Source organism: Carex rostrata, chromosome 2, assembly GCF_964058835.1.
Source record: "Carex rostrata chromosome 2, lpCarRost1.2, whole genome shotgun sequence".
Taxonomy (NCBI): Eukaryota; Viridiplantae; Streptophyta; class Magnoliopsida; order Poales; family Cyperaceae; genus Carex; species Carex rostrata.
Genome location: NC_135919.1, coordinates 15,260,427 through 15,311,686, shown reverse-complemented (window position 1 = coordinate 15,311,686; position 51,260 = coordinate 15,260,427). Strand labels below are relative to the sequence as shown.

General features: G+C 36.0%; 3 protein-coding genes, 1 long non-coding RNA gene and 1 other non-coding gene across 5 annotated transcripts; 4 read left to right on the top strand and 1 right to left on the bottom strand.

The window, feature by feature from the left end:
- The first annotated feature begins 1,348 nt into the window (after positions 1 to 1,348).
- LOC144544827 (uncharacterized) lies at positions 1,349 to 3,419 on the top strand. Its single transcript, XM_078293375.1, has 3 exons — positions 1,349 to 1,769; positions 2,325 to 2,367; positions 3,095 to 3,419. The coding sequence occupies exons 1-3, from the start codon at positions 1,506 to 1,508 to the stop codon at positions 3,217 to 3,219; spliced, it is 432 nt and encodes a 143-aa protein (XP_078149501.1). The 5' UTR covers positions 1,349 to 1,505; the 3' UTR covers positions 3,220 to 3,419.
- A 7,918-nt stretch (positions 3,420 to 11,337) lies between these two features.
- EIF3E (eukaryotic translation initiation factor 3E) lies at positions 11,338 to 16,976 on the top strand. The gene is made up of 8 exons (XM_078293369.1): positions 11,338 to 11,685; positions 11,940 to 12,094; positions 12,743 to 12,970; positions 13,485 to 13,606; positions 13,791 to 14,010; positions 14,275 to 14,417; positions 16,127 to 16,264; positions 16,549 to 16,976. The coding sequence occupies exons 1-8, from the start codon at positions 11,475 to 11,477 to the stop codon at positions 16,661 to 16,663; spliced, it is 1,332 nt and encodes a 443-aa protein (XP_078149495.1). The 5' UTR covers positions 11,338 to 11,474; the 3' UTR covers positions 16,664 to 16,976.
- Positions 16,977 to 24,389: 7,413 nt separating this feature from the next.
- ALB1 (ALBINA 1) lies at positions 24,390 to 31,555 on the bottom strand. The gene is made up of 15 exons (XM_078293401.1): positions 31,230 to 31,555; positions 30,300 to 30,478; positions 29,820 to 29,904; positions 29,240 to 29,556; positions 28,754 to 28,877; positions 28,220 to 28,312; positions 27,846 to 27,941; positions 27,422 to 27,568; positions 26,729 to 26,929; positions 26,185 to 26,340; positions 25,620 to 25,727; positions 25,377 to 25,511; positions 24,991 to 25,152; positions 24,657 to 24,777; positions 24,390 to 24,579 (listed from the first exon to the last, which is right to left on the bottom strand). The coding sequence occupies exons 1-15, from the start codon at positions 31,473 to 31,475 to the stop codon at positions 24,494 to 24,496; spliced, it is 2,256 nt and encodes a 751-aa protein (XP_078149527.1). The 5' UTR covers positions 31,476 to 31,555; the 3' UTR covers positions 24,390 to 24,493.
- A 7,641-nt stretch (positions 31,556 to 39,196) lies between these two features.
- LOC144550672 (uncharacterized) lies at positions 39,197 to 39,591 on the top strand. The gene is made up of 2 exons (XR_013510533.1): positions 39,197 to 39,244; positions 39,323 to 39,591. It is a non-coding gene; the product is annotated as an uncharacterized LOC144550672 (long non-coding RNA).
- A 7,260-nt stretch (positions 39,592 to 46,851) lies between these two features.
- LOC144550715 (small nucleolar RNA R71) lies at positions 46,852 to 46,958 on the top strand. Its single transcript, XR_013510558.1, has one exon. It is a non-coding gene; the product is annotated as a small nucleolar RNA R71 (small nucleolar RNA).
- Positions 46,959 to 51,260: the final 4,302 nt, after the last annotated feature.

The window sequence follows — 51,260 nt, the reverse complement described above, 5'->3', positions numbered from 1 at the left end:
TAATTACTTTTGTCTTCAAGCCAAAAAAAGATAATATTCTTTTCACCCACTTTTTTTTATTTTTTCTCTAATCATTATAATTTATTTTTCCGACAATCCATGATGAATTTTACGAATCTAAAAATACGAACTTTTTCTATTCGATTTTATCTTTCAAATAAGATCCATGAAGAAATACTTTTGAGTAATTTTAAAGTCATTTATTTATTTTTAAATAGAACTCATGAGCACTTTAAATTTTCAAGGCTTTGTACATGAGGTTTATATGCTTTGTACGTGAGCTTTGTAAATGCAGTATTATTGTTGAGGTTTATATATTTTGAAGTGTTATTGTTGAGGTTTAAATTCTTTGTACATTAGGTTTATATGTTTTATTCTAGAGATTTAAAGTGATATTATTGAGGTTTATATGCTTGTACATGAGGTTTATATGCTTGTAAACATATTAAATTGTTTTGAATCAAAATAAAAAAAAAACTGAAAGACACATAGATTTAAAGTGGAAAAAAAATTACGACACAAATATAACTCGAAAGTTATTATTCATGGATCTAATTTAAAAGAGAAAATCAGGTAAAAAACGTTTATATTTTTAGATTCGCAAAATTCATCACGGATCGTCGAGAAAATGGATGAGAATGATCAGAGAAAAAATAAAAAATAAAAAGTGGGTGAAATGAATCTTTCTGTTTTTGGCTTGAAAACAAAAGTAGTTAGAAGTTAAAACTATACATATTTAGAATTTTAATGCTTGCAGATAGAGGTTTAAATGCTTGCGAGTAGTATTGTAAAATATTATAAACAGAGCTTTAAATTTTTGAATATTAGCGCTGAGAATGGAAGTTAAATAACATTGAAAGTTTTTCTGTTAAACTACTTGGGAAACGTACTCGGAAATTTTGTTTGGGATACAATTATCAGGCTCCTTAATTTTAATGCATTTAATTTATGAATATTTTTTTATCAAATGACTCTATACAAATTTAAATTAAAATTTAAAATTTTACATGTAAACACATTATCTGTAAATAGATCGATTTCACTAATTTAAATTTGTTGTTTAACGCTCATGCAATAAGTTTTAGTCTTACTCCGTATATTCATATTTTCTTCTGAGCCGACACGGAGGAGTCTGGGTCGTATCTGAGGTGCAATTTAAAATAATAGACAACCCAGATGAATCCCACCCGAACCGAACTCAATCTGGTATCTATTGAGACTTGAAAGTTGAAAGTGTTGGAGATCTGCTTTGAAATTCGTGCCAAAATGAAAAAACAGTCCGGATTTTACACTTGCACCTCAGGTACCTGGGGTGATACGGATTCGACGCGAAGACATATAAGAAGAAGGCCCCAAACAATGCAGTGCCTTAGTATAGCAAACAAGCCCAAACTACAGCCCAACAGAGGAACTCAAACTAGCCCGTAAAGACTTTGAAGTCACTCTGTACCTCCACTCGTTCGGGACGAAAGACCTCGCGAAAACCCACTGACTCTGTATTGGCGATGGCGGCCTCGGCGAATAAGGTGGTGGCGGAGAGAAGCTTTAACTTCCTGCGCCAGTCTCTTGGCCTCCTGAGAAACTTCAGCGCCGCCGCGTCGCCTCCTCAGGCGACAGATGGTGGCGATGCCGAGAAAACTAAGAGGAGGAAGAAGAAGAATCTGTTCGATGTGGTGCAGTTCTTACCGAATTGGGGGATCGGTTACAAGGTCGCCAAGAGCCACTGGAGGGATGTTTCCTACGAGATCACGAAGATCAATCTATACAAGGTCTCTTCCCCATTCTCTCGTACTTTTTTGTTATCTTGTTAAATTGTATGCAACCTTTTTTTTTTAATTTAGAAGTTCTATTCTGGTGAGTTAAGGTGAAAATGTAAACCATTTTTGTCTGTTTCACCCTCCGTTTATTAAAAAAAAATGTTCCTTCAAGAAAAATCTTCTTCACTCTGAGTTTTCCAGATTTAATAACGAAATAGCTCAAGGAAAATTTGATTCTGTCTTCAGTTTGGATCAACTAGCTAGACTATATTTTTCTTTTTGCAAGACTATGTTATGTTGCATGTATAATAGCTTTCCTAAGGTTATTGTGCAAGAGGATAAGTTGGGCTGGTATAGCAACAACAATACAACAACAACCAAGCCTTTAGTACCAAATAAGTTGGGCTGGTGTAGCATTCCTATAAAATTAGAAGTAGCCTGCTAGGTTGTTTTTAAAGTATTTGTGTCATTAGTGAAGTATGGAGTGTGAATATGATCCGCAAAAGACGAAGGAAGTTTTTAGTTGTGTTTAATATTAGTTTTTAAGAAGACCTTTGATTTACTTAGGATGGTCGGCATGGGAAGGCATGGGGCGTCAGGTATAAAGCTGGTTAGTTCTTTATCTCCTTGTGTTAGATTGTAGTTGAATGTTGAATATCTTTAGCTATTAAAATGATTTCTTTTAACATATTTCTGTCTGTAATGTAAGCTGTGCTATAAAATTAAAGCAAAGGGAGGTAGGTGGCTTTTAGGTGTGAAATGAGTTTGTTTTGGCATTCAATTCCATAGTAGTACAATACTAGTAGTATTTCAAGGTAGAGAAAACTGAACCTATTGTAGCAGAATTCAGAACTTGACGTCTGGGAAACAAAAAACGTATTTTGTATCAGCATAGCTGAAAATAGGATTCAAATTGTCATATAAAGAAACTAGGGAAATTGTTCACTGAATCATTAGATAGGCCATACATCTACTACTGATACCTGCAAAGCTACCTTCTCTGACGTGATTAGGGCTCTATCATATAATTACATAACAAATTAAAGAAATTAACCAAAAAAACAAAAGGGAAAACCTAATAAAGTTTTAGATCCACTTTCCTTTGGGAGTAACTTGCAATCTTCTACCGTAACATTACTATCTCACAAATGCTCAAAAGTACTGAAGGGTTTCGTTAAAAAAATTTGAATGTGAAATGTATCAACTCTTTTATCCACTGATTCTACCGCAAAGCATTCCACTGTTACCAGCTAGCTTTAGATTCAACTGGCATTCAATCTATACCAAGAAGTGGAGCTTCAGTTAATAGAAACATTTAATTTCCTCTCTTTTTTCAGGAGTACAAGCAGGTGCTGAACCAATTAAAATAAGTGGGGTCAATAAAAGAGGCTGGAAGTACATTAAAGAAGCTGAGAAAAAAGCTCAGGATTTGCCTAAAGAGAGCGAACAAATCACTGCATGAATTGCCGGGTTGAGAATTTTTCTTTCGTAGACAATACCTTTTGGAGAGGATAAACCTTAGTTGCAAGTTCTTTGTGGTGTCCCTTTCTGTCGATTTGATGTAAAGATGTTTATGACTTTTTTTTTTCAGTTTTTTTTTCTCATTTATTCGCTAGTAGGGTTTGGAGTTGGAGAAAATTTCATATGCTCAAATAATTGTTCGCATGATACAAGAGCGTCGGCTGGTCCAAGGTGATGCTGGCAGGACCCTGTTCTTTATTTCTTCACTTCTATTTAGAAGGATTTCTTAACTTTCCCTGGATACTTGGGCCTTAAATATTAAGTTTCATTATAAAGAAAAAAGCAGCATGTTCCTATTATGGTTTTCTTAGTTGTTATTTGCGGATTCCTATTATAGTTTTCACATCAGATACGACTCATTATATTATTTAGGTATAATACAAAATACATTATTATGTGGGGACAAGATTTAGTGACAGTAATAATACATAATGTTTCGTGAGGCTTTGCACCTTGTCAGTAATCAGTGTTATGCCATGGTTGAAGGTAAGATACTGGTTCTATTCCTCAACAACAACAATAACAGCCAAACTTTTAATCCCAACAAGTTGGGATAGATTAGAAATGCAACTCAATTATCTTATGGGTTTTATTTCATTAGAAAATGGTTGTTTTTCGACCATTGGTCTATCATTGGCTCGCTACACCTATCATGGTCCTCTTCCTTTGTCCTGACTTAGGACAAACTATGCATAAATTACAAAGGGTCTATTCCTAAAAAAAAAAGGAAAAAAAGAAAATAAAAAGCTACTGGTTCTAGCACTGATTAGTACCTTTGTTTTCTGTTACAAAAATTAAACTTCCACGTTTTTAATTGAGGTATTGCACAGGGCAGAACTTTGCTCTTTGTATGGCTGGATGTATTACTGGGCTATTTTCATACTGAGGCATAACATTGTTTTTTTTTTTTTATATATGTTGATTAATTGGAACTATTGCCAACTAAATTACCCTCTTTAAACAATTAAAATCCAATAGAGCCGATTTTTTTATTAATATAAAATAAATTAATAAAATATCGAAATAGGGGATGGATTTGAGATTTAATTGATAAATAGGTAGAACGGGGCTAGTTATCCCGTCCAACGGATGGGAGAAACTTCACATTTAGGGCTTGTTCGGCAAATACTGTTTACGTGGGAAATAAAAAATTCACTCAGACTGAATTTTTTTTTTCCCACGTGAACAGTAAAAATCAGTTCAAAAATTTGACATTCCTATTCCTAATCCCATTCCTACATGCACGCCGAATAGGCCCTTATATTTTTTGTTTTTTCTATTATATTATTATATTATATTATGATTTTATATATATTATATTATATTACATTATTTTTTGTTTTTTATATTATATTATTATATTAATATACTTATATATATTATATTATATTATGATTTTATATATTATATTATATTATTTTTTGTTTTTTATATTATATTATTATATTAATATACTTATATATAGGGTGGTAGCGAATCGAACCGAATCGAACTTACTCTAGGTTTGAGTTTGGTTTGAATAAGATTCGAACCGAACCTGGTTTGATTTGTTTCAAATCGAACCCATTTTGAATCGAATTAATTGCGAACTACACATTTTTCGAATCGAACCCGAATCGAATCATGAACTAAATTATTTTTAGCAGCCCTAGTTATACCGGTAGTTTATATATTAATTTTTTCTCGCGGAACAAAATTCACATGGCTTCCTTTTATCGGTATGAAATGAGTATGTTTAAGTTGAAAATTTGTCCATGAAAAAATATATCACAACAAATAATCGTAAAAAGAGGATTAAGTACAAGAACTGAAATATGCAGTAAAACAAGTAATCGTACCTCGAGTGCTCACTTGATCAAACCCTCGATTGGACCATCTAATGAAGTGAGAATCCGCAAGGTAGAGAAGGTGGAGGAGAGACTGCCGAAGAGAGATGAGAGACCGGAGAGAGGAGTAACGGCCGGAGAGACAGCCAATCGCCGAGAGCGTCGGCTAGGTTTTAGAGCGAGAGGGAGAGTGAGTTAGAGAAATGAGGAGAGAACTAGGTTATTGAGATTTTAGAGCAATGGAGCGCCGGCTAAGTTAAATTATGACTCTTAATATTGGATTTTAATTTCATCAGGTAAATGAACGGCTGGTGTTATTATGAGATTCAAACCATAAAAGTTCGTGAACTCATTTCGATCGAACCAAGCTAGGTTTGAGTTTGTTTTGAATTAATTTTGAACCGAACTTGATTTGGTTCGTTTCAATTTGAATCGAATTAAACTCGAATCAAACCCGAATCGAATCACGAACTACGAATTTTTTTCCAGCCCTACTTATATATATTATATTATATTATTATATTCGATATAAAACAAAAAATAATATAATAATATAATATATATAAAATCATAATATAATATGAAAAAAAAAATAATATAATATAATATAATAATCATAATCTTATTTGAAGTTTCTCGGACGGGTCTTACTTCCCCGTGCGGGCTTTTTTTTTTTTTTAACCAGAGAAGGCTCGGACGGGTCTTACTTTATTGTCCGGCTTTTTTTTTTATATTTTACTGCTAAGTTGATTAAGGATTATAATTAGGGATATAAGTCGGACGGGATAATTTGTCCCGTCCGTTGGATAGGATAACTAGCTCCGTTCTATCTATTTATCGACAAAATTCCAAATTAATCCCTATTTTGATATTTTATTAATTTATTTTCTTTTAATAAAAAATTCGGTCCAATAGAGCGTGGACAATTCTGATGCAGAGTAAAAGAATACCGAGAGAGAGAAAGTTCATTGGAAGAGTCTAATTGGGACTTGTAGCTTGGTCCCCTGCGAAAGCGTATAAGCACGAGATACTAGAGAATTATGTTGAGTCTCGTGCTTTCCCAAGTGTTGATGATGTTATGTACTTCTAGGGTTAAGGAGTGCGTATCCGCCCAGGTACCTGAGGTGCAATTTAAAAGAAAGAACGGTCCAGATTAATTTATTCAAATCAAAGTTAATTTAATAGCTGCTGTTACTGTAGGGGACTGCTTTAAGATTTGTGCCATACTAAAAGAACGATTCTGATTTTCCGCTTGCATCTCAGGTACCTGGGGTGATACGGATTCAGGGTTGAGTCGAGTAGGGCCATGTCTGTTCAAGGGTGCAAACAGGCGAGCCTTAACTTTTCAATTCCAATTGGCAATAATTGGCCAGGCCAGGCCATGCCTGAGATCTAAGATCTAGGTTCGAATTTAACCCGAAACTAGCACAAATTCAAACCTTCTCAATTCATTGATATTCCTTTTTGAACTACATGTTTTTCGTGTATTTCTTCTTCTTTTTTCTAGTTTTTTTTTATTTTGAAGGACTCATACATTTCAGTATATTTTAGATATTGTTTTTGAAAATTGAACTTGTAACCTCTTAGTAGAAAGATGAGACTCGTGCTACTATACTGAGCTCGCAGTTCGTGTTCTTCTTTTAATTCATATACATATTTAAACCAGCAAGACAGCAACATAACTACATGTCTACAACGTAGCTGTCGACTCACTTGTTTTTGAATGAAAATTAGCTTGAGTTCAGTTTGTTTGCTCGGTTAGATTTTTGTTTGGCTACAGTGAAAACCTCTCTCGCGAGTCCCTCTAAACTGACACATTGACAAAAATTCGATTTCGTGTTCAAAATAATTTTGACTGACTCGTTTGAGCTTCGAATTTAATATGTATTCATGTTAATTACTTGGTTCGAAATTACTATTTACCAAATATAACACAATATGTCCGCCTTTTATATTTGATTGTGATTTTTTTAAAGAATTTAGTGATATGCTGAGTCCAACTCCAACAGATACAATCATACTAGGATGGTATGTGTAAATTTTCTAGATTTGAGATATAGAGCTTAGTATGACCAGGATTGGCAGACATTGTGACGTAGTCAAAAAAATTATCAGGAGTATGCAAACATACATAGAAGAATGAGGAGGTTCAAATGCCTCCATGTTTTTGTGCCTCCATCATGCCTCCATCTCTCTCCATCATTTTCAAAGTTCAAACAGTCGATCCGAACCGCTCAACCTAACCTCCATACTAAAATATGTTTGGAGACCAAATTTTATATTTTTAGGAATTTTTTTACTATTTTTTTAGATAGGTACAAAATCAGTAAATCTGAACCATCTAAAAACAGTATTTTTGTACCTATCTAAAAAAATAGTAAAAAAATTCCTAAACCTATTTGAGAGCATCGTAGATCTATTAGCGAAGCTAGTTAAACCTACGTATCGTGATTAGAAGGTGTGGCCTCAGTAATTTTATCAACTAATTGTATTTTGTTCAAATTCGAGAATAACACGCAAAGGTTTTGCACTAACTAAGCATGGATTTGATATAGTGGCAAAGACACATGATTGAAATTTGGATGGAAGATTTTTAGAATAGTTTGATGGTTTGATCTCCAGACTTAACTAAAAAAATTAGTCAATCACAGTTTTTGTGAGTAGATTGTACCTAATATGCAATGTTTCTTAATACAGTTTTCATGCGGTATGCGGAAGACCACTGCACATGCATATTTTTTGCGGACTTATATATGCAGATTTTAACATGAGAATTCACACAAACACACACACACACACACACACACACATAGATAGAGAGAGAGAGAGAGAGAGAGAGTGACTAATGTGCATTCGAATGTATATGAGCCGAAATACATACAGTCCAAATTCAACTTTTCAAAATCAAAACGGTCGATCCGAACCGTTCATCTTGTTCTCCATATTAATATGTGCCTGGAGACCAAAATTTATATTTTTTTGAATTTTTTTTACTATTTATTGAGTATTTTACAAAATTGTTGATCCAACGGTGGCTGTTGATTTTACTGTTTTGTTAAGCCACCGCTGGATCAACAATTTTGTAAAATACTTAATAAATAGTAAAAAAATTCAGAAAAATATAAAATTTGGTCTCCAAGTACATATTAATATGGAGAACAAGATGAACGGTTCGGATCAACCGTTTGGATTTTGAAAAGTCGAATTTGGACCGTATGTATTTCAGCCCATATACATTCGAATGCACATTAGTCACACTCTCTCTCTCTATCTCTATTGGCTAGTATCAATACGTTTGTTCCGGAGCCGTGGTGCAACCAATTGGTTTTTCGATTTTCAAAGTCCAAATAGTCAATACAAACAATTATATGTGATCTCTATATTAAAATGTGCTTGGAGACCAAATTTTATATTTTTTGAAATTTTTTACTATTTATTAATTCAGTTTTAAAATCGTTGATTTTAATAAACGGTGAAAAATTTATGGATCATTGAAATCAACAATTTTAAAATTGACTTAATAAATAGTTAAAAAAATTAACAAAAATATAAAATTTGGTCTCCAAGCACATTTTAATATAGATTGAATATTTAACAGTTTGGATCAACTGTTTGAACTTTGGAAATGTAAAAATCGAAGCGTTTGTTCCACGGCCTAGGAACAAATATTTTGATATCAGCTAACCTCTCTTTCTCTCTCTATATATATTTAGAGAGAGAGAGTAAGGGTACCATACATTGCAATGCATAGGCATTTTTGTACATTGGACTATAAATCACCGGATTCAAAGTCCAAATAACTGATCCAAACCGTTCATCTTGTTCTCCGTATTAATATGTGTTTGGAGACCAAATTTTACATTTTTTGAATATTTTTGAATATTTTTTAGATTTATTGAAAATAGTTGTTTTTCAAACAAATATGGACTATAAAAAAATAGCGATTTTCAATAAATATAAAAAAAATCCGTTTGGTTAGAATTCGAGAATTAACCATGCCACAGATTGGTTCTACGGACCCAAATACTTAGGTCCGCACAAACAAGCTGCGGTCCCAGACTAGGGTCCACAGAACGAATCCAGACTGGGGTCCCCAGATTGGCTTTACGGCCTAGGTATTCCTGGAATTCCCCCAAATCCATGGTGTTTTGGTTTATTTTTTTATGCTATAAATAAAATTTTTGGTAGATAAATAGATAGATAGATAGATAGATAGATAGATAGAGAGGTGGGGTGCTATTGGAAGTGTATCCTCTGCAGAGCTTTGGAACGTTCGTTTTGAATCGAGTGGGCAGGGCAAATTTTGAGAATTTTTTCAATTCGAGCAAGATCTGATCTGGTCAACTCGATTCAAAACGAACGGACCAGATTAAAAGCTAAAATTTGGTCTCCAAGCATAATTTAATACAAAAATCAACTTCAACGATTCGGATCGACATTTTAAACTTTGAAATTGAAGATATAAACGTGAAATAAAACACTCGTTTTACTCCGTGAATATATATATATATATATAGAGAGAGAGAGTGACTAATGTGCATTCGAATGTATATGGGTCGAAATACATACGGTCCAAATTCAACTTTTCAAAATTCAAACGGTCGATCCAAACTGTTCATCTTGTTCTCCATATTAATATGTGCTTGGAGACCAAATTTTACATTTTTCTGAATTTTTAAAATTTTTATTAAGTATTTTACAAAATTGTTGATCCAAAGGTGGCTGCTGTTTTTACTGTTTTGTTAAGCCACCGTTAGATCAATAATTTTGTAAAATTTGGTCTCCAAGCACATTTCAATATAGATATCACATCTAACAGTTCGGATCAACATTTTGAACTTTGAAAATTGAAAAACAACTTAGTTGCACGGGACCTCATAAACAATCGATTTGATATTAGCCAATTCCTCTCTCTATAAACAAGTCGGAGGTAATAATATGCGGAACAACATAAGGATTGCTATGTGGAATTCAACCACATAAATCACATTTTACTACACTGCTAATATGTATGGATTAGAACCAAAACCCGTGATTAAGATCTACGAAGTATCATTAATTGAATAATTTTTGGCTAAAAAGTAGTTGTTAGTTTATTTGCACTTTATTTATAGAAAAATAATTATAAAAAAATAATTATCGTATGTAATACATGTTTGTTTTTGTATTTGCTGTTTCAAAGCATCTTGATTAATAAATTGCATCTATGTTGTCATCAATTATATGTAGATATATCCGTAGCATGCGTGTCACAAGTTGTTAATAAAGTTTTTTTTTTAGATCTACTCATAGATCTGAACTTGAAAACATTTATAGAATTTATCAAAGCTTGAGAATTATAAAACAACAATAATTGTATGCAAGATATATATTTTATTTTCATCAATTTTTTGAAAAATGTACGAGTTGAGGATGATATTTTAAATATGGTAATTATTTTGTTTGCCTGAATAAATTGTTCAAATTTCGTCTAATACATGATTCCTTTTTTTTTTTTGCTGGAAAAAAAGACGATATATGTGAAAAATGGAATTTGTAGAATTTTAAAATGAAAAAGAACAAATTTTATATCGAGCGAGAGGGGTAAATTAGTCATAAAATATGTTTTTCCTTGTTAAGTGATAGGACAAACTAGTCATAAAATAATAATTTCATTAATGGGAGAGCTGCTAAAAAGACAACACAAAAAAAGAGTAGGATTGTCTTGGCTAGAGCTGCAAACGAATCGAACTGAATCAAATTTACTGAACTTACTTTGTTTGATTTGAATTAATTTTGAACTAAGTTTGGTTTGAATTAATTTCAAATCTATTTTTTTACAAACTCAATTTCGAATATTTTACAAACTTTTTTTACGATAAAGAAGAATAATCGTAGTTGCCGAAAGCGAGAGGTGAAAATCGTTCAGGGTTTTAAACCTGAGAGTGAGAGTTACGACTTGTAAATTATGACTTATGACTGGATGACATTATATTTTACTTTTAAGTCATCAGTGAATATAAATTATCAGCAAAAATCAATGGTTTATGTTACTTTAAATTTCTAACTTATTTAGTTTGCGGATCTATTTCGAACGAATTAGATCTAATTTAAATTTAATTAAATTAATTTTGAAACTATTTTGAATTGAATTTTTTACAACTCTTTCGAATCAAACTCGAATCGAATCACTAGCTACCAATTTTTTGTGCAGCCCTAGTGCTGGCTAACCAGCGCCCTTATCGGCTTATCGTATTGTATTTAGATTTACCCGAACAAAAGTTACAAAACCGACCTTGCGCAGTTGCGCCTCTTTCTCTCTCAACCCATCTAAACCCTAACCCTAAAAACGGGAATAAGAGGCAACGGCGCATTAGGTCGATTTATCACGATGGGGAGTTCGGACGATTTGACATGGAAGGTAGCGCCACAACTAGACAGGCACCTGGTATTTCCGTTGCTTGAGTTCTTGCAAGAGAGGCAGTTGTATAATGACGAAGAGATACTCAAGGCTAAGATCGAGCTCCTCAGCGAGACGAACATGGTTGATTATGCCATGGATATACACAAATCTCTTTATCATACAGATCAAGTCCCCCAAGGTATTTGATGATTTGGCGTTGAGTAATCCGCGTTTTTATTTATGTCCCTAATACGTTAATCCAATTTCTCCTCTGTCAAAAGATGTGTACCTGAAATTTCACAACTCCAACTTACGGACGATTCACTATTCTGTGTTAAAATATAAGCTTACTTATTCTACAAAAGAGTTAGTAATTCATTAATGTTGCAACCTATGATGAAACTTTCTTTATCTGCATGCCTGACACGTGGGTCTTGTATATTAATACGGCAGAGATGGTGGACAGAAGGGTAGAGGTGGTGGCCCGGTTGAAGTCTCTAGAAGAATCAGCAGCCCCACTGATCACCTTCCTTCAGAATGCAGCTCTTGTACAGGAGCTGAGGCCTGATAAGCAGTACAACATTCAGATGCTCAGTGAAAGATACCAGGTTGGGTCCAGCCCTCTTTATGCTCAGTAAAATTAATTTGTTCCGTCTTGGACATGATTTGTGAAAACAAGGGAAATTGTAGGAGTTTCTCTAGTTTAGTATTATCTTTGTAGTTGAGACTCATTTGTAGTATTTCTGGAGCCTTCATACATGTCTCTCCGTCTTTAGTTTTGTTCAATACAGAACCACCCTTAAATTGTTTGCACTTTGTAGTAAATGTCCCTTTGAAAATTGTTTTATGTTTCATTGGGGCTTTGGAAGATATTTCATCCCTAGCTGGGAAGTATGAAGGTTTTGTAAAGGTAGTCCTTTCAATGAAGAATTAGCAAATTTACAAACTCTATGTACATTGCCTTTTGATGTATCATCAGAACAGTTCCGATTCCAGTGAACCCATGCCATTACCAAGAACAGACACACTTGCTCAAGGAAACTAATCAGTATAGAGCTAGACTTATTAACTAAAAAGGGTTTGCGTTGCAAGATGGTTTTAGCAACATGCAAAAGGCCAAGAGGTACTTTTGGGCTGGCCCAGTCTCCATTTCATCTTGGTGTCTCTAGCATGATTATACAAGTAATTTGATGCATTTGGAAGTAATGGACATAGATAGAACTTAACAATAATATTCTTTCATTTGAAATTTGCAGATTGGCGTTGATCAGATAGAGGCACTGTACCAGTATGCAAAATTTCAGTTTGAATGTGGTAACTACTCTGGTGCAGCTGATTATCTGTACCAATACCGCGCACTCTGTACCAACCCTGAGAGAAGCCTTAGCGCGTTGTGGGGAAAACTTGCGGCTGAGATTTTGATGCAGAATTGGGACACCGCTCTAGACGAACTTAACCGATTGAAGGAGATAATTGACTCAAAGGTCTGTTATACCTTTTTTTTTTATAAATAATTTAATCTGATCTATGCCTGTATGAAACTCAATAGTGATGCATATTTTGCTTATGAATTATGATAAACAAAAAAAACAGCTATGTGATTACTATATCTCTCCAAGTGTCTTCAGAAATGGATAAAGGTGGTGAAGGATCTTTCTTTTTGTTGTTTATAACTGTCATAGTAAGTCGAGGTTTTCAGAATTATGGAATCAGCCTCTCCACCAGCCTGACCAAAATTCAAAATATCATACATATGGTGATATCATATATGAGACTTGCACTTGCACAGCTATGTCCCCCCTCCTGTCCAAGCATCTTTGAAAAATGGTAGCCGGTGATGAGGAGTGGCTTAGATGTTACAGTGGTTGTGATATTTTGAGGATTTCTGGGCTAATTCTGGAATTTTATATTTTTTTTTCCTTACCTGAAAAGTTGTAAAGGTTTTGTCAAGTCTTGGTTGAAATTGAAATTGTTTTTTTTTTTGTTTAATGTGAATAGAACTTCGCCTCTCCACTGAATCAGCTTCAAAATAGGATTTGGTTGATGCATTGGAGTTTATTCATATTCTTCAACCATGAAAATGGACGGAATGGGATTATTGATCTCTTCTTCCAGGACAGGTTAATTCCCTCTCCCTATTCTGAGGTAAAAATATTTCATGCAGGCATGTTAAAAAGGAGAGTTATTTCAGGCTCTGTTGATAATAGAGAGAAAATATTTAATACACAATACATATTCAACTTGAGCCCAATCAAACTTTAGGTATGATGTGTTCTATCTGTCCTAAATTTTCTTGCATGCCAGGTACTTGAATGCTATCCAGACAAATGCGCATCATCTCCTTCGCTACCTTGCTACTGCAGTTGTGGTCAACAAAAGGAGAAGAAATTTGCTTAAAGATCTGATCAAGGTTATTCAACAGGAGCAATACTGCTACAAGGACCCTATAACTGAATTTCTCGAGTGTTTGTATGTAAATTATGACTTTGAAGGTGCCCAAATGAAACTACGCGAGTGCGAGCAAGTAAGCTTTCCGATCTTCAAGATTTTGTTTTAACACCAATATACCACATTCAATAAAATAATACGATATAGTTTATCCTTGTGTTACTTTTGCTGATCATTTAAGCTCCTTTAAATACTTCCCGACAAAATCTAGCAGAAGTTGCTAACCTATTCTGCAAGGATGATTGGGTAGTAACTTTGATGGTTTCTTCGGGTCAGCAAACTTTTCAACTGTTAATTTGTTTTTGGCTGATAAGGAACCTGTTTTTTCCTTGAATAACAGGTGATTTTGAATGACCCTTTCCTTGGGAAGCATGTTGAGGAAGGTAACTTTGTGACAGTGCCTCTGAGAGATGAGTTTCTTGAAAATGCACGTCTTTTCATTTTTGAAACTTACTGCCGCATCCACCAGTGCATTGACATCAGGTTTGTCACAATATTCTGGTGCCAATTTTTTGTGCATTTTAGACCTCTGAAATTTGTATATCTTATGTTAAGATGAAACAATTCTGTAATTTTGAAAAACATATTAAGACTTTAGTTGCAGGATGCTTGATATAAAAATTACATCTCAAAAGATGTCCTATAACAGTTGTGGATTTATTTTTCAGCAAAGCAGAGCATTGCAAGCTCTATTAACCATAACAAGTTGCATCTCTAAAGATGTCCTATAAAAGCTGTGGTTTTATTGATATTTATGAATAAGTAAAAGATTAGTCGGATGGATAGAGGTTTACTGGGTAATGCTTAGGGGTGCAAACGGGTCGGATATTACCCGTCCGAATCCGGATCCGTATTCGAATTTTTGCGGATTCGGATATTCGGATACGGATAGTTGCGGATTCAGATACGGATACAGATTTTTTTATGCGGATTCGGATACGGATACGGGTTGAGTTTCGGAATCGGATACGGATACGGATACGGATAATTATCCGGATCCGGATATTTTAATTTTTCGGATATCCGGATAGGGATATGCTAGCATGATATGCATAGCATAGAACCCTTTCATGCAACGGCTTGGATTTCGAGTTTTCAAAATCCTAATGGTCGATCCGAACCGTTCATCTTGTTCTCCATATTAATGTGTTTGGAGACCAAATTTTACATTTTTTGGAAATTTTTTACTATTTCTTTAGATTTATTGAAAATCGCTGTTTTCAGCAAATCTGGACCATAAAAAACAGCGATTTTCAATAAATCTAAAGAAATAGTAAAAAAATTTCAAAAAATGTAAAATTTGGTCTCCAAACACATATTAATATGGAGAACAAGATGAACGGTTCGGATCGACCATTAGGATTTTGAAAACTCGAAATCCGGGCCGTTGCATGGAGGGATTCTATGTTATGCATATTATGCTAGCATATTCCATCCGGATTTGAGAAAAAAAATTTGTCTATTTATTTTTTGTATTACAATATATTTTGTGTTGGTATTTTTAATTAAAGTTATAGTTATGTTGGTGAATTTTAGTTAATCAGATATATATTTTGTAATGGTGTAACAAGTTAATTAGATATATATTTTGAATTAGAAATCCGAATTATATCCGTATCTGTATTCGTATCCGAAAATATCTGATCCGTATCTGTATCCGTTTAATATCCGATCCGTATCCGGTTACTATCCGATCCGTATCCGAAAAAAAATACGGATACGGATATGGGTTGAGCACTATCCGATCCGTATCCGATCCATTTACACCCCTAGTAATGCTATCATTCTTTGAATAAGAAACATTAGGGTCCATTAGACTGAGAGAAGAAAATGGCTGTATATTGTCATGTATGGTGTGTTTTCTCATGGAAATCTGCAAAGCCACACAAGAATTAGATTTGAGTGGGGTTTTGGAAAGCACATTTTTGAACCAAATAATCAGTATCTGAAATTTTTTGAAGAACTCTGTAGATAATTCTCATGTTTTAGACAGAAAGTGTCATGCAACATTCTTCCTTATTATCTTTAGGGGGTTGGGTTGTTTTGGTGTGGGGACACCTATGTTTGTTTTTGTTATTTTCTGGAGAAGTTTTGGCATCTTAGTATTTCCTCTTGCAATAGCATGTGTTGTTATTTTATATCAGCAATCTTAAATTTGTTAGTGGATTCTGACACCAATTGTTTTATATCAGCACTCTTGCAGAGAAGATGAACATGAGCTATGAAGAAGCCGAGATCTTTATTGTGAACTTAGTGAGGAGCTCGAAGCTCGATGCCAAGATCGATTCTGTGTCGGGGACTCTTGTTATGGCTACCAACCATATTAATGTGTAAGTTTACCTATAACAGTTTAGAAATGTAGGGTCTCCTGCAAATATTTATCTTCAGCGGTGGGTTCCCACTTGATACTATTCAAAACAAAGTTGGGTTTTTATTGCGCCCGTCCCACCAAAAGCCTTTGCAATTGCAATTCCAAGACGGGTGATTTTGGTTCCCGCTTGGTGGGTGTGAAAATATTGGTCCACTGCTGTTGATTATATATGTGTATCGTCATTAGTTGTGAGCTTGTCAATTTGCAGGAATAACAATTAATTTTTCCCAATCTGTTTTACAGGCATGAACAAATAATAGAAAGCTTGAAGAATTTGAACATGCGTACCTATATGTTGGCGAAGAACATTGTGGAGCCTGCTCAAGTGGCTGCACAAGCTTCAGCTGGTGCTCGGTAGGGAGTTGAGACCAGTAATTTATACAAATTCAGCATATGTTGAGCACAATAGTCAGACTGATTCCTAAATCTTTTTTTTAGACTATCTATTTTAAATCTGTTTGCCTGTTTGGTTCATAAGATTCTCTTACCAACTTTTGATCCATCTAAAGGTTGTATCTGGGTGTAGGATGTTTTCTTTTTGCTAAGGTTAAATTTTGCTCTGATAATTATTATTTTACAGTTTTTTTGTTCTTAAATTCAAGTTTTGGCGCTGTTGCGCTTGGCGTATGTGTGATCTGACCTGCACAATCAAAGATTATATTTTAGATTGAGAGGCTTCTGTTGTTTTAGTTGCGTTAATTACCATCTTTACGGTGATAATTCAAATAATCAAATTTGGAGTCCCAGTGCTGAACTGAAAGTTATCATTTTTATGAAGTGTTAATGCTGAAGTTGTGCGTTATTTTGGTTCAAATTACTAGTTATTTTGCGCACATATTTTTCTTTAATATAATAAATATAACAAGTAAAATTTAGACAATTGATATAACTAAAAAAACATGTAAATTTTACAATAAAACAGTATATTAAAACACGTTATTTGAAAATGTTTAGTTGATTAAGATTAGGTATGTAACATACGAGGTGAAAATATATTGATTGTAACATACGAGGTGAAAATGTTTAGTTTATTAAGATTAGGTATGTAACATATCTTAATTTAATTTTGTAACCAATAGTCCAAACTGCCTACTATAACTATACGGGAAATAAATCTGCTGTGATTCCGAAGAAACGCAGTCCCTGCTACTCCAAATTAGTGTATTGATTATACCCGGCGGGTCAAACCCGGACCACTGAACCCGTGCCCGTTACCTGCTGTGCCCGTGCCCGGGTATGCACGAGTACACGGGTACGGGTATAAGATAGGTTGGACCCGGTTTTTAGGTCAAAAAGCCGCCCCTATTCGGACCGAAATGAACCTGTGCTCGTGATATCCTTTTTTAAAAAAAAAAAACAAAAAATTCAAAATTTAAACCAAATTCCCCACCCCACACCCCCCCCCCCCCCCCCATTCTTCATTTTTTTTTAAATTCAAATTTCAATTTTCAATCCCTTCAAACAAAACTCTATAAATAAAATCCCCATCTCTCACAAATTTTCACATCTCTATCTCAATATTTTTATCTCTCAATCTCAATATCAATATTTTCATTATTCTCAAATTTTAATTTTATTGTTAAAAAAATATAGTTGTTAATTTAATTCATTTTACAAATACGCAAACGCAAACGGAATTACGAAGGTATTTTTGAAGATTTTCTCGCGAGATTAAATGTTAGATTTATTTCATGTTACATTAAATTTTGCCAGATTAAGTTTTGTTAGATTGAAATATTGAATGTTAGATTTATTTTTGTAGAATAATTTAAATTGAATGTTACATTTAGTTTATGCTAGATTTATTGAATGTTAAGTAATTAGATTTGTTAGATTTATTTTATATTAGATTTGTTAGATTTATTTTATGTTAGATTTGTTAGATTTATTGAATATGTTAGATTTATTTAGTTTATATTACATTTGTTAGATGTGAAGTAATTATATTTGTTTTGAATATGTCAGATTTTACTTTTGAAATTCGGATTTATTTTTAATAGGTTAAAAAATAGGTTATATTTATTTTTTTGAATATGTGAAGTAATTAGATTTGTTTTGAATATGTTAGATTTTATTTTTGAAATTCGGATTTATTTTTCATAGGTTAAAAAAATAGGATAGATTTTTGTTTTGAATATGTGAAGTAATTAGATTTGTTGAATATGTTAGATTTTATTTTTGAAAATCGGATTTATTTTTAATAGGTTAAAAAAATAGGTTAGATTTATTTTTTTGAATATGTGAAGTAATTATATTTGTTTTGAATAGGTTAGATTTTATTTTTGAAATTCGGATTTATTTTTAATAGGTTAAAAAAATAGGTTAGATTTATTTTTTTGAATATGTGAAGTAATTACATTTGTTTTGAATAGGCTAGATTTTATTTTTGAAATTCGGATTTATTTTTAATAGGTTAAAAAGATAGTTTAGATTTATTTTTTTGAATATGTGAAGTAATTATATTTGTTTTGAATATGTTAGATTTATTTTTGAAAATGTTGGATTTATTTTTAGTGGGTTAAAAAAATATGTTAGATTTATTTGTTTGAATATGTGAAGTAATTATATTTGTTTTGAATAGGTTAGATTTATTTTTAATAGGTTAAAAAATTAGGATAGATATTTTTTTTAATATGTTAAGTAATTAGATTTTTTTTGAATATATTAGATTTTATTTTTGAAATTCGAATTTATTTTTAATAGGTTAAAAAAATAGGTTATATTTATTTTTTTGAATATGTGAGGTAATTATATTTGTTTTGAATAGATAAGATTTTATTTTTCAAATTCGGATTTATTTTTAATAGGTTAAAAAAATAGGTTAGTTTTATTTTTTTGAATATGTGAAGTAATTATATTTGTTTTGAATATATTAGATTTTATTTTTCAAATTCGAATTTATTTTTTAATAGGTTAAAAAAATAGGTTAGATTTATTTTTTTGAATATGTGAAGTAATTAGATTTGTTTTGAATATGTTAGATTTTATTTTTCAAATTCGGATTTATTTTTAATAGGTTAAAAAAATAGGTTAGATTTATTTTTTTGAATATGTGAAGTAATTATATTTGTTTTGAATATGTTAGATTTATTTTTGAACATGTTATATTTATTTTTAATAGGTTAGGTTTATTTTAAAAAAACAGAAATAAAAAAACAGAAAAAAATATGCTGTTTCGGCCTCTGTTCCCGGCCGGAACAGGCTGTTTTGGCCTTTGCAGAAAAGCTGTATTTTCTACAAAGGCCGAAATAGTCTGTTGCGGCCTGGAACAGAGGCCGAAACAACATATTTTTTATGTTTTTTTAATTCTGATTTATTTTTAATAGGTTAAAAAAATTGATTAGATTTATTTTTTCAATATGTTAAGTAATTAGATTTATTTTTAAATGTTATATTCATTTTTACATAAGTTAGATTTTAATTATAATGTTAGATTTATTTTTGCATATGGTAGATTTATGTTAGATTTTTTTTTCATATGTTAAATTTATCCGAATTCAAATGTAATATGTTAGATTTATGTTCAGTAATTAGATTTATTTTTGAATAGGTTAAATTTTATTTTTTAAATTCGATTTTATTTTTGATAGGTTAAATTAATAGGTTAGATTTATTTTTTGAATATGTTAAGTAATTTACATTTATTTTTTTGACATCTCATCGCCAATCGGTGCAAGAAGACATTGCGAGATTGTCTTCCGATATTTTTGGCCCCGATATGCCACCACCTAATTATCCACATAATCTTGATAGTTCCTTCCAAATGCCACCACATTATCGACAAAATTATCAAAGAATGGACCAAATGCTACAAACAAATTATCACCAACTCCCCCAAATGGGTGCACCGTATTATACTTCAAACGATCCAAACATATACATTCCACAAGAAACATATTAACTAACACCACCGTATGCATATGGAGGTGTATGCACTTCTTCTCTATCATCGAGTCAATTCAGTCCCCCTATAGAACCTACTCCTTCGACAAGTGTACCTGAAATTCAAGAAGAAGATATCCCTCCTTCGACAAGTGTCCTCCCACAAGAACCAGCAGGAAAGAAAACTAAATGACCTCCTCCCGAATACAATCAGCCGTGGATAAGATATTATAAGGAGACCAAAGATGTGGATGGCGTTTTGCTATATCTAGAATGTAAGGTAAAAAATTGCAAGAAAATAAATTTTGAGTATAAAAAAAAGTGGTATGACTAGCTTTAAGAGACATGCCGAAATGCACGAAAGAAAGGGTGAGCTTCCAAGTGAAAATATTGAACCGAGACAAATCCAAACCCTTATGAACCCGGATGGTACCTGAACCATCTCAAAATACGATGAATAAAAAATGCTTAGTGAATTGACCCGGTACATTACCCATAAAGAACAACCAATAAGTATGGGTGGTTACATGAGTTTTGCCCGGTTGGTCATTCGGGGGTGTGCTCAATCAATGTACAAGAGGATCCATCATAGAAAAATGGTTAATAAAATAAAAAAATAGTTTACCATTACCAAAAACGACCTACGAGCTATATTTGCATATCAAAACAATAAGGTCTTAATTACATCCGATATATGGACTGCTGGTAAACATGAGCTCGGATACTTTTGTATTACCGGACATTGGATCGATGAAAACTGGGTATTACAAAAAGGGTATTAAGTTTTCGAGTGTTGAATTCCCCGCACACTGCAAATGTAATTTTCAAATCAATTATTGAGATTTCAGAAGAGTATAACCTTAAGAGAGATATGGATAACAATGTTTTTTCTATATCTTTCGATAATGCTAGCAACAATATTGCTTCAATTGAGATTTTTAAACGGTCACTAAACCCGATCATGAATGGTGCAATGTTTCACCAAAAGTGTGCTTGCCACATATTTAACCTCGTCGTGAAGACGAGCCTCAAAATAGAAGCTGTAAACCCATTGATAATTAAATTTAAGGATGCTCTCAACCACATTGTTTCAAACCAAGAAATAAAACAACAGTTTGCGTTTTTGTGTGTCCACTATGGATTCAGCAAGTTGAAAGTACCTTGGGATATAGATACCTGTTGGAACTCAACCTATATGATGTTGAACCGATGCCTTCCTTACAAAGCTGTCATAGGAGAGTTTTTGAGAGGCTCCACCCCCGAGGGAATGCAATTGGAACCCACCCTCGGAGAATGGAAGCAACTAGAAAGGCTAAGTAAATTCCTAGGAACATTTTTTTACAGCAACCGTCCAACTATCCTGCTCGTACTCACCGGTGTCATTTGAGTTGCTCAGACATCTCTATAACATATCCAAGGTGTATCTTGAATTAGAACAAGTTGAACCCCACAATAAATCTCTCACGCTGATCATAGATGCCATGAAACTAAAATTTGTAAAACATTGGGAAGATGTACCCCTCCTGGCCATTATCGTAAGCTGCCTTAACCCGGGATACAAGAAGTATTTCACGATCAAAGTACTTGAAAGGTACAAAGAGAATCTACATTTAAACAAAACTAGGGTGGAGGCATATGTGAATTCGAAGTTCGATGAGATGTTTACCATATACAACTCAAGAATGGGTGACAACCAAAACCTGTCTTCGTCCCGTGTCGCCGCTAGGTATGAATATAAATATACATGTGTTTTTAATCTTTATTATTTATAATATCTACATTATTTGTCCACTAATTTTTTAATTTTTAATAGTTTCACTTCCAAGAGCACTAGCAGTGGTAGATTGTTAGCAGATTTTCAGTCGGAGAGCGAACCGCACACATCCACAAATGAGTTATTGAGCTATTTTGCGATGCGCAACGAAAATGAACAGGTTGACATCATGGCGTGGTGGAGGAGGAATCAAAGGGCCTATCCAACGCTGGCAATGATGGCCCGCGACGTATTTGCCGTGCCCGTGTCAACCGTCCCTTTCGAAAGTTATTTAGTTCGGCGAACAGGATCCTCTCTCATAAACGCAGTAAGTTAGATGCAAATGTTTTTGAGAGACTTGTGTGCTTGAAAGATTGGATTGATGCTGATGAGCGCAAGCAACATTGAGATGAAGCATCATCATTTGAAGTCGACACTGAAGAAAGCGGTACCGAGCCGCGACCAGAGGCTAATTTGGATTCAGACGGTGCAGAAGAGAGTGAACAATGGTATATGAATCCAAACTTCTAGATAGGTAGTGTCGGTATAAATTTATAACATCTTTTGATTTTTATAGTTATTTTTTAAATTATAAATTTATAAACATTTCAATTAGTTTTTAAATTATTAATTTTAAATAAGAATTACTAACAAAAAAAAAGTTAGAACTCCGCCTATGTTATTTTACATAGCCGATCCCAAACCCGGAATAAAGAATGAGGGTAAATTTTATTTTTTAATCTATTATTTTAAAATAATTCATAATTGTTTTTAAAGTAATTGATTTAAGAAATTTTTTATTTTTATTTTATTATTTTAAAATAGTTGATTTAAGATATTTTTGATTTATATTTTATTTAACCAATTCAAAATAAATGAACATTTAAAAAATATATTATAAATTTAAAATGAACGTTTAGAAAATATATTATCAATTTAAAATGTAAACTAAAAATTTCAAGATATAAATAAATTATGAAATTATATAATTAGAATGAGAATTTGAAAATAAAATAAAATAACTCGTGTAAAGAAATAAATAAATAGATTTGTACTTAGCCGAATAAATGTACAAATTTTTCGCACGAATAATTTTTATATATAAGTTACAAATTTTATTTATTTATATACACTATTTGATATTGAACTATTCAGTTTTTTAAAGTCGAATTATAAACACGTAATAATATTCGTACGTCACTTTAAAAAAAAAACAAAAACAAAAAACAAAAAACAAAAACAGAAAACAGAAAACAGGAAAAAAAACAGGAAAAAAAACCGGACCGGACAGCCCCCCGTATCCGGACCGGCCTACCCGTGAACCCGGACCGCCTACCCGTGAACCAGGACCGCCCTGCCCCCGAACCCGTGACGGGCACAAGTATAAAACGGGTAGAGCAGGGTTTTTTGAAAAAAAACATCTTGATGCCCGGTCCGTTGTACCTGTGTACCCGTCGCCCGCCACGGGTTTTGCCTGGCCCGGCCCACCCTGCCCGTTAGCACAACACTACTACAAATCAAACTGTTAAATTTTTTTTGAAATGCACGAATCTCACAAGCAGATGATTTTTATGCACGAATCTCAAAATAAATAAATGGTTCAATTGAAATAGCAGGAGACCCTGCGATTCCAAAGAATCGCAGCAGATTTATTTCCTACTAACATGGATCAACCTTTGTATTCTCCAGCTAATATAAAAAATAAAATATAATTTTGTTGCGTTCTTACAAAATAATTCCCGCAATAATTTTTTTACTGCAATAAAAGTTGTTCTCAAGATAAGAAAAAAGTTAAATGAGTTTCGAGTCATCTGATCGATATTAAAATATATTGAACACATTACATTTGCGAAGTACATTCCATTATTGAGTACAATGCACTATTTTTCACAACATATGATCAAATATTAAATGGCAAGCAGAAACAATTTTCTTTCTATTTTAACAAAGTTCGGTATAATTTTCATTTCAAATTCAAAAATCGAAACATGTAATCACCAGCATAGCTATAAACTCCAATATTGACAAATACATACATCAAAAGTATAAATATGAAAAAAATATACGGGGTGGAACAGTTCATGTCACAGTGAAGAAAAGCCGTTAAAATCTGAGGAGAGAGCGGGCCACGGTGCATACGCCGTCACATGTTGATTGGGCCAACGTACAGCCTTGGGGCCCACAACTGCCACACATCTGTAAAGGTAGGGCCCGCCTGTGGGCCCATCAATTTTTATACGGAATCACGTGCGCCACAATAAAAGGCCAATCCTAACTACAAGTCTATAACCAGTCGGTCTATATCCTTCGCTGCATCAGTCAAGTTTTCAAAAACCAGTCGGCCTATATTTTATCTTCTACGTAAGTTGCAGGGTTCGTGCCGCACATGATCCCGCATAGTTCCAGCGAGATCCGTAGAAAACCAAAGAAAGAATAAAAAAAAAGGGAGAGGAAAATTTACATTTCTAATTGGTAAAATTCCACAAGATCCCTGCCGAAGTTAAAATGAATAGCAAAACAAAAGGGTACAAGACAACAAAACAGTGGCAAAAATCATGAACTTTTCAAGGCTGAAAGCGCATCTTTTGTTGTAGCAGAGATCACAGCATCAGAGGCATTTGGCAAGTAATAGTATTTACCTGTAACAAAGGTTCAGATTTCTGAGATAATATTAAAGGCAATAAAGCACCCAGAAAGAAAAAGGCGTATAACCTACCTTGTGCTACCCTAGCAATTTCCTTAGCAAAACCAGTGGAAACAAACTTGTTTTCAGTGTCGATAACGAGAAGTGACATTCCTGCCTTGTATACTTTACCAGCTACCTCTAAGATCTCATCCTACAGGCGCACAAAATTCATAGAGTTTCTTGACTAGAATTAAAAGAGCAATAACATTACAATTTTATGGTGCATTATAGAGGATATTTCAGAATTGAAAAAAAAAAAAATACTTTGCCTTGGAACAAAAAATGAGGCAATATGCTTCACCTCAACTCAAATGCAGTCCGATCTAATACAACAGAGCTAATTTAATAAATGAATAGTGAGTACCTTCAGATCTTGGGCGGAGGGTTTAGGTGCATCTGATGCAGCAGCAGCCTCAGGATCTGTCGACCTTTTCAGCGACACATTTGCCCTTCCATCTGTTATTGCCACAATCATAATACGCCCCACATCACCACTTTTCTCAGCATTTAGCCCCACTCTTACAGCCTTATCACCATTGTTCAAGAAAAAATAATGTTAGGCCATATAATTATCATCCCTCGTACAGGCTTTTACACAGGCAGGTCACTTCTTTTGTTCTTTCCCTGGCTTCTTTCTGGTTAGTTGATTAATTTGGAAATAAATTGATGCTTATTCAGTATAATATACCTATAACAGGAGATGTTTATGCCTAAAAATTTCAAAGAGATTAAAATGTTATAATCAGATACCGTGCTGAGACCATGGGCCAAGGGGGACCCACCACCACAAGGCAGTCTCTCGAGACGCTTCCTGGCCATTGCAATAGATCTTGAAGGGGGCAATAGAACCTCTGCATAATCGCCTCTAAATGGGATAATAGCTACCTGATACAATCCAATTGATGTACATTGGTTGTCAGTGCTGGGAATAGACAAAAATCATGAACCAAATGGAAGGTTATGAGCTTATTCAGATTACTTCATAATTCATACCTGATCTCTGCTAGTATAGCTTTCAGCTAGCAACTTCAGCGCAGCACCTTTTGCATTTTGCATGCGGTTTAATGCCATGCTTCCACTAGCATCGACCAAAAATATGACCTGTAAAAAAGAATGAAAACAGTATAAACACATTGGATTAATTTTGACTTTTGACACTTGCATCTTTGAAATGCAGGGCCGACCATAGGTTTCAATCAGGTTGAGTTCGCAATTACTTCAATAAAGAAACAGCAAGCAACCAGCACGTCAAGAAATTCCGAGTTCTGAATTTGAACTGGACTATTACACTGACAAATTTGGTCCAACTGCGTTAGTGAACTTTATGTTTCTATTTTCTTTATATAACCTTGGGACCCATAATTTTACAGAGAACTGAGATGAAAGTAGTACAGTAAGTTTGGCCATGATCCAAAAGAAACAGGTCCACAATCCTGACAGGTCAGTCTAAATTGGATCAGATCTGCATCAGTTCAGTTCAACTTCACTGGTCTGGCTTAAAATTACTACCCTGTTCAAAACTGAAAGTAGACAAAAGCATTGAGAGAGAGCATTATACAAGAGCACCAGCTTTACGGGCCATTCTTTTTGCTCTCATATCACTTTTCTCTACAAAAACTTTTCTTGACTTGTTGGTATCTTTCTCTCTCCGCAGTTTTTGGTATGGTGCAGCTGCTCTAAGTGTAGCATCAACTGCTAATCTCCTAACAGGCCCCTGCATTAGTGTTTGCTATCAGGAAAGGAGGTTCTCATTGGCCAGAAATCTAGATAAAACACAATACTGTAAAGAAAGTGCAGATCCATTGACAATGGATTAACTTGACAATCTTAACAATCATAAAAAATAGTTGGCAATTCTGGAAGCTGACATAAGAAAAAGCCCTTTGTCCTAGTTTATTCAAAAGCACCCAAACTATGATCCCTTTTGTCTCACATTCACCTAGAGAGTAACCACAGAGAGCTTTTCAATTCTAAAGGCTTGCATGACATTTCCTTCTTTTAGCAGTGATTCACATTATTTCTCTCCTTTTTTTGAAGCATGACATTCTTGTTTTTAAGGGGTACCAATGGAATTGCTCCTTGAACAACAGTAAATGAGAGACCTTGGGGAGCATAGGCTTGATATATCGGCCTCTGTCTTCAGAGAAAATGACATTTTTAGCCCTACCAGCTTTCCCTTTGCGTCTCTGTGCCTGTTGAGCGAAGAACAGGAGCTTCTCATCCACCAAGCCACCCTCTGCATCAAAAATGAATTCTTCCGGAACCTGCTCCTCTTGTTGCTCATTCTCTTTGTCATCATCTTCCTGTCGAATTGTAAATGCATAAGAAATAACAACTAGATAATACATGCAAGTGACAAAAATATGAAGGGGGGGGGGGGGGGCCAAACATATGAAAAATGAAATGATTACAATACTGTCCTATGAAACATACTTCATAGAAGAAAATAATGTGTATTAATAACTTCTGATAATTTTTATGATATCAAGTCACCCCCCCAAGCCTTTATTTATTTTCTGTCGAAGCATACAATTAGCTGCAGTGTGTAGACAACGCTTAAATTTTGAGGGTTTAGTGAAAAATTATAATTTGGTAGTCTTTAAGTTGTTTAGTCTGTTGAAGACTTCAGGTTCTTATCCTAACTATGTGGCATTCCTGCTCTTTCAGCATTTAGTTGCTAAGCATGCATTGAGATGTACATGTTAGGTTTTCTACTGTAGGGTTACTGTGGTATTCCTCTACAGCATAAATGCTTTATACAAGATAACATTTCCATCACTACATTATAAATTCACCTCTTGATCTTCCTCTTCATTTTGATCTTCGGAAGAGTCTTGGTTTTGCGGTGGCGGCGGCGGCGGCGGAGGGGGTGGTGGCTGGTCTTGTTGCTGGTCTTGTGGGTTCTCATTTAATGTAGACCGGGGCAAGATAACCAGTTCTACCTAAACAATAAAAAATAAATTCAAGAAGTGTAACACACACACAAAGTCATTCAGTTGCACTTATTGAAAACACAAACACTTAGTACTATAGGCATATCGAGCGTTATTTTTTTTTTTTTCAGTTTCAAGGAAAACAATGCGAAACACATACATAAGGTGATTCAATCCATGAACTTATTGAAAAGACAAAAAGTTAGTAATGTAGGTATACTGGGCATTTATTATTTCAGTTTCAAGGCAAAAAAAATGAAACTGGTGTTGCGAAAAAGCTACTTACAGCTTTCTTAAGGTCATCAACATATACTTTTTCACGCCCCTCTAGAGCTGCTAGACATTTTGCTACTCGAGCTGCATATAACTCTGCTCTATGCCCCTAGAATTTGGAAATTAATATAAAAGTTACTTCTAGTGTGATGGCATTCTGAGAATATTTTGGAAAGATAAAATACATTAGAGAGAGAGGTTTTTTTTTTTTGGTAGTTTCATTGTTATGGTCTGTTAAGTCCCAACATTCTGACAGCACAGGAACCACCCTGTTGGAAACTTGGGCTAACAGGGAGTCGCTTTTACTTTTACTTGAATATTTAGTAGAAAGGTACACTGGCACCAATTAATTAGTGTCAAGACTCAAGAGAGCTTGATGGAAAGAACCTGACAGCCACCTCGTAGAGCTTCCATGACCAAGTACTTAAGCTGTTCTCTATTTATGGTTACATCCTTGAGATACTCTCTTGCTAAGATGATCTGCAGTGCCATGATAAAGATACTATCAAGATTTAAATAGTATGATTCCAACTTCTTCCTCTCATGTGCTTTAAATAGTCTTTCTAATTATTCAAAATATACTCCTTGCATTCTCACAATAGAGAAATTAAAACTTCTATACCAAAAAGATTATAAAAACTTAAAAATGCCATATAAGGCATATTTAAACCAGAGAACAATATACCAACACAATTAAATAAATAGAGATGCAAGAGTGTTGCTGCCAATTGTCAACTATCTACCATTTCATGATGGAGTTCTCTATTAGATATCATTATTTTGCCATCTTAATTGAGATCACTGATACAAAAGTAAATATCGTACTAATACATCAGATTGGTCAAGTTTTAGGGATTTATAATTAACTATATTACAATACATCCAACCTAGAGACTAGTGAGTTTGGACTAATATTAATACCTGAGTTTTTGCATTCTCGGTCTCTTCTTCTACCAATTTAAAAACCTCTTTACTTGACTCTTGAAACTGGGTTGCTATCCCAACAGCGGCAACCCGTTCGTCAAAACTTATCGGCACATCTGCACTGCAGCAAAATCAAGAAAATTAAATTAACCAAAAGTACAAAAAGAATAAAAAAAATCACTGCCAATCAACTTCTCTGTCTTATATATTACAAAGCTTATGATCCAGCCACCAATAGGTACAATGCCATACCTACCAGGTCGAGATTCTTAGTTTTGGTATTTACTTGAATAATTCAAGGTTGATTGTAACTTTATAGGGTCTAATTGAGGTTTAATTGTACCAATTAGGCTCAATTTGGAATTCAAGGTTTACTAAGACGACCAAAGCATCTTAATTCTAGCATGCTTGGTAGCACAACATCAGCATGACTTTTTATATATGTCAGAAGTCGTTAACCACGCTAAAAAATTTAATGGGTACCTCAAATTGATTGCAATTCGGTCAAGCAGGTGTTCCCTCACAGAACCTTCTTCAGGGTTATAAGTGGCAATTAACAGTGGTTTGCAAGGGTGGCGAAAGCTGATCCCTTCTCTCTCGACTATATTAACTCCGTCGGTTAAGACATTTAGAAGCAAGTTACTTATTCCTTCATCCAATAGGTTTATCTCATCCACATATAACACGCCTCTATGTGCCTCTGCAAGTAGGCCAGGTTGGAAAACAGTTGTGCCAAATTTAACAGATTGTTCCACATCAACCGAGCCGATAAGTCTATCTTCTGTGACACCAAGTGGTATCTGTGATTATTTAGCAGGTTGCCATGGTTAGGTTTATTTGGCCCGAGGAACCTGTTAGTCAAGGATAGTGATAGTATATAGTACTGATAATACAAATTGAAGAAACAAATATCAAGGTTGAAAGTGCCATTTGGCACATGCTGTTTAGCACTTCTTCTCTCTGCTTTTTATTTTTATTTTTTTCAAACTCTCATTTCTTTTGAGGAATAAAAAATTATATATCTTGGAGCTACTAATGCCATATAAAAACTAATAGTAGGTACCTGCACAAAAGGTGTTTTTACAATCTCTGTCTTTATATTTCCAGAAGCATCATACTGAACTCGATCAGCTAGTTCATCTTCCCATCTAAAGTTAGCACAAAGGAGGAAGAAAACCACAGATGACTAAGAAGGTTGTCTTTATTACTTACCAGAATCAGATGTTGTACTGGTCAGGGTAGTATCAGAATATGTACAGCACATGTATATATTTGACTGTCAAGTCATTTGTTGGTTTTGTTCTTTTGCTTCAGTTTCTCCTTCTTTTCTTTTAAGGCAAATTAGGTTCATTTGAGGTCTAGTTCTCAACCAAGTGTTAACTGACATTCAGGCTAAATTGCAGCAAACACTTAATTACACAAGGGGAAACAGGACCACTATGGTCCTTTTGCTACATGACCCTATACGATACTAAACCTTGCTATGACAAACTTCTTTTCATAACTTCAGAACAGTTAAAGGGAGAGATCAGCAGAACAATACTCCTCTGGGCGGCTTGGATCGGCATTCGAGATAGAACCAACCACAACTTCGATTGGTGGAAGCATGGCATGTAATCCACGTGCCATCACTGTTTTTGCAGTTCCCCGGCAGCCAGATATTGCAATGCCGCCAATCTCCCGGTCAATTGCACCTAACAGCAATGCAGTTTTAATAGCATCCTGAAAAAAATAAAGAGAAAAGAAAAGGTAATTGATAGTCCGGATCATCAGCCATTTCTAAATACAATTATAAAATCCTAGGAAAATTTAATAAGAGAGTTCAATACCTTTCACAGTATGACTCAGTATAACACTTGAAATTGCTTTTGCTACTGCATTGAAGCATGACTAGCATACATGGCTTGAATTAATGGATCTTTGAAATTGATAAACCCATTCTGATTCCACATACTCATCTACCTTTTCTGATATAATACACTTTTTTGGTTATGTACGCAGGGGGCGGAGATACGTTCAAGGAATGAGGGTCAATTGACCCCCCATTTATTTTCAAAATTTATGTACTTATACACGATTTTCTATAGTTTAGAGTAAAATGCTATGGATAAAATTGACCCCTATTTGTAGCATGAAATTTTTTTATGTGATTGACCCCATTCACGTTTGGCTCCCATAGTTTGAAAGTCCCGCTCCGCCCCTAATGCATCTACAGATCATTATTAAGCCATAACATTTGTATCCAATGTTTCGGAGATAGGAATATTAAGCTTAAATTTAATGTGTACAAATAAGTATCACTAGTAAGTAGTAAGACTCTCCTTTAGCACGACATTTCAGAAGGAGAACAAGACAGAAATATGGACAAAAGTGTAAATAACTGCAACTAAAACTCATCAGATCGAAATGAAATTGAAGCATAATTCATTGCACAGTGGAAAAGTTGGTTTCATATTTCCAATTTCAGTATCACCTGGCCTACGACAGCAGCTAAGGGGAAATACTGCCTTCCGTACTGCTCAGCGTCCTTTGAAGACGTGGCAACGGCGCCGTTAGTAGACTCCAAAGCAACTGCTGAGGCGAGAATGGGAAGTGGTAATCTCAGTCTGGGTCGTGTGGAACGGCGGTGGTAGGCGAATGCGGAGCGGCGAGATAGATAATGGCTATTAGGAGGAGAGACAATGGATTGGAAATGAAAAATAGAGATGGTTGTCGCCATGAGAGAGACAGAGGTTGGGGGTGGGGGTAGAAACGATATATCATATGAGCTCTCCTTATCTTCGAGTAGACTTACGGACTGAATACTGAGGCCGAGATTGTTAGTGGATGTAGGAGGAAAGCAGCCCGAATCCGATTGCATGATGTAACGGATCGGGTTACTCTGCCATTTTGTGGCGGGAATTATATTCGGTATGACAATTGGGTCAGGATTCCTGATTTGCATGACTACAACTCTGTCCTAAATCTTAAAGATGTCTTTAACTAGTAATGATGTAAATATTTTAAAAAGATGTCTTTAATTTGCATTACTATAACTCTGGCCTATATCTTAAATTTGTACCTACACATCTATTGACAAATTTTAAATCTGGTTTTCAAAATTCTAAATGTCTTCTCCATAATGTTTCTAAGTTGTGCATGCTTGTGATTAAACAAATCCTTTGGACAATTGTATGTCCGACGATGCCCTCAATATTCATTCAAGTGGTATGGTCAACCACAGTATGGGCACATGAAGTTCCTATTATTTGTGTAACATAGAACAACAAAATAATATCCATCCTGGGTACTATAAAACCCCTCTCTACGGTCTTACGCAATATCAAATTATCGTGGGCTGACCCTCCCAACCGCTCACAATACCCACAAAATTACCATCCAAGTCTACAGCGACCATAACATTTTGTGAATGAAAATGCTTTCTATTACAAAATCGTTCAGGTTCTTCATCATCGGGATCAGAAAATGCGGGAATCTGTGTGCCATCAATTGCACCTAATGCTTCTTATAATTTAACATTAAAATAATGACATGCGATATTTGCAGTAAGTGCTTCAATTATTATTGGATACTTTTCAAAAATTTACTTTGAATATCTCATGTGGAGTTCCTCCCGATACTTTTGCATTATAGGTGCATCAGCACCTGGCAACTTAATGTAGTCCCGATGCATGTGAAGAATTTTTCGCAACACATTGTTGAAACATCGCCACACTGTTTCTGTCGAATGCTGAAAATCCTCGTCCACTTTATAGATTGTATGTGAGTGGCAACAATTTACAGGAACATCCCCAATTGCTCCTTGATCATAACATCTCCAGATGACACCAGACCTTTTTGCTCTAACTCATGTTTCAGAATCATAAAATTTTTGTAATTCATTCGAAAGTTTTAGTAAGGACGCTCATGATGGCCTTCTAATATATCTCAAACGTATTCTTCACCACTCATACGCCTATCATTTTTAACTTCCTTAAAATTCATAGCATAAACTTGTATAGTATCTCAAATCCATGAATTTGAATTCATGACGTTGGTTTAGTAATATTAAACCTAACCTAACAATTTAATTTAGTAAAAGGAAAATAAGAAGGTTTTTGTTTGTTTAAAGGGTTGGTTTGATTGTGATTAAACTAAAGTCTTTAAAGCAAAATCTGATTTTTAACAAGTATTAGAAATTAGAGTTTCTTAGGGTTCCTATCCACTAATGTCACGACTAATTGGTTTATAAATTTCTGTTCTTATGTTTATGAAGGCACAGTTTGGTGTTGTAGGTACAAAGTGATATTTCTATATTAATACCATCTTTAAATTAGAATAAACGTCACCTCTCAGTACTTGGCTACTCTAATCTAAAGCCATTAAGTTCTTACTGTCCCAATTGATCTAGAAAATTATCTTTCACCCCTCGGTACTTGGCACAATTTTCTAAACTATTAGGTAAAGCCCGTATAAGACAAGCATCACCTCTCGGTACCTAGCCTATCAAATACCCTATTCCTTATGGTCTGGACCTAATATTCAATTTCTCAATTGCAAATACCAAATCCTAGGATTTCATGTGATTTCGATTAAGTCTTCACAATCAATTAAAATAAAGAATAGATCATAACAAAGAACAAGAATATGTAAAATAAAACCAACTAAATCATAACAAAAGTTTCAAGTACAACCCTAATCAACCCTAGAAAAGCCCTTAGCCAGCCATGGCTAAGATACAAATCAAATCAAAAGAATAAAAGAGTTCCAAAGGAAAGAAAATAATAAAACCGATTGATCAATGATCTCTTCTTCCTTCTTATCTCTTCTTGCTTTCCCTTTGCTTTTTCTTGTTCAAAACCAGAAATTAACTCTCTAAAATACGTCCTCAATCTGTTCTACAGGTCCCTATTTATACCCAACTCAAAAACCTAGAAATAACCAACAAAAATTAGCAAATTCGGGCTCTGAACCGACTTAATTGCGGGCCGCAATACATTTATTGCGGGCCACAATGCATGGAGGAAGTTAACAGACTGCATCGAAGAATTCTGAAGGTCATTGCGGGCCGCAAAAGGTTCTCTTTCGGGCCGCAATGCATGTGGCAGAAGCTCCATTCTTCGTGCTAACTCACCCATTTTGCTTTGTTTTGCTCCAAACACTTGATTACCTGTAGAACAAACATAACTAGGGCAGTAACTTGAACTTTTGGACATTTCTAACCTAATTAAACCTAATCTAATCAAAACTCGGCTTATTTTTCGTACCCAACCCTAGGTTTCAATAGATATAATTTTGGTTTATCAGTAATATCGTAATTTTTTATGTTGCATAAAAAGATAACATAAATTATATCTAACTATTTATTTGAAAATTTAGTTTTAAGTTAGTAAATTTTTAAAACAAAATAAAGACAGTAGAATCATAAAAATAAATATATTTAAAACTTAGAGATTTGTAAGAAAATGTTATGACTTATGAGGTCTTGGATTTTTTTTTATTTAGAATTACGTTAAAATAATTCATTCAAACAAGCCTTCCAAGGCTTGATTTTCTGTAACTAGCCTCCACCGATCCCTAGGATCGGTGGAGCAAAAAAAATTAAAATTACACTGGTCCCTAGGACCGGTGGAGGCCCATTTGGCCCTGCCACACACAGTTGCACGAAAAGCTACAAAATCAACCCTACACCGGTCCCTAGGACCGGTGGAGCCTCAAAACCATCTCTGCACCGATCCTGTGGATCGGTGGAGAACGTAGGTATTTCACCTGCGTCCCGCACCTTTCTTCTTCCCTTTTCTCCCTTCTCCCTTCTTCACTTCTCTCTTCTCCCTTCTTCACTTCTCTGCCGCCATTCTTCTTTCATTTTTTTTTCATTATTTCGTTTTTTTCAATAGAATAGAGGAGTTGCCATATGAATAGATCGCCACCACCATTGTATTCAGTATCGTCTCCTGATTATTATTGTGAGTTTTTTTTTACTCATATGTTTATATTTAGCGTTGTAAAATTAAAAAATATTTGGAGTTAATTTAGAGTTTGATTTAGTGTTTATTTTTTACTCATATGTTTATATTTTAGTTTTTTTTACTCATATGTTTATATTTTGAGTTTTTTTACTCATATATTTATATTTAGTTTATTTTTTACTCATATGTTTATATTTATTGTTTTTCTGTACTCATATATTATGTAGTGTTTTTTTATATGTTTATATATTTAGTGTGTTCTTTTTACTCATATGTTTATTTAGTATTTTTTTTACTCATATGTTTATTAATTTAGTGTTTGATTTTTGTTCAGCAAAATGTCACTGCTATTGATCAATGTGTATTATGGTGGTAACCTCCAAAGCACTTCAACAGGTGTTGGTTATGACATAGGGGCTGCATTTACCTTTACTGTATCTGATTCTACCAGTTTTGCTATTATAAAACGACAAATATACGTTGGACTTGAATTGCTTCCGAGTCGAGTCAAATTGACAATCAGGGTACGTATGAACACAACACCGCCCGAATCGTACCATTTCTCACTATTTCGGATAGAAAATGAGGAAACTTGGGATGTCATTAAACAAACTGCAGCTCAAGTGGCTGGATTTAAGGTTATAGAATTGGTAGCTGAGGCGCACCAGGCTAGAAATAGTGAGAAACTGCAGCTCAAGTGGCTGGATTAAACAAACTGTAGCTCAAGTGGCTGGATTTCAACCGGGTTGCATGGGCATTTGGGCCATGCATTGAGGCATGGCCTCATCTTCGACCCGTTATCAGTGTCGATGCTGGGTTCTTATCTGGAAGGTATAAGGGTAAACTTTTTATGGCTTGTGCTTACGATGCAGAGCAACAACTCTTGCCACTTGCATTTGCAATTTGTGAAAAAGAGTCTATAGAAAATTGGGGTTGGTTTATGAATTGGTTGCGTATCAATGTTGTCGGACCAGGAAAAATATGTGTCATCTCGGACCAGCATCTTGGTATACGAGGGGTGTTTGAGGCTCCTAATCTGGGATGGTCTGAGGAACAAGGTGAAGCTGTACACCGACTGTGTTCACAGCATATTTGTGAAAATATTTGGAAAAGATACCCTCAAAAGTGGATCAAAAAGGTATTCAAGAAATTTGTTGAGAAGAAAAAAATCTAGAGATTTGAAGAGGGGATGGATTTGATTAAGCAAAGAGATGCAGCTGTACATGACTACATTATGAAATTTGGTAAACGGCTCCGCAACTCTGATGCAGAGCCTTTGGCTTTGCATAAGTAGGCACAAGTGCACGATGGATTCCTCAATCGGTGGGGTATAATGACAAGTAATGGCTCTGAGGTACTAAACAGTGTATTTAGGATTGCCAGGCAACTACCTGTGTATGCAATTGTTGATAAGACCTTTTATAAGTGTGTCGACTGGTTTGTAAATAGGCGGGAGGCCGCGATTGGATGGGAGGCAACGGGATTGGATTTTTCAATGAACATTACACTAGTTTTACATCGCCGTAATGAGAAAGCAAGAAAACATGATGTAAGACCGATGTATTATGGCCGGGTCTGAATCACCTGCCCCCTTATGGGCAGGAAAATCCTACCCACACATAGATTTAACTGTTGGATCTGCTTTGGGATCCACGCTGTGATGAACCGCTTGATGAAACGGAAAATTGAAAAGCTCCTCTGTCAGCTCCTTTTCCTTCCGATTCTCTCTCTCCCGTCTTGTCCTTCTGCCTCCGCGTTTCTCCTCTCCATCTCGCTCGCGCATCGCTTTCCGCTCTCCCTCTTGCCTAACATCTCGTTCTCCATCTTACTCTCCATCTTGCTTCCTGCTTGCCTAACATGTTTGGGTCTGTTATTTTAGTTTGGTCAAAGGTGTGTATCAATCCTTTGAAGAAGATTGGATCTGTTATTTTAGTTTCAATTTCATGGTTTTAGTTTACTTGTTTGTATTTCAACCCTGACATTTGCTTATGTCTTTTATCAATGTTTATAAATTTTCATGTATTTATTTTCAGTTCTATGTTCGGGGTTGACGAAGTTTGACTTTGCTCTGTTTTTTAGTGAACTGAGAATAATTCATTTTGTTAACCCAAAATTATAAAATTTTATGCAATCATGCTTGTCCAACCATGCTTTATATATGCTATGAATTTCATGAATTATTTCTAACATAAACTTGACTTTTCTATATTCCTCTTGTTTACTGTTTTTCCATCCTAATTTGCCAGTTTGATTTTCTTTTGGTTTTTTCTGATTTCAACCATGCAGAGGGGTCAGGGGTGTGGTCATGGACTGGTACATTGGTACAAAACTATAGTACCATGTCATTGAGTCTGGTTTGAAGTTTCAGACCCTTATTAGGGTTTCATATAAAGAAGAACAATGAGATTTGAAGGTTTAATTTACAAAAAAGAAATGCAAACAGTTCATCTTGTCAGATAGCAAATATGTAGCAATCACACTTCGGTTAATCAAATTATTTACAAAAAAGAACATTCTGACATGCTTCTAATTATAATATCATTTCAGAATTAAATTATCTAAATTATAATATAAAAAAAAATTTAAAGAACTCTTCACACACAAAAAATAAAAATAAAAGTAAAACACCATAGTTTCCACGCACTCTTTTTTTTTGTTAAAGTGAAACCCGCAGGCTCTAACTTGATTAAAAAAAATAACATTACATGTAAATAGAAGTCCATTCTATTTTACTCTAGCTGATATCAACCGTAATACTAATCTATCTTATATTAATTCAGAAAGAAAAAGCATTTACTGACTTAATTGAAATTTGAAAAAAAAAGGAAAAGGAAAAATAGAAACATTGTCCTTAGCGCAGACTTCCATAACTGCCCTTGTAATCCTTTTGTTGTGGCGTACCAGTCCACTCTGCCTTCTATTCTCTTGCCAATTTTGGTTTGAAAGTGATCATGCACACTTTAGTGCTCCTTGTACTCTCTGAAACCTTGTGTATCCAATTCCATCTGTAATTCTGTATCCTTATGTACCTTGTGTATCCAATCCTCATGCAAGAATAATTTTGATTCACTATTTGTTTTGTAATCAAGCTATTCCAGTTTCGTAATGAAACAGGTGGGTTCATCCACTTTTGTCAAAAAAAAAAAAAAAAAATTGATTATAACCAAGTCCAATAGGATTCTCTTCTCCATTGGCTTGATTAATTATTTAAGTTGGATTAAGTGTCTCCATTCTCCAAATATGATATTCTCAATGTCTGCATAAAAATAAAGTCAAAATAGAAACGTAGATTTATCGTTGAGAATAAGAAAAATATACGAAGTACCTTTGTTCCTCCAATATATAAGTACTTCCCATCTTTAGGAAAAGAACCTGACAATTCAAAACATCAACAAATCTAGTGCAAACATATTGCTCTAAGCATAAGCAGGAGCAAAGCAGATTGATGACACAGTGGTGCCATACCATACTGGTACAGTGGTACCATTACCATACTAGACTGGTACAGAGGTACCATCACCATTCCATACTGCGTAAAACTTCGAAATGCACACTTAAATTTTGAAAAATGCAAAATTTCAATTCTAATCCAGATTTTATCCGCATTTCCAGATCAATCATACAAACAAACATGTTTATTCCAAGCATACCAAGTAGATGTAAAGCAAACAGTAAAACAAATATAACTTGACAAGCAAACATGTTTATTCTAAGTGTGTAAGAGTTACAAAAGAAAAAATAAGATAAAAAGTAACATCTAAAAACAAAAGTTACTAGTCTGTCCAACCTTAGATTAAATTGATAGTTGTGCAGGCCACTAATTTGTTGGATGTTAATCGAATCACAACGCCATTTAATGCTCTAGGAATAGAAAGATAAGAGTCCGATTTATAATTTGTGAAGCCTTTTTGTTTAGATAGCAAGAGAATTTCTAATCCCTTAACAAGAATCAGCATATGAAATTGACATAATAGTTATTTCTCAATCCAAGACTAAACACCACCATGCCAGTCCAACAAAGCAAAAATGTATATCCAAGTTCTAGCAAAAATGACAAAGATTGACAAAAAAATTAAAAAAATTGAGATAAAATAGAAATTTTTAGACTGAAAGAGGACTGCATACTTGAGGGGCACCAAGAAGAGTGTGAGGAGACAACTTGAGCGGAAAGAGGGTAAATTTGGTAAATTCATCGACTGTGCTGAGCCATGGCGAGGCAAGGCGCGACTGGGAGAGCGCAGCGCGTCTGAGCGAGAAGCGGCACGAGTGGGAGAGCGAGAAGCGATGCGCGAGCGAGATGGAGAGGAGAAACGCGGAGGCGGAAGGACAAGACGGGAGAGAGAGAATCGGAAGGAAAAGGAGCTAACGGAGAAGCTTTTCAATTTTCCGTTTCATCATCACAGCGTGGATCCCAAAGCAGATCCAACGGTTAAATCTATATGTGGGCAGGATTTTCCTGCCCATTAGGGGGCAGGTGATTCGGTCCCATTATGGCCATAACAACTATGAGGTTATTGATAAAGATGGACTTCTCGAGACAGTAAGTTCTTTATATGAAAAATCTAATTATTTACTTTCACGTAATACATTTGGTGTAAATATTTTTTTTTAATTGAAGGGTGTTCGGGGCGAAGTGAAGTACAATGTTACCTTCCCTCCGGAAGGAATGCCTATATGTTTGTGTCGGAGACCTCAATTAACAGGAATCCCATGTAACCATGTTCTTGCAGTTTGTTTCGTGAGGAGGCTAAATCCTAACGACTATGTTAGCCCATATTACAGCTTACAAAATTATATAAACACTTGGTCTGGTCGTTTCAATGGATTTGGAAATAAACGAGATTGGCCATTGTATAATGGCCCCATTATAAGGCCAGATCCGGATAAAGTAAACAAGGGTAGGAGAAAACACAAGCGAATTAAAATGGCTATGGACAAAATGGAGGCCCCTGCGAAGAGGCGTAATGCTCGACAACATAATCAAGAGTCAACTTCAGCAAGACATTCGGGTATAACAATTTTAAAATTCAAAAGACAATTCGTTTGCATAATTACCATTTTATTTGAACTAAGTTGTACTCATTTGTAACAGGTGCATCGACTCGATAAACTCCTAGGAATTTCTAAGAATTGGTTGTGTTGACATCATTTGTAACAGTTGTACTCATTAATGTTTCTTATTTAGACATTTTTATTGTATTCCAATAATTGGTTGTGTTGACATTGTATTGTATCATTAGGGATGTATCTTATTTAGACATTTTTATTGTATCATGTTATGACATGTATTAATGTATCTTATTAAGTTGTATCACATTTTTATTACTTGTATCTTTCATAGCATATCCTTTTGAGGCAGCAGCATTTTTTTGAACACCTGAACTTTAAAGATTAATTCCCGCCAATTGGCTACACCAAGTTTTGTGTTCTTTATATGAAAATTTCCCTTAAGTCATGATCTATATGCATGTAAAACAGTTTTGTAAAACTCGGTCCAGAGCTATGTGAAATATGTGTTTTTGTACAGGAGAATCTGCTGGTATTGAGGCAGCAGCATTTTTCTGCACACCTGAAATTAATTCCCGCCAATTGGCTACACCAAATTTTGTGTTCTTGATATGAAAATTTCCCTTAAGTCATGATCTATATGCATGTAAAACAGTTTTGTAAAACTCGGTCCAGAGCATAATTAAAACAGTTTTTGTACAGGAGAATTCAAACAAGCATAATTTAAAGGATAATTAAAGTCAGTCTAATTAAAGTTACAATAGTCCATTAAACATAAATTTAAAGCCAATCTAACATTAATCTTACATTAATTGATCCAATCTAATTACTCTTCAGGTACCTCTGCAAAAAAAAATTAAAATGTATCGTGCATTATGCAAAAAAATTAAAATGTATTATGTTTAATAGAGACACTTACTCAGTCGAAACATGTTAATTCCTTCGTCGGCGCACACGCGGTGGTCCAAGGGCACCAGTCCCGGGAGTGTACGGGTGAGTAGGCTGCCTTGTACGGTCTCCAACAGGTGGATCCCAGTAGGATGGAACATAATCGGCTGTAAGATTTCCTGGATCTGCAGTGGAAGGAGCATAATTTGAAGTGGATGGAGCATAACCTGAAGTGGATGGTCCCATCATACTCATGCCTCCCGCTAGTTCATCGATCATGAACTGAGAAATCTGTCCATGATGTGTGCCGCTCATGAAGTTGTCCCACGTCGAGGGAGGCTCTGGAGCTGAAGGGCGATGGTAATGCTGATCAGGGATATCATCATTCAAATTGATCATGTCCAAGTCCGTAGGGATCCCAGCACTTTCGAGTATGCCTCGGAAGATGTGAATCTGATCAATATCCTCCATAATGGCACGGGCATTCTCGAGAATCAGCTTGCCATATGCCATTTGTCCCGGGATCTTCACCATATCTATTGCCTACATAGTGAATTGTATCTCTCGAGAAATCTGCATAACACATTTCGAACTGTGACATATTGCACATTATTATTGAAAAATCTAATTTGATTGAAAAAATAAATAATCTACGAACCACACGAGAATGCCTATGACCATGAGGAACGTACGCCATTGTTGCAACATCTTCTATCCGCGGGGGAGGCTGACGTCGTAGAGCTTCCGGATTGTTATCTGATAGATACACTGATCTCATACCACGCGCGTTGAACCAATGCATGTACATATGATGCCTCCCCATGTCATATGGTCTCCGCTCTCTAATTAGTATTGCAGGCTTCTCGATGAACTCACTATGAGTAATCTTCCAACAACCATCCCTTGTTGCGTTGCCATCGTGATGCCACGCCTCTCTTAAATAACTGATCTCATCAAATGGTAGAGGAGGAGGAGGCGGGATCTCTTGGTACCTACCAAACTGGCGCATTACCCTATCCGCATGCTGATACTCTACCATCCAGAAATGGATCACGTAACCGCAGCTCATCCAATACCTCTTTTGTCCTCGAACATGTCTAGGTAACTGATCATAGTAATCAACGTATGGTCGCCAGTTAACTGTCTCATCAGCTAGTCTGTCGAAGCTATCTCTATATGTGGCTGTACCACCTGTCAAAAATTTTTTTTTTTTTAAAAACAATTATAAATCTATCGAATTCATCTCGAATTATAAATCTTTATACCTAAGTGAGGGTTGTGTTTCCACAAATGTCGAGTGGTCCGCTTCACACCGAAAGCATTTCTCGTATCCTTATCTGCACCACCGAAGGGAGACGGCTCTTCCCGGGGATTAGGCCGACCAATAGTAAATCGAGTCCATGACCAAATCTGTAACAACAACATCGGACCCGCTATCGTGTCTACTCCTGCAAGGCAAGTGTTCGCTTACAAAAGTATGCTACAAAGTTTCAGGTACAGCTAGCTGTACCAGTTTAAACCTTGAATCTACTCTCGTCTAAGACTGCAAGTGCACAGTCCTATCCGTATAGTATAATAAGGTATCGATCCTCAGGGACGGTACAATTCGAGTTCTAAATTCTTACTAATCCGAGTTAGGTACTAGAAGTGTGAAAAGTTGAGTTTGGTTTGTTTATATTTCCTAATTTCGAGTGTCAATTCTATTAACAGTAAATGAAAGCAATTAAAGGTTTTGGTTTTGAACAATGATAAAAGGCGCTCCCAGGGTTTCAGGTTTCATCCCAAACTTTGCCTTCTCTGGACCTATCATGCGACTCGCATCATCTCTGATGCGACCCGTATGATGCGACTCGCATCATCTCTGATGCGATTCGCATGGCCCTCGAGCAGAGCTGACATGTGTTCGTATCTAAGTTGATTTCTTGTGCGAGGCTTCAACCTGTAGCTCTCACCTACTGGTATCTAACCTAAATTGATTGTCTGGTTTGCTAGAAGTATCCACAACCTTTCGATAATGGAAAGTTCACCTCTCGGCTACTATTGATCATAAATCTACTTCAAATACTCAATCACAATTGCAAGAAACATCAAGGTCAAATTACTAGAAGAGATGCTATAGACATCTAACAGTAGACAATCAAGAATCAATCAAGCAATCAAAATCAAGCAATCAATGAATACTCAAACAAAGAATCACACAAGTTCAAACTTAGATCAAAACAACATGCAACTCAAAGACAAAGTTTAGAGACTACATCCTAACCCTAGGAACTAAAGATCTACTCAAGCATAGTAAAAGAAAGCATAAAAGAGAGAGAGAATAGGCAGATCATGATGAAGCTCGAAGATCCAAGGTGGATTGGAGAGCATCTTGCAATTTTCCCTTCTCCTCTTCTTCAAGCAAGCTCCAATCTCTTTCTTCTCTCTTGATCTCTGCTCTCTAAGTGATCTGGAATGTAAAGGGGGAAAAAGCTCCCGAAATTCTGGCATAGGACCTTCTTTTATAGGCAACGGGTCTGACTTGGGGCTTGTCAGGTTCAATTTGAATTAGGCGGCAACCCGTGATGCGACTCGCATCATCTGGTCTTCAAGTGAGGAGTGAGGGTCGCATCGCAGGTCGCTTTGGGCTTTGATGCGACCCGCATCATGGGTGATGCGACTCGCATCAGATCTTCCTGAAGTCTGCCATTTGCTTGATTTTGCCCGATTTCGCCTGATTCCTGCAAAGTAAGAACCAAAACATAGCAGTACCACATTCTATGGATATTCAATGTAAAAGGCACTATTTGTTGGTTCAAAACATAGATTTTTGTATAAGAATTGGTCGGAACAATAGATCAAATATGAAGATATCAAATTCCCCCAAGCTGAACTCTTGCTTGTCCTCAAGCAAAGATCTGTTCTTTGTTACCGGGTTGGACTCTAAATGCAAGTTAAGTTCCTAAATGTGAAAATTTACATGAGTTGCTTAAATCAAGAACCTCGAGAATCTTTATGGTATGATTTGGACTTTCCTTGATCAATTTTGATTCACCCCACAAATTGACTAGTCAAACTTCAAGTTCTAGAATGTTTTAATACTTGCAAAGCTGAATACTCGAATTGATCAATCTATCATTCTTTTACTAAAATCAAGCTCTCATTTGTGGAGATTTTCCCTTTTTCTCCCCCAAGCTTGGAACAAGCTTAGGTTAGCAAGTTGCGGACTTCGTGTGTTGATATATGCAAAAGTTATTTTTCTTTTCTAAATTTGGGAGACGAGCTCAAAGGCGCCCAATAGGACTTATTGCCAGTACTCTTATTTTCTCCATCCTTTTTTTTTTTTTTTAATTTGGGAGACGAGCTCAAAGGCGCCCAATAGGACTTATTACCAGTACTCTTATTTTCTCCATCTTTTTATTTTTTTATTCTTTTGCTTTTACACATATACCATGAATACACACATCCATTGGTATTCATTCATACCAATGAATATCCAAATCTTTCTTTATTTAAAATCCCCATTTCCCTATTTAAAAGGCACAGTTCAGTTTCAAAAATTGATTTCCGATACAATTCGAGTTTTCATCCTTTCAAGTTCTCAAAACATCCCTTCCTAATCAGTTCTTTGATCAATTATGAGGTTAGTTTTAATTTTTCAAAGTCATCCAAATCACAACCAAAATTGTTCAAACAAGTCCTTAACCCAAGCAATCACACAAATTTATCACCTAAAAATGCAAATTTTGGAAAAATAAACATGACCTAAATGCAGATACAGTTTTCTTCTATTCACCCCCCCAAGCTTGAATGAAGCATTGTCCTCAATGCTTGAATTCACACAAGAAAAAGTAAATAGAAGAAAATATGGAAACTAACCAGACATGGAGTGAAGGGTGAGGCGGGGGCGCCTCACTGGTTGGTGGAAGGTGGATCAGGCGGTTCTGGGCAGAGTGCCCACTTCAGAGGTGTATGGACCATATGCTGGTTTGCTGGTAAAGTCCTGAGCTTGCATGTGGCTGAATGAGTGCCTATCACCTTCTCGATCAAGTCCTTAATCACAATTTGCTGAGCTTTCAAATCCTCCAAGATTCTGAGGATGTGAGCTGGGTCGAGGCTTGCATTTAAAATCACAGGACAAGAGTTATTTGGGTATGGGAGCTCATACCTAAGGTTAGCTGGAAGAGGCTTGAGCTCAGGAGTCGGCAGCTCTGTGTGGGCCTTGACGCGGTCCGCGTCAGGTTCACTCGGGTCGCGTCAGATCCTCGTTCTCTGTTTTCCAGGCCTTCGGACTATGGGACGCGACCCGCGTGGGATTCATCCGATCCGTGTATCAGATCCTCCAGATTGTCAAAATTTGCTTCTGCACACATCTTCTCCTGCAAATTATCCAAATAATCAGAATAATTACTCATTATTCGCGTATCGGATCCATCCGGTCTGAATTGCCTACGAGATTGTTCTTTGGCCAATTGATCGACCACATCAAGCCAGCAGCATGTTTCTGTTTCGGAGGGGCACTTCATAGCTCGATTGAGATTAAACTCCACTTTCTCATCTCCAATCCGCAGAGTCAGAGTTCGGTTCTCCACATCAATGAGTGTTCGAGTCGTCTTCAAGAATGGTCGTCCCAGAATGATGGGGATTTCTTTGTCCTCCTCCATCTCCATCACCACAAAATCAGCAGGGACATAGAACTTTCCGACTAGAACTGGCACATCCTCCACTATGCCAAGTGGTACCCTGACAGAAGAATCAACAAGCCGCAAAGTCATGCGCGTGGGTCTGAGCTCGCCTACTCCCATGCGCTCAAAGATGGTGCGTGGCATGAGACTCACGCTGGCCCCTAAGTCACATAGGGCTCGCTTGATGGTAGCTTTCCCGATTGTGCAAGGAATAGAGAATTTACCAGGGTCTCCCAGTTTGGGTGGTAGCTCGCTATTCAGAATGGCGCTGCACTGCTCCGTCAGTTTCACCGTCTCATGCCCCCCCAAGCTTCGCTTGTTGGATAGAATGTTCTTGAGGAACTTAGCATAAGTAGGCATTTGAGTCAGAGCTTCGGTGAATGGGATCGTGATATGCAGTTGCTTGAGGACCTCGACAAAGTTAGCGAATTGTGCATTCAGTCTGGTTTCGGCTAGTCTTTGAGGGAAAGGTACAGGTGGTCTGTAAGGAGGTTGTTTCTCAGCTTCCTTCTTTTTCTGGCCTTCAGATCCACCTGATGCGGATCGCTTGTCTGTGATGCGGGTCGCATTCACTGGCTCTTCTAGCTGTGGTGCGGGCTCTGTTGATCCTATGCGACCAGGACTCACCTTTTTAGAGCTTGATGCGAGTCGCATCTCTGGTACGCGGGTCGCATCAGATGGAATCTGATCAGTTGGGTTGGCTGGTCCTTCATACTGGGTCCCACTTCGCAGTGTGATCGATTTGACCTCTCCTCTGGGGTTGGGTTCTGGTTGAGCAGGTAACTTTCCAGGTTGAGGTTGGATTGAGATGACTATGTGACTCAATTGCTCCAGCAACTTATTTTGAGCAGCCATTTGAGAAGACATAGATTGCATCTGTTCCCACATGATTTGATTCATTTTCCCTTGCTCGTGCATGAAGTCACTCGAATAAGGTGCCACATGTGGTTTGGAGGGACCGGATTGAGGTGCTTGGTTATCCTGATTGGGGAAGGAAGCATTCTGGTAGAAGTTCATGTTGTTATTGCTGTTGCTTCCAGAAGGGTTGTTCCAGTTGTTGTTGCCAGAGGGGTTATTGAAAGGGGGTCTGGAAGCATTGTTGAATGGCGCAGGGTTATTCTGATTCCACCTCCAGTTTTGTTGCTCAACCGGGTCTTTGGAGTAGGGTCGGTTGAAAGGAGGTTTTGGAAAAAAGGAAGGTTCGTTGTTGAGCGAATTGACTTGCTCGATCTCCTCATCAGCTTGCACCATTGGACATTGCTCATAAGTGTGCCTTTTATCTCCACACATGACACAGGCTTGCGGCTGCTGCTCGACTGCCTTCACACTCAACTTGTCCATTGCCCTCTGCATAGCATCCAACTTGGTGGTTAGAGCAGTGATTTGATCGACTTCGTACTTGCCTCCACCACCAGGTCGGGTATTGTCTCGGCTGAACCACTGTTGGTTCTGTGCCATGTTGTCAATCAAGTTCATGGCCTCCAGAGGTTCCCTTGACATTAGCGCCCCACCTGCAACTGCATCAACAGAAGTGCGAGTGCTTTCAGTTAAACCATCATAGAAGGTCTGAATCAACAACCAATCAGGAATACCGTGATGCGGACAAGAGTACTGCAATTCCCTAAACCTTTCCCATGCCTCATTTAGGGGTTCATCAGACCTTTGCCTAAAACTGGTCAGTTGGTTCCTTACCTTGGCAGTTCTTTTGTGGGGGAAAAATCTAGTGAGAAACAACTTAGACAATTCCCTCCAATTGGTAATGGAATCCCTTGGTAATGACCCTAACCATTTCTTGGCCTTGTCCCTAAGAGTAAAAGGAAATAAAGCGAGTTTGGTGTAATCAGCTGTTGCCCCATTGGTCTTGATGGTTGTGATGCACTCGAGGAAGGTTTGGAGATGAGCATGTGGATCCTCGTGATCCATGCCATTGAACACATTTTGCTGAACCATGTTGACAACTCCTGGGTTGAAGTTCGGTTGTTGTCCGGGAATTCTTGGTAGTCTGATCGCGCCTCTGACATCTCCTGCCCTTGGCACATTAAATTCTCTCAAGGTTCTCGGCATGAAGACATCCATGTCGTCATCAGACTGGTCGGTCAAGTCTTCTCTTTCTCTTTCTCTATCTCTGGCCTCTGCGTCCCTGTCCTCCCTGCTCGGATGTTCTGACATTGTCTCTGTGATGCGAGTCGCTTCAGTTGTGATGCGAGTCGCGTCAACTTCGATGCGGGTCGCTTCAGTTGATGTCTGAGTAGGAACTGTGTCGTCTGGAGGTGTTTCGTCAAAAAGTGGCCCTCTGCTCCTCAGTTGGTAAGTTAGCTTGTATTTACCTGCAGGAGGGGGAATGAAAGCCAGTTTTTAGTAATAAGGAAGTGCAAAAGAAAAGATACAAATTAAAATCTAGATTAACTAAGAAAAGCAAAAATCTAGAAAAGAATTGATAGCCGTCCCCGGCAACGGCGCCAAAAACTTGTTCGCTTACAAAAGTATGCTACAAAGTTTCAGGTACAGCTAGCTGTACCAGTTTAAACCTTGAATCTACTCTCGTCTAAGACTGCAAGTGCACAGTCCTATCCGTATAGTATAATAAGGTATCAATCCTCAGGGACGGTACAATTCGAGTTCTAAATTCTTACTAATCCGAGTTAGGTACTAGAAGTGTGAAAAGTTGAGTTTGGTTTGTTTATATTTCCTAATTTCGAGTGTCAATTCTATTAACAGTAAATGAAAGCAATTAAAGGTTTTGGTTTTGAACAATGATAAAAGGCGCTCCCAGGGTTTCAGGTTTCATCCCAAACTTTGCCTTCTCTGGACCTATCATGCGACTCGCATCATCTCTGATGCGACCCGTATGATGCGACTCGCATCATCTCTGATGCGAGTCGCATGGCCCTCGAGCAGAGCTGACATGTGTTCGTATCTAAGTTGATTTCTTGTGCGAGGCTTCAACCTGTAGCTCTCACCTACTGGTATCTAACCTAAATTGATTGTCTGGTTTGCTAGAAGTATCCACAACCTTTCGATAATGGAAAGTTCACCTCTCGGCTACTATTGATCATAAATCTACTTCAAATACTCAATCACAATTGCAAGAAACATCAAGGTCAAATTACTAGAAGAGATGCTATAGACATCTAACAGTAGACAATCAAGAATCAATCAAGCAATCAAAATCAAGCAATCAATGTATACTCAAACAAAGAATCACACAAGTTCAAACTTAGATCAAAACAACATGCAACTCAAAGACAAAGTTTAGAGACTACATCCTAACCCTAGGAACTAAAGATCTACTCAAGCATAGTAAAAGAAAGCATAAAAGAGAGAGAGAATAGGCAGATCATGATGAAGCTCGAAGATCCAAGGTGGATTGGAGAGCATCTTGCAATCTTCCCTTCTCATCTTCTTCAAACAAGCTCCAATCTCTTTCTTCTCTCTTGATCTCTGCTCTCTAAGTGATCTGGAATGTAAAGGGGGAAAAAGCTCCCGAAATTCTGGCATAGGACCTTCTTTTATAGGCAACGGGTCTGACTTGGGGCTTGTCAGGTTCAATTTGAATTGGGCGGCAACCCGTGATGCGACTCGCATCATCTGGTCTTCAAGTGAGGAGTGAGGGTCGCATCGCAGGTCGCTTTGGGCTTTGATGCGACCCGCATCATGGGTGATGCGACTCGCATCAGATCTTCCTGAAGTCTGCCATTTGCTTGATTTTGCCCGATTTCGCCTGATTCCTGCAAAGTAAGAACCAAAACATAGCAGTACCACATTCTATGGATATTCAATGTAAAAGACACTATTTGTTGGTTCAAAACATAGATTTTTGTATAAGAATTGGTCGGAACAATAGATCAAATATGAAGATATCAGCAAGCACGCGACAACTCTCGATAGAGATGTGCGAGTACGGTACCTCCCCAATTGTATTCTTGTGGAGTCTCTAGATCATTAATGAATTGCAAGTACATCGCAGGGACTCCATCCGTACTAGAATCCGGAAACATAACTGACCCGAATAAATCCATACAAAAACCTCGGGTGTACTGTGCAACTCTCTCATTACTGTCCCACTCTTGTAAGGGTTCACTAAATTTGGCCCGCACCCATTTCAGTCTAATCGAATAAGCAGAGACGGACAATCGTTCTTTTGATGTGTTAGGATTATAAATCCTATATTTATATGACATTGTCTCAATGAGGTCATCGTAAAAAAGAGCCGGATCAGCCCCTAGATCATACTCTAAGTATGGGTTCCAATCAGTATCGCTGGTGCCAGTAATCGGGTCACCTGCAAATTAAAAGAATTATACAATCAACAATTCACCTTAAAAAATAGTTATTTAAACTAACTGATAAACAACTTTAATTAGTTAATTACCCTTAATCGGTAAGCCCCATAGACATGCAACATCTTCCAACGTCACTGTCATCTCACCGACAGGTAGATGAAATGTATTGGTCTCCGGCCTCCACCTCTCAACTAGAGCACTAATCAAATGCGGATCAATCTTGCAATCATTAAGGCGAGCAATTTGATACAACCCTAATCTCTTCAGAGCATCTTATCCGACTGTTGTAAGTAATACGAGTCTTATGTGAATTTATCTGGTTCAATGAAGAGGAAGGCTGCCAAAAAGAAATAAAACATTATAAACCCTTCAAATACTTTATATAATATTTATTTGCAACAAGTAATTAATAGATATAATCAAAATTACCATATCACGAACTTTCCATGCTCTGTGGTTCTGTGGTGCTAATTTCAACAGCTCTGGATAATTCACATTATCCATTGACTCTGTTAGAAAATTTGATAAACAATATTTTTGCAACTAATGAGAGTCATCACACATAATTATATAAACAAACATTTTTTTTCAAGCATATGGCTACAATAATCAAAATTTATGTATACAACATATCATCTAATTTTGATTTTAATAATAAACTTCATGAATATTACTAATTTTATACATTATAATTTTATCTAATTTTAAACTTCATGAATATTACTAATTTTACACATTTATAATTTTATCTAATTTTAAACATCATGAGAGTCATCACACATTTATCTAATTTTATACAAATTATAATACATATTACTAAAAAGTTACATTATACTACATGAATACTTAATTACACAAATTTATTCTACATAAATACTAAATTACACTAAATTAACATCAAATGAACTATAAATTAACACTACATTAGCACTACATTACACTAAATTAAAATCAAATAAACGCTAAATTAATACTACATTAGCACTAAATTACACTAAATTAAAATTAACACTAAATATACTCCAAATTAACACTAAATTACACCAAATACTAATTTCACACTACATTTCACAAAAACAATCTAAAAATACTAAACAAACTAAATTAAATTAGTTATTTATTTTAATTCGGCTAAAATAAAAAAATTAAAAAAAGAAGAATTTTTACCTTATCAAAATCGTAGATCTGAAGAGTTTCTAATTCTCTTCGACGATCTGAACATTTTGAAACAATTGGATGGAGAAATGGTTGAGTATATTGAAAGAATAAAAAAAAAATAGAAGAACTCACCGTTTGGAGAAGAAGGGCTCGGACGGGGGAGAAGAAGGAGAAATGGGCGAGTCTGCGCGATGGATTTTGAGAACAAAGCTCCACCGATCCGTAGGATCAGTGTAGGGCTTTCTGGGATCTTTTGTGGCCGAGTGATTGCGCTGAGGAAAAGTGAGCTACACCGGTCCCTAGGACCGGTGTAGTTTTGATTTTTTTTGCTCCACCGATCCTAGGGATCGGTGGAGGCTAGTTACAGAAAATCAAGTATTGGAAGGCTTGTTTGAATGAATTATTTTAACGTAATTCTAAATAAATAAAAAATCGAGGTCTTGTTAGCTCGTATATCTCAATATTGTTATGTTTGCTCATAATGCAACGAATGACATATATTTTACATTTTTTAACAAGAGGATTGAGAGTGCAAGCCATCAATTTTTTTTTTAAA

Excerpts from the sequence above, each read along its gene's own strand:
- EIF3E (XM_078293369.1), top strand. The coding sequence starts at position 11,475 with ATGGGGAGTTCGGACGATTTGACATGGAAGGTAGCGCCACAACTAGAC. Across the intron at positions 12,971-13,484 it reads AGGAGATAATTGACTCAAAG|AACTTCGCCTCTCCACTGAA; the intron begins GTCTGTTATACC and ends TAATGTGAATAG. Across the intron at positions 14,418-16,126 it reads CACCAGTGCATTGACATCAG|CACTCTTGCAGAGAAGATGA; the intron begins GTTTGTCACAAT and ends GTTTTATATCAG.
- ALB1 (XM_078293401.1), bottom strand. The coding sequence starts at position 31,475 with ATGGCGACAACCATCTCTATTTTTCATTTCCAATCCATTGTCTCTCCT. Across the intron at positions 30,479-31,229 it reads TAGCTGCTGTCGTAGGCCAG|GATGCTATTAAAACTGCATT; the intron begins GTGATACTGAAA and ends TATTTTTTTCAG. Across the intron at positions 25,512-25,619 it reads GCTATACTAGCAGAGATCAG|GTAGCTATTATCCCATTTAG; the intron begins GTATGAATTATG and ends GGATTGTATCAG.
- LOC144544827 (XM_078293375.1), top strand. The coding sequence starts at position 1,506 with ATGGCGGCCTCGGCGAATAAGGTGGTGGCGGAGAGAAGCTTTAACTTC. Across the intron at positions 1,770-2,324 it reads CGAAGATCAATCTATACAAG|GATGGTCGGCATGGGAAGGC; the intron begins GTCTCTTCCCCA and ends TGATTTACTTAG. Across the intron at positions 2,368-3,094 it reads GGGCGTCAGGTATAAAGCTG|GAGTACAAGCAGGTGCTGAA; the intron begins GTTAGTTCTTTA and ends CTCTTTTTTCAG.